Source organism: Chelonoidis abingdonii, chromosome 7 (assembly GCF_003597395.2).
Source record: "Chelonoidis abingdonii isolate Lonesome George chromosome 7, CheloAbing_2.0, whole genome shotgun sequence".
Lineage (NCBI taxonomy): Eukaryota > Metazoa > Chordata > Testudines > Testudinidae > Chelonoidis > Chelonoidis abingdonii.
In genome coordinates, this window is record NC_133775.1 from 92347732 (window position 1) to 92409836 (window position 62105).

General features: G+C 40.6%; 1 protein-coding gene across 4 annotated transcripts; it reads left to right on the plus strand.

The window, feature by feature from the left end:
• The first annotated feature begins 2724 nt into the window (after positions 1 to 2724).
• SFXN1 (sideroflexin 1) lies at positions 2725 to 37982 on the plus strand. Of its 4 annotated transcripts, none has more exons than XM_032801484.1 (11): positions 2725 to 2792; positions 18033 to 18207; positions 18954 to 19124; positions 20871 to 20969; positions 21582 to 21657; positions 23464 to 23549; positions 24725 to 24852; positions 26423 to 26472; positions 32983 to 33032; positions 33792 to 33839; positions 35613 to 37982. In XM_032801484.1, the coding sequence occupies exons 2-11, from the start codon at positions 18038 to 18040 to the stop codon at positions 35707 to 35709; spliced, it is 975 nt and encodes a 324-aa protein (XP_032657375.1). In that variant the 5' UTR covers positions 2725 to 2792; positions 18033 to 18037; the 3' UTR covers positions 35710 to 37982. The 4 variants fall into 4 exon arrangements, with proteins under 4 accessions (XP_032657375.1, XP_032657376.1, XP_074924218.1 ...); XM_032801485.1 differs by lacking the exon at positions 35613 to 37982 and adding an exon at positions 29067 to 29167; XM_075068117.1 differs by lacking the exons at positions 33792 to 33839; positions 35613 to 37982 and adding an exon at positions 29067 to 29177.
• The last annotated feature ends 24123 nt before the right edge of the window (positions 37983 to 62105 follow it).

The following is a 62105-nucleotide window of genomic DNA, read 5'->3' on the forward strand; positions in this document are numbered from 1 at the left end:
GAAGAGTGCAGTGCTAGGAACAGCTAAGATACTGCGCAGAACCCTCAAACTCCCAGGCCTCTGGTAGAGGACCCGAGGTTGAGGAAGACACATACCACCCATAGGGGTGAGAGGGGAATTTTTTTTTATACACACACTGAAATCATGCTTTAAAGTCTGCAACAAGGCAGAGTGGACCAACAAATCTTCTGCCAGACAAAATCATGTCTATTTACCTATCTCTGTATCCAAAGTAAATAAAACATTATAACACAATAGAAATCCTGTCTGCATGTGAAGTCAATAACAAAAAATAGGGGGGAGGGCATTTGAAACCAATGTGGGAAGCACACCAGAGAATAAGCAACGGGGAGAAGAATCTTATCTGGGAGTGAACTTTAAGAGGGGCATCAAAAAGGCATTACTGGACTATTAGAAGAAGAAAAAAGGACCTTTTTCATACCTTTCACTAAGGAAAGCAAAACACAGGGGTTTTTCTGTGTTCATGAAAATTGCATCCTGGCCACGTGGGCTTGCGATGCTGGGACATTGTTTTAGGTGAGAAATTGCTTTAGAGTGTTACAGTTAAATTGAGACTCTAAGAAGCATATTATCCCTTGTGTTCTACATGTAACCTGTTCTTATTATCCTTGCTTACAATCTCTTACATTTTAATCTTTGTAATGTGATGAAGTCACACCTGACACTTCTGGAAGAATGGTCCTGTTGGGTTCCGGAAGGTGGATGGGTGGGCATAGGCCTGCCCACAGCTAAATGCCCCTCCCTCAGCCTAGGGGAGGAGCCAGTGAGCCCGGGACTCAAATAAGTAAGGAGGACAACAGAAGAAAAACAAGGACAGGTGTGAAGGTCCGAAAGCCCACTGCTCCTCAGTCTAGAAGAGTGGTCCTGTTGGGTTCTGAGAAGTGGGCCTGGGCAAATGATGGACATCTGCATCTAATTAAGGGCATACAGTGACTTTTAAAAACCTCTTTTAGTGGGTGGTGAGAGGAAAGATGAGAAGCAAGCTACAGAAGGGTTGTTTGCAGTAAGGGGAAAGGGACTTCTCCTAGGTAAACAGCTGTTTTTTCACCATATGAAGAAATCTTGTTTGTTTCTGTTTGGAGAGGCTCCCAGTATAGCTGGGCCCAGAGTGTGTTAGAGATGGTGGCTGGCAATTAATAGCCAGCTTCATAAGAGGCAAATCCAGTGGGATTTGGGAAATGTATTTTTTTTTGTTTGTTTAAAGAAGCCCCTTGGGCCAACCCTAAGCAAACCAATGTGAAGTATTACCACAGCCCCAGTGCCAGAGGGAGAAATGCTGAGCCCTCATGTGATGAAAGAGGTGCATTGTCACAGTACAGAAACTCATTTGTTTTCACTTTAAGTAGATTCCAGTGCTGTGCTATTGTAAAGGATCTGATCCTGAGTTGTGCTAGCTAAGCAGCGTATACGCTGTCTCTCTGAAGACAGCGTACGTGGTTATTGCTGTGAGCATCTTGTGACACAGGCTGGACACTGCAGGGGGGCTAGGATGTTGATATGTGTCTGTCACTAGCCTGCAAGAGGGTAAGGTCTGCAGAGACCTGTAAGTTGATGCTTGGCTGTGACCAGAAACTGTTGGTTTCAGGGAACCAAACTACATCAGGCGTTAGGCAAGACTCTCCACACTAAGAGCAGGTGGTGAGGTGTCTCACAATCAGGAATACCCCTAGGTGAGTATTACACAGGGCATGTGATATCCCAGCAGCTTCAAGTTCTGTTAAACTGAAATCAGCTAGCCAGTAAGTATTCTGCCTGACAGGGTTGCCGCAAGGTGAACGCTGGCCTACGTGAACTGTCCTGATGTTCCCTCCACCCTTTTCATACCGGGAATCTCAGACTACTTAACATAAAGGAGGAATTCAATAATAAACTTGTGAATGCAATGCAGGCCTTATGAGCAAACTTACAAGAGGAAATCAGTGCAGACAGAACATGTCTCCTCCTGAGCAGCCTTAAACTGTCACACCAGTGCACACAGCTACCATGCTGATGTGTGGGAGAGCTAGGCAGACGGATAGTTCACCATTCCTAGCACTCCTACACTGCGGTGTGGCTATGTGGATGTGGCTATGTGGATAGCCATGCCTTGCAATAACAAACTAGTGAGGTTTCTGGCGGTTCCAGGTCTCTCCGGCCATCGTTGCTTTGGAGGGAAGTGTCAGATTTTGAAATTCCACCTTAAAAACTGCAAAACGTAATTGTGGAAGGATGATTGTAATGGAGCACTTCTCAGAGCCTGGCACCCCATAGGGATGGGTGGGCAGCATAGGTGCTAGACCTACGGGTGCTGCCGCAGCCCCTGGCTTGAAGCGGTTCACATCCTACCCAGGGTTTGCAGTTTGGTTCAGTTGCTCGCAGCGCCCCCACCCTACACATTGTCCCAGCCCCCTGGTGAAGCGGAACCGGACAGGACAGGGACTGTGATAATTCAACATCTCTCTGGGTTTGGGGCAGCGCAGGGAACTGGGGAAGGGAAATGCCCCCCAGGGGCTGCACAGGAGCCTCATCACCAAACGGAAACAACAAGCTACGGCTAATACCAATGATTTTCCCCAGCCACCCGGCTGCCTGCCCCGCCAGCCGCCCTCAGCTCTCCCCCGCGTTCCTACCCCATTACTGCCCACCCCCTCCCCAGCTCGGCTCGTCTTTTCTCCTCCCCTCGGCGGGCCGGGCAGGGCCGGGCGCCCGCCTCCCGCTCCGGCTCCGGCTCCCGCCTGCCCGGCACTGGCTGACTCTCTTCCGGCGGCGGGCTGTGCGGAGCGGCGGGCGCTGTGAGTACGCGAGAGCGGGAACCCCGCAAGGGTTAACGCCACCTGCCCTCCCCATCCCCGCGGCAGCCTCCGGGAGGGAGAGTGAAGCTTCCTGCCGCAGCCCCCTCCACGCGCGGGGGACTGGGGGCTCCTCCGCAGCGAGCCCCCTCTTGGGCAATCGCATCCCCAAAAGACCGGGGGTTAAGTCCTTCTGCAGAGTCCCTCCCTCTATGCAAGAGGGAGGCCTGGGGGTCATCCCCTAATGCAGCAACCTGCCTTCAGGTTAACCCCCCAGTTAATAAACAGGCATGAAATTGCAGCGGGAGCGGGAGGCGTGGGGGGGTCTGTGCTTGCCCGTGCCCTCCAGGGTTCAGAGGCGAGCTAGCAGCATGCACCCGCTCCCTGGGTGATCGGTGGGTTCCTCTGATGGAGCGACTGCTCCTCGTGTACCCCCCGCCTATGCACGCGTGTGACTTGACTAATGCACCCGGTTTGGAGAGCGATGTATCGTCAAGATGAGGGCATTAAGGAGGCAAGGGGGGCAGATTTATACTCAGGCACAGTAAAGATCCGCAGTTTCAATCCTTTCAGGAAAAGATGCATTATAATGAGAAAAAGTACCACGGTGAGGGTCATATAGAGTGTCTCGATAAAATAGAAATAATTCCTCGTTCAGTTTCCTGTTGACACAGATGAGGGGAAGAAAAGACATTAACCCTCCAGAGGAGGCACGTTTGAGGCAACTGCCTTTGGGAATGAAATGAAGAGCTTGAAATAACTGTTCGTTAGCAAAGAAGCTCTTGGAAAAAACAAGGGAGAAACTGGTGGTGAATGGCCATGTGTGATTCAGGTGCGGCAGGGATCCGAGGAGGGGTTGTAAATTGAAAGCACGCTGCTGAGCTGGCTGCTGCGGCTGCAAACCTCTAGCATCTGGAGGTGGCTTTAGTGCAGAATGATGAAATCTCCCTTTAAGTTACACACCAAAGATGGCTGCTGAATTGAAAAGTCAGTCTCAGCAGCAGGCCCTATCCGTTTAACACAGACTATTGCTTTTGTTGCTAGGCTACAAACAGGACTTACTTTTTGCCTTATAAATCTATCTGGTAGTGTTGTTGTGATGGGAGAGGATGGTTCTAGCATGCAGTACAAGCTTTCTGATTTCAACTGGTATTTGCCAGCAAACACTATTTTAGGATAGAAAAAATTTGCAACTCATTTGTAATTTTCTGTATCACTGTCTTGCAGTGCTGTTGACTCCCAGCTATCATCTTTTAAACTGGGGCTGCCAGCATAATGCAGAGAGGGAACAGCCTTGCTAAATGACAAAGATAAATCTGAAATATGCTGGAAATTTGGCATCATGTGAAGATGCTCCTCTCCCCAAAATTATCCTCCCTTGAAACAATCTAGCACTAATTTTACTTATAATGAGAGGTGATGCCCTCATGTCTCTGGAGCCTGAAGTCTTTTTATCATCAGAACAGTTACAGTATGAGTATTTGCAACATGTGCCGCCCCAACATTGCCTTGTCAGACTGCTTCAGCCTTGAAGTAGAGGGGTCACCTTTTCCAGGTGGGAGGGAGTAGTTCGGTCCGCAGGGTCTTCAGTCCCTGGCTTCTCCACAGAAACTGTCAAAAGACAGGTCATTACGATGAGCGTTTTCAGGCCTGGGGGGAAGGAAAATCCCTATCCATTGGGGACAAGACTGAGACTACCCAAAAAGAGTACATCTACACAGCAGTTAAACACCTGTGGCTGGCCTGGGTCAGCTGACTCGGACTCAGGCTGCAAGGATGTAAAATTTCTGTGTTGGGCTGGACCCCAAGCTCTGGCATCCCATGAGATAGGGAGGAGGGGTCTCAGAGCCCGGACTCCAGCCCCAGCTTGGACATCTACACAGCGATTTTTATCTCTGCAGCCCTAGCCAGAGTCAGCTGACCCAGGCCAGCCATGACCATGCTGCAGGTCTTTAATTCTAGACCCAAAAACAGCGATGGGGGGTCAGATCACTTGATGATTATATGTTCTGTTTGTTCCCTCTGGGGCACCTGGCATTGGCCACTGTCAGAAGACAGGATGCTGGGCTAGCTGGATCTTTGGTCTGACCCAGTATGGCCTTTCTTATGTTCTTAAAAGGCCAGGGTGTTAATTCCAAAATTAAGCTACTGAGAATGGTTAGCAAATTTTCATAGTAATAGCATCCTCATAAATCATGCTGTAATGTTTGGCGCATCATAATAAATTATAAGGGTGTCAGCTTAAATTAATAGTTACTGTCATTCGCTTAAATGAGTTTTTGCATCACAGCAGGTTGTTTTAATGCCATCTCCCCTTCTGATAGGCAGGGTTGCACAGGGCTTGAAAAATGTACCCAACATCATGGGTAGCAGATATAATGGGCCAGGGGAGGCAGCCTGGCCCGGCCACTGGACCCCGGTTGCAGGTTCAAGGGGGGGAATTTTTTCTTTTTATTATGCCCCATGCAGGTTCCGGGGTGGCAGAGGAGGCAGTATGTGCTGTTCAGCTTCCTGGGTTCCTCAGAATTTTCTCCATGGATTGCAGGGAGATTACTGATGAACCAGGGTTGCTGTCTGAATAACACATTCCACTTCCTCATCCGGCTCAGAACCTGCATGGGGCATAGCAAAAGCTCAGGTTCTTCTTCTGGAAGAAAAGAGCTTTTGAATTTTTGAGGGGCGGCTTGGGGTCTGTGGAGGGGAGGTGTGGCTGCGGGGGCTCTGGCCAGCCCACGGCTCCTCTGAGCAGGTTGCAGGGGTCTCAGGGCTTCAGCTGGCCCAGAGCTCCTCTGGCCATGGGGGGCTGTGGAGGGGGCCGGGAGTCTTGGGGCTCTGCCCACAGAGAGGAACCAGGAGCTCTTGGGGCTCCAACCACAGGGAGGGGACAAGGGGTCTCGGGCTGCTGTGGGGAGGGGGTCTTGGGGCTCAAGCCATGGGGGGAAGGGGATCTTGGGGCTCTGGCTGTGGAGGGGGCAGGAGACTGCAGCTGTGGAGGGGGCTTGGGATGCAAGATGGGCCAAGGGGGTTCGGGGCTACAGCCGCTGCTGGGCTCAGGCCGCGGGGGGTGGAGTCTCAAAGCTCCAGCCATGAGGGGAGCGGGGGAACTCGGGGCTGTGGCCGCAGGTAGCAGGAGTGGAAGGGGCGGAGCCAGGGGCTAGCCTCCCCAAAGTGAGGCTTGACCCACTGCCCATGCCCAGCATCTACTAGCCCAAACACTAAGCCTACTCAGCAGGCTGAAATAACATCAGTACCCCTCCTGAGCTAAACCTCCTTCCCTGTCTTATGCAGGTTAAATACATCGCTGGTAGTCTTTCTCTGGAAGCACTCTGCTTCTCCAGTTAAAGCTGGACCTCCCACACAATCTGCCTCCTCCCCATTCAACTTACGCTGGTCCGACACACAGAGTCCTCTGCTGGAATGACAGGATGACCCTTGTCTTACCAACAAAGCCTGCTGCTATGGTGACAGGCATCTGGGGCCATTCTCTTGGACTTCAACCTGCCCAGAAACAGGGATCATCAGGCTGAGGATCAGGGAGATGTTAGGTAGAGTGAAGGAGAGAAACAGTGAAGCCAGCACAGCAGAGAATTCTTATATAAGAATGCCCTACCAAGCAGAAGGGTTAGGGTGGGTGGGCTTTGCTGACACCGACTCAGCAGAGCCCTCTTCTAGGATTTCCCCACACACACCCATCCCCCCACTAGTGCCTTTGCCTTAGGTTTTGGAAGTGGCAGACCCCATTGAACGTAAACACTGCCTCCTCAATCATTAGCATTGTTGGAACCCTCCTGACCACCCATCATAATAACATTATCTGTCCCCTTTTTACTCTGGCGCTAAAGATGTCCATCTGTAGAATTAGGAAGGCATCACTGCCTCAGTTTACACTTGGTTCACATTTAGAAATTTAGGTTCACAATTATAAGGTCTAGAAACTTAATTTTATTTTTATTTTATTCAATGAATGCTTAGATTCTGCAGAAACTGGTAACCCTTGTACAGAAAAGATTTCTACCCACCCAGGAGTTAACGAATTTGTTGCTGTGATTTTAGTAACCAGTACCATTTAAAATGTTCTAAAACCTTAAATGTTGACTACAGCTAACTTCAGTGCTTTTCCTTTGTATTTTAATGTGAGTAAAAAAGTTACCAAGTGTCTGGGCCCTTCAAAAACTCATCTAATCTATGACTAATTGAACCACATAGAGTTGCTGCTTCATTTGTGACTGTTGCTTCAAGTTACAAAGTAGCTGTAGAACATTTTACATTTAATAAAGAAAAAAGTGAACTTTGAAACATTACAGTTGAGAGTTTAATTCCTGATGACTTCTGAACATGCAGTTTTCAGACCCGTTGCAGCTACTGTTGTTATTCTTTAAACAAAGTTTAAAGTCTTCCACTGCTGCTGATTCCATGGTAAAACTAACAGTGGCCTTTGTACTAAAAACTGTTGTTTAGACTTTGCTCTGGTTTGTGATTTCATTTTCAGGGGAGGATACTGTCACTTCTTTTGATATTTATAAACTTTATTCCCCATTAAGTTTGGTACAGGATGCTTGAAAAGATACTGCAAATGTTTCCATCTTATCAAAGAGTAAGTAAAGAGGGGCAAACGTGAGTGTGTTTGGTAGTATTGCTTTTACGTGCCCCTTCGAATTACTCTCCTAAATATCAGAAGGGAAGCAGAAAAGACATAAAAACTATTAAATAAAGTTTCTATCAAAAACTGTTTTAAAAAAAATTAGCCAATTAAAAAATGAGTTACAAGTGTCTCATAAAGAGATCTTATCTGTTATGCACAAACGTCTTTTATAATGTCTTCTAAAGTGCCATGCACACCTAACCATATATGAAGATAAGGACCCTGGTCTGAGGAGTCTAATCTCAAGCCATGTTTCTGCTAAGAATTGCATATGGACTACTCACAGTGCATCAAGTTACGCACTGGCATGGTTTTTGTTTGTTTGTTCGTTTGTTTTGTTTGTGTGTTTTGCAGGACTGGGGCATCCCTAGTCCCAACTACTCACACACTTATAATTATCCATGTTTGTCAGTGTTTGCAAGACCTGGGCCTAAATGAAATATAATGCAGACAAAGGAGGAGGAAGAGATGCGGGAGAGAAAGTTACACATAACATTATGCATCTGACATCTTTCTTAACAAGTCTGTACTGAAGTTAGACTAAATTGAAATAGCAGATATTTTTTTTTTTACCCAACTAACTTAATCTGGAGGCACTGTGGTCCAGTGGATAGGAACCTTGGACCTGACCACTGGGTGACACTGTTGCAGGAGACCAAGTTTCTATTTTCAATTCTGTCATTGCCTTTCTCTCTGTCCCTTGACAAGCCATATAACCTCTCTGTGACTGAATTTCCACATCTGTACATTCAGGATAACCATTCCTTCTTTTATGAAGCATTCGGAGATCTATAAGTGAAAGGTGCTTTATAAATATTGTTGTTTATGATATTTTTCCTCATAATCTTGAATTCTGGATTAGAACCATCTGGACCTATATATATGAGTTTTATTAAAAAGTAAATATACTTTGAATTCAAGTGGTGGATGTGTTGTGTTTCAGGAATCAGTGGAAAAAAAATATTGTCCAAAAGTAACAAATAAAAAGTTTATATATCCACAACAGAAACAATTGTTTAACTGTGTTATATAAAAATATCTTTGGGGTTTTTAATACTTTCCCATAGTGTGTGTCCTTGCATTGTGACAGTCACTTCAGCTTGACTGTTCAGTGTGAATTATGTTAATAGTTGACATGTCTGCATAATTAACTTTGTTTTTCAGCATCTCTGCTACTGAGCTGTTTGAAAAGGAATGCTGACAATAACTGGAAGCTGAATAACTGATGAGATAATTGTGCTGCTTGTGTTTAATTTTCTCAGATTTTGAAGCATCAGGGATGAAAATGTTGTGGCACTATTGATTCAAAACTCTTATTAAATAGGTTATTCCACTTCTGATGGTGTTTATTAAACAATGTAATCTCTGGAAGTAAAAAAATAAGATGCCAAAAAAGAGCAGTAAATGATTTGATCGCTGTTGAGCTCTGGCTTCATCAGATGGCTGTGGCAGCTGAAATCTTTTTACAAGATTTGTTCATTTACTTCCCGTGCATGCTCCCTTTAAAAACTTCTCCTTAAATTTATCTGCTTTCCTGAGTTATCTTAATTTTATGTAACCAAAATGTCCATAATTTTTCTTTTCTTACAATTTTATTACTCATAATATTCAGGTACCGATTTTGTATCACTAAAGATATAGTTCTGATCACAGTATAAATCAGGAGTAACTCCATTGAAGTGAGTGGATTTAAACAAATGGAAAACTGGTGTAAGTGAGATCAGAATCAAGTCTTACATAATTTGTTGTAAAATTTATTTGATCACTTCTATTGTTGGATTTTTGTGCCTTCAAACTGGTTGAGTAAGCTGTGGCATTCCTTTAGGGCAATTTAAAACTTGCGCTCTGAAAATTAGAGTATCTGATTAATATAGAGCTGATTAAAATACTGTTACAAGACCACATGACTACAAGGTATTGTACCAGTTCAGATGACCTTTGGCTGCAGGCTCATTATTTCACCAGAAAAGAGAATTATGCCTTCCAGTTAAGTAAGGCGTCTTCAATACATTTTAAAAATAGCCATGAAAAAAATACTTTTGTGCACAGATCCCATTTCTTGTTTCATAGTTGAAGTATTTTTTTATATATAGGAGTATCTTTAAGTATAGGGACAGTTTCCAAAGTATTTGTTAAAACACTTTGCTTGTATAGTTTAGTTTGTATGGGATTTTATGTACATCTTCACTATTTACTAACAGTGGATGATAAATTATGCAGAACAGAAAAGAAATACATGAACTGTTTTTTTCCATTCAGACTCTTGGTACCTACCTCTCTGCTGTTAACAGATGGTCTACCAACAAGCAAAACAAAACAAAAATTGGGATTTTACAATCCCAGTAGTACCAAGGACAGTACTTCTGTATGAAAAATATTTCTGTGAAAAGTTTGTAAGTTTGTCCAGGCAAGGAACTATCCTTGCTCTTTGTTAGATGTGTACCATTTGAACAGTGCTTTCCACTGTGAAATCAGAAAGCGTAGTAGCTTTTTTTCAACTTTCAGGTGACTGCAAATTGTGGGCTCCTTACACTATAACTCTTTATATGTTCAGAGCACTTGGGTTTCATTGCACTCAGATAAATTAAATTTGTTGTCGGAAGTGTATAGCATTATCTTGAATCAATGCATTTTCACTTGATTTTGATCATTTTCTTTCCTCCTTGGATTGTATCCATCACTTCAGTGTATGATATGATGTATTTTATATTTTTCATACTTGCTTTTATTTTTCTCAAGATTTCTGTGTCTGCCAAATATACCATATAAAGAAAAAAATTTAGAGGAGGAAGAAAACTTTTTGTTTTCTTTAGTAGCTGCTAATTAAGTTCCCCGTCTTTCACTGAATTCCGTGCGGACTGGCAGCTGTGTGCACAAAGAGCTCCAGGCAGGATTGGGCCTAAAAATGGTGAACACAATTGTCGTTGGTTTTCATTGTTCATGAATCATTTAACATTTTGAAATGTTTTACCTGTAGTAATGAAAAATATGGGGTTACAATAATTTTTGAAAGATAAGTAATGAACATTCTCTGCCATGGCATTTATCATTCTTTCCTTGGTGTATTAAGTTAATCTGACAGGGTAGATAAAAATCAATATTTTTTTTAAAAAAATCATAAAGATCAGATTTTTTTATTAAATCTGATTCTTTTAATTTATGTTAAAATATTTTTTTTAAAAAAATAAACCTCTTTAAAATATGCTATGGCCTAATATTATTATTTTTAAGAAATTAAATAAATGCTGAATCCATGAGCATCTATCAAAAACTTTGAGTACAAGGCTGCTTTTCTATGTAAAGAAAGAATCGAGGGGAAATATTTAACTTTTGAAGTCAAACTTTGTAAATATGGCACAATAGACAGTAGGGCTTGATCCTTTACTAGTGGGTACAAGAGTCTGATGTCATCACAGGAGCCCAGCCTCTCACTCCAGGAAACACCATCAGATGTCTCATCAGGATCATCCACTGAGCCAACCTGGGTAGTCTCATACTCTTGTTTTTTTGGCTTTGCCTTACTGGAGCTCTGATTTGACTCAGTTCTCAAATTATGAATATTTATGACCCCACCCAGCATGGAAACTTACTCTCCAGCACATGGAAAAATACTGAAGTTTATCTGTCCAAAATATTTAAGGTTAGTTTGTTTAATCAAAATAATTTTACGTACTATTTTATGTGTTTAATTAAATTCCAGTTACCATCCTAATACAGCTCGATGCAAATCATGATCGAAATGTTAATTAACTAGTAAATAGGCAATATATCATTTGCCATTTTCTAAGATACTAAAATGTATTATTAATGAGAATCTGAAAATATTAAGCTATATAGTTGCTTAAATAAATGTATGTAGTTATAGTCTACCTTCCTAGGTAGCAAAAGGATGTACCAAATCTAGTGTAAAGGTTCTGTTTAGTTGTAATTCAATATGTTTTAATGGTCAAATCAACCAATGAGAATGCATCTTTCTTTAGAAAATAATTTTAATCTACTTTTCCATTTCTAGTTGATGTTGTTACTGTCTCAATAAAGAGAAGCCTATGCTGTCACATGGAAGGTCATTTCCAAATGTTGTAAATATATTCAAAACTGCTGTATATTTGCTAAAATAAGCAATCATAAACCAGAGGGCTCAAAGAGCCCTAACACTGTTGTCCAAACGTACTGTAAATATAGTTTCAGTACATGTTAAATATACAGATAACTTACATTATCTCCCATATTTCAAAGTTCCACAATCCACTTGCACAAGAGAAGTTCAAAGTCCCCCAGGATACTAGAAGGATAATAAAAACAACTCAATATGGGTGTGGGAGTTTGGGAATCTAGTTCTATTAGATCAAAAAGGAATCTTATTTAGGAGATGGCAGTGTCTATTTGCATTTTTTTTATAGAAAGTTGGCAACCTTCCTTCATCCAAAAGGGGAAACACTTTTCTAATTCATGAACTTCCAAAGAAACAAGTTGGCACAATGACATTCCTAAAACAACATTGCACAAGCAGTGCATCACGGACCTCCTGTAGTAAAATAGCCAGGCTAATAAAACTTCTCTAAAGAAACATTTAGATGCTTAAATGATCTTAACACATTAAGCGTATTTAAACCAGGAAAACAGTCTTAAAACATCAGACGATAGTGTTCACTGGCTGCAATATGCGCTCATGATTTGTGCTTTTTGTTTAGTCAGATGTTTGCAGCCTTTGAGTTAATACCTCTGTGACGTTGCACTCCATATGATTTTATGAAAATATGCTAATAAGTGTGAATATAATGTAACTGGAATATGCTTCATGCAAAAGGTCCCTTGTAAGGTATCATTATGTATCTTATAATCTACTGAGTGTGGTCATCCTATTTGTATAAATGTATCATCTTGTATCTGAAACCAGAAATATGAAGTATAACTCTGAGGTCCTATTGTAATTATATAAAGTGTGGGCCATTAATGGTGGTTTGGAATTTTGATGGCACCCATTAACCAGGACAGGTAACTGTAGATGACTCTGTTTACTTCTAAGTTTTCCCATATACATGTGTCCTGGCAAGTGGGTAATGAAGTCTTACAGTGACATGTGATGGTGTCACCTGAACTGGAATCCATCTTTAACCTGGTGCTTTTCCATTTAGAAGGAGGGATGGGAACCCAGAGAGGGACAAAGGATTCCCGCTTTGTGCAAAAGATATATAAAGGGGGTGGAACAGAACAAAGGAGGCTGCAGTCATGGGAAATCCCCTAGCTACCCCCTGAGCTGGAACATGGACTGTACCAGGGGAAAGGATTGGGCCCAGACTAGGAAGGCATCCAGTCTGTGATAGAAGCTTATTGAAACATCTCTGAGGGTGAGATTTTATCTGTGTTCAGTTTTCCTACTGTATTAGGCATAGACTTGTGTGTTTTATTTTATTTTGTTTGGTAGTTCACTTTGTTCTGTCATTTATTACTTGGAACCACTTAAATCCTACTTTTTGTATTTAATAAAATCACTTTTTACTTATTAATTAACCCAGAGTATGTATTAATACCTGGGGGGGCAAATAGCTGTGCATACCTCTCAGTGTTATAGAGGGTGAACAATTTATGAGTTTACCCTGTATAAGCTTTATATAGGTTAAAACGGATTTATTAGGGGTTTGGATTCCCATTGGTAGTTGGGTATCTGAGTGCGGAGGACATGAGAACTTCTTAAGCTGTCTTCAGCTAAGCCTGCAGCTTGTGGGGGACGTGGTTCAGACTTGGATCTTGTTTGCAGCAGGCAAGTGTGTCTGATTTAAACCAGGCAAGGGACTGAAGTCCCAGGATGGCAGGGAAAACAGGCTCAGAGGTCTAAGCACATCAGGTGGCAGTCCCAAAGGGGTTTCTGTGATCCAACCCATCACAACCTCTCTATACTACTAACCTCTGCAGCTTCAGGACAAAAAAGGGTCAATTTATTTATACAATGTACAGTTTTCCTGGTCCCAGAATAAATTAGGAGACTAGAAACAAAAATCCATGTGGTTCCTGACAAGGAGAAATATGTATACATACCCTAAACTTTGTTTATGAGTTTTTAGCAGGATATCAATCAGGTATTGACTGATGTTTAAGTCAATAATAGGATTTGTTGCCTAGCATAGTAGAATGTTTGTTAAAGGATAATCTTGGAACTGGCTGAAAACAGAAATCTTTTTAATGTAATGGCCTTGTTATTTCAATCTTCTATGTTTGACAGTATAGACTAAATGTAAAAATATAATATCACGACAGGAGATGATTTTTTTTAATTGATAACACTATAAACTCAGTATTTTTTTCTTCTAAAGAATGGCAGTTTAACTGAAAGAAATAGTGTATAATTATCAGGGACATGCGTAAAAGGATAGTATAAAGGTAAGTGGGAACAAAATATGACTTCATCAAGGTCATTAGCAAGTTTTATTTAACAGTGTTGGTCTTTGTATGGACCATTGGGTCATTCCACTGTTAACCATTTACTATGCTGGAAGATGACTCCTAATCTGTTATCTGTCTTTCAACTAGTTTCTTTCTAATCCATGACAGAACTTTGCTTCTGTTGACTACTTAGTTTCCTTCAAAACCTCTTCTGAGGGACTTTGTCTATTATGTTCTGGAAAGCCAAATGAATTGTGTTTGCCAATTCATTTTTTCCACTACTAAATTTCATGCATAACACAGCTGCTCTGCATGCTTGGTAAAATTAGTTGGAGCCAATTTTGCCTTCATGTGTGTGCCAACACTCGTTGATTTTGGTAGTAGATAAACGTGAAGCAGAATTTGGGCAAACTGAATCTCAGTGACAGGTCTTGTGGGGATTAACATCTTAGAGAACTATGGTATCTAGGGACGGCTCCAGGCATCAGCGCACCAAGCGCATGCCTGGGGCGGCAAGCCACGGGGGGTCCTGCCGGTCACTGTGAGGGCGGCAGTCAGGCTGCCTTTGGCGGCATGCCTGCAGGTGGTCTGCCAGTCCCGCAGCTTTGGTGGCAATTCGGCGGTGGGTACGCCGAAGGCGCAGGACCAGTGGACCTCCCGCAGGCATGCAGCCAAAAGCCGCCTGACTGCCGTGCTTGGGGCAGCAAAATACATAGAGCCGCCCCGATGGTATCTTTCATTATATGTGAAATGTAGTAAACTATGCATGGTGTGTGACCACTTCATTGTAATTTAAACAATAAATAATTATAAGAGCATCCGAAAGGTTCTAGGTGCTGTGTAGACATAAAGGAAGACAAAGCCCTTTCCCTGAATGTCTTACAGTTTAAAAAACCTTTTCTGGCATAAGTGCATGGAGAGGGAATATCTTTGTCATAGCCATCAGTTCTCAGTAGTAACTTTGTTTACAAAACAAATTTATGGTCCCCATGACATATGTTACAAAAGGATTTAGGGGCCTAAACCCCAGATTTAGGTATTACTGTGATGCACAAAACCCCACTTGGCTGCTGCCTAACTCTTTAAGTGCCTAATCTCAGTCAGTGCCTACATTGTCACTGTAAAAGTTACCTACAGACCCAAGTTTCTGCCTCTAGGTATGCACACTGCTGCCTTAGTGAGGCATCTGGAGGAAAGGTGGGAGACGCCTTTTCAAATATCTTCTCAGGCGGGAGGATGGGGGGAATTGAACCAGGTGCGTACTCTGACCATTGGGCTAAAGATTATAAGGAAAGGTATCTCCCGTTGGCCAGCTTAGGTCAGTTCCTACCTAGAGTGCTGGGGCATTTGTGGATCCCACTTATAGTTCCCCATCTATTGTATAGGGAGTCTAGGTGCCTAGGGTTTGTGGATTCCAGTGATTTTCTAGGTGCCTAAAAGTTCCTTTGTGGATCCGGGCCTGATTTTCACAAATGGTTAATTTCTTGATTCCAAGAACTGGGAGGTTTTTTAACCAATAGCATCAGTGGTCTAAATCAGCTTCCTAATCTCCTGTATGAATGTGGATGGTATTTTATATCTCTTACAACCTTTTGCTGGTTTGGGTTGCTTAGGATATGAAGAAGACCAAGAAATTTCTATCTGTAGATAACTTAATTGCTTTCCAAAGACTTCCAAAGTGCTCTTGAGGTGGAAAAAAAGGACTTTGAGTAACTGTTCACGTCTGTTGGATGTGTTAACCTCTCCACCTTTCATGAATGGACTAGTTCTGTTTTGGTGTAAAATTCATATGCTGAAGATGTTTTTAGAAGTTGTGTTATATTGTGCTTCTTTTTATACTTTTTTCTCTACACATCTAATTTTGATCGGTCTCATGCAATTCAAACAGCTTTCATAATTTGTGCCTGGTCTTTCTCCATTAGCAAGCAAGCATCAACCAACTAAAAAGAGAAGCTAAGTTAAGATAAAATACTGATCAGAATTTGTTCACATAAAACAGGAAAGAACTATCCAGGTTCAGTGACACAACAACTCAAGTTTAATTGCCGAACTCCAATGTCTTCACTAATTTTCTTACAAACAGTATTTGACTTGTCTTTGATCAGAATATGAAAGAATGCCATGTGGAAGGTGTGACATACTCGAGTACAATGTAGAATAATGAGCAGCTGTGCCACCCTAGCCCTGCAATCTTGGGTGCCTTATGATGCTTTGCTAAAGCAGTTCCAACCTGGGATGCTCCCAAACAGCCTTCCAGCATGCAAGTCACTCCCTGAGTGTTCGTATGTAACTGCAGCCTGCCAGCCACACTTGGGTTACACTCTGGTTCCCATTAGCCTTTGTTATAATGCAAGGTGACCCCAACACACTCCCAGTCTTAAATTTTCTCCCAGAAATGTATGTCCTGGGCTCTCTCCTGGACAATACAAGTTTATATCAAGTCTTATTTCTTTAATGGAAATAATATGCATGCAACTCACCACCCCAAATGAAGCTCCGGTTAGATAACAGTGAACCCATCAGGAATGCAAATATCTTTAAATTTGGCATTTTAACAATTAAAAGTCTTAACTTTTGCAACTTCACCTGGACTGTTAACTAGATCTTAATGGTAGAGTACTGGTACATAGCATATTGGTTTCTCCTGACAAAGATAATGATATTACCAATTAATACATTATAGTACAAATATCATTCTCACATAACATTCCCTTTCTTAAGTCTAATTAACGTTGGTTGTTTGGGGTTTTTTATTTGTTTCAGGTTGTAGAAATCCACTTTTAATAATGCTAAGGTTAATGCAGCCTGTATTATACTAGGAACTGCCTTCTTTCATCAGGATGGTAAAATTATTTTAGTCACAAGACTTAATTTTCTGGGCCCTAACCCTTATAGACATGGACATGGACATGCTCCAGCCCCAGTGACGTCAGTGGGAGCTGAGCATGTGCTCTTGCTGGTATGATCTTTTGCCTACTTTTGCTCTAGTGTCTACAGTGAAACTATCATTCTCTCAAGTTCTTGTGTTTGATCACATATTGAGTAGTATGTGTTTACTTTTCTTTTTCACTGAAGTCTGTAAGTCTGTGATTGTTTCAGTGCTAGACAGAATACCATACAGTTTAAAAACTAATGTTTAGAAATGCATTGAAAAAACATTGTTTTTATGGTCCCATTCAGTCTTAAACCCTTAAGAAACACAGCAGGTTGTCTTTAACATCACTTCTAAGTTAGAGGTATTTTAACATCCATCTGCCTGTTTTAGAGGGCTGTGAGAACAGCATTGCCTTTGAAATACAACTGTCTATTGACCCCAACCAATCATTATTAATTAGCATTTTCCACAGACTTATTTAGTAATTAAACAGAATGAATGGTTGAGCAGATGATTTGTTCTTGATATGGAAGCAACTGTTATTACTGCAAACTATGAATAAGTCACCATCTTCTACTGAGGTGACAGAACACTGCTAGGTCTGTGAAGTTAACTGGCAGAGGTGCTGTTCCCTGCCTTTATGCCTAGGAAAACTGGCACACCTTCTTAGTGTTATGGATTGCTTGGTAACACTTTTTAAAATAAAGAATATCTACAGGAAGCTCTAGAAAATGCAGCTGTTACAGTAAAAGATATTCTATTGTGTGTTTCTAACTTTAATTTTGTTTTGCGGTGCCAGAATTTTTTACAGGCTTTCTCACAAAATACAGTGGCAGAAGAATAGTTTAACTCACTTAAAGCATGTTTTCTCAAAACATTTAATTTTTAATTCCCTTTAAGTCACCTTATTCCAGTCTGGTGGAGTGTCGAGAGAATACATAATAAATTCAAGTAAAGCAAATACTGAATTAGTATTTTTCATTATCCATTATTTTGTGAGTCTATTATCAATAAAATTCTGCTCTTCAGTTACTCATCTTCTGAGAACCATTCTTTTACTGTGCAGCTATTTAAGAGAAGGAATGTAGAAATGTATATGTATGTTCAGATAAACTTGCTCTTGTTCCTCATGTGAATGACATTTTGACTAATACCAATCACTTTGTTGTTTGTGGAAAGCATATTGGATAAATACATTGCATTCAAAGTATGCACTTGCTCATTTAGGGATTTTAATGGAATTTTAAAATGTTTGGCACCTAGCAAGATTACACCCTTAGAGGTTCTCAGTACATTATGTATTGCTAAGAATTATCAAATTGAAATCTTTTTTCTTTGCATGTAGAGTTCATGAAAATGTCAGCACATATACCATTAGACATTAATATCAAGGAACCCCGTTGGGATCAAAGCACTTTTGTTGGACGAGCCAATCATTTCTTTACTGTAACGGATCCCAGGAATATTTTATTACCTAACGAACAACTAGAAAATGCAAGAAAAATTGTTCATGATTACAGGTATGATAGTTGAATATTTTTGGCCATCAGTAATAATGACAATTTTTTTTCTTGATTGTGGTTTGCTTAGTGTCACTTATATCAATAGGTGATTATGTCCGTCTAATGAAATATTTAAAACATTTTCAAACCAGTATTGCTTCCTTTACGTATTCTATTGTATCTTCTTGTAATGCCAAGTATATGTGATATTTAAAATAGTAGGATCTAGAGTTATGAATTAACAAATGACATGGTCTGAGAACCTGTGCTAAGAAAGCACTCTGGTCTATGGATGAGCTGTTTAATTATGATAAATAGTTGGTATGACAGCAATACTGAGAGCTAACTTTGACTGCTTGTTCTATTATTTGAGATAAATAGCTTCTCAGATACCCGAAGATAAATTTTCAGACTTGGGCATGGGTTTTTGTCTATGTGATCATTAGTGACTTTAATGGAAGTTATATAGCTGAAATCTCGACATTCTTTTGAACAGGTAGAATCTTGTTATGGGCAGTATCAGCTAAGGTTCCCAACCATTGCAGGGAATTCTGATTCGTTCTTCAGCAAACTATATAGAGGCTAGTCTACCAAATGCATTTGTCAGTGGGATTGTTAACATGCAGTACAATAGAAGCTAAAGTACAATACTCAATTCTATCTTTTTACATTTATGCTGTTGATCCAAAAGTCCTTTGGTACCATATTTGTTTGTTTTTACTAATTGCTATATTTTATAACAACGTTTTTTATTTGTTTCCAAGACAAGGTATTGTGGCCCCTGGGTTGACAGAAGATGAACTATGGAGAGCAAAATATGTGTATGATTCAGCTTTTCACCCAGACACCGGTGAAAAGATGATTTTGATTGGCCGAATGTCAGCTCAGGTACCAATGAACATGACTATCACAGGTTGTATGATGACCTTTTATAGGTAAGTGATGCCAGTATAACACAAACATTGTCAGTAAATTAAGTAGGTAATATTTAATGTAGTTAGCTCATCAGAATATTTTAAAAGATGTTTTATAAATACTTCTTTAAATATAAAATGTTGCCTCCTTTCCTATTCTGTCCTTGCATCCCTTTTACCTGCATTTATTGGTCGTTTCCTCTAGAAGTAACTGTGAGGTGAACCTTTTAGCCTCCTCTAATAATTCACCAAATATCCTGTTCTTCCTCATTTCACTGAGGAAGTTGAATGTTCCAAAATCCCATCCACGTACAAGATTTATCTGGAGAACTAAGAGGAGGAGATTCTGTCTGAGAATGCTTACTGTAGAGATCTGGTATGTAGGATGCTCTCTGCAAAGTAAGTGTTAAACATCTTTCAGTCTATCAGTTGTCCAGTCCCATGTCCCTTTTATTACCTCCCTTTTCCTCAAAAGTGCCTGAATTATCCTTACTCCAAACCTTCACAAATTCAGTGGAGTCTACTTTCAAAGGTCAGTCTTAGTATCTTCTGTGAGCAGTCTTTGCACTGGAATTTTATTTTAGTTTATTTATTTATTTTCTGAAATATAATTTTTCTTAGAAGGACCAGTGGAGAAGTTAGAGGCAATAATATTATTGTATTTAATTCAGTGATTCTAAAATTTTCCTCACTTTATCTTATCACTTATATTATCAGTGCAATCCATACTAAGAAATGTAAAAGATTTGCTGATCTCTGGGTTCTTTGTCTCTGCCAATGACTTGTCTTCTAGAGCTTTTCCACTGAACAACCTGGTAATTATAATATTTTGCCATCTGCAAAAGACCCCAAAAGTGCAATTTACTTGAATTTAATAGAAAGAATGTTCTAATCTATATTCTTTATTCACACGAATGGGTTGTTTTCCATCTCAGAATTCATAGTAGAATAGTTACCCCTTCCCCACACAGGCATTTTTAAAGCACCCATCTTGATAATTTTATCAGTTTTTCCGACTGTAGCTTTGAAAATTGAGCATGATCTTTAGCTTTCTTGCTACCCCAACAGCTAAAGTGTTCAAATACTTTCAAGGTAGGATTTCGGTCTTGAGGCATCACCTTACTAGCATTCACACAATTTACAGGACATCTCGGAGACTTTTTTTTCAAGTGAATCTGTCATTGATCCTATATTGAAACAGATTTTACATTCATTCCTGTACAACATCAATATTTATTGTTAGTTCATGCAGAAATGTTTGCTTATGCTTTGAGCTAATAATGAAAAAAATCACCTGTTGACTCCTGAACTCAAACAAATGTTTCTGTGTCAGAGGACATGTTTGAGAGAGTTTCCAAAGAAAGCTACCAATCCGTGTGGTTGTGGAGCTGGGCGAGAAATAACCAGGTCTATAAATGTAGTCATAAGATGGAAGTAAGTTCGTATACTTTTGTTCAATTTTTAAAAGTGAAGCTTTTGCCATAATGTCTCAGTTGTTGCAATTCACCTCCCATCTTGAGTGAATAATTAAGTTGTGCTTTATTATACTGACAGCTGATATGGTTTTTAGTTGTGTTTGTTTAAAAACATATTCTGTATTTTGATTAATAAACTACTTTCTGATTGGCTGAAGTACTTTGGAATAACTTTGATCAGAGAAATAAGAACAGCCAAGCAGCTTTTCAGGTTCATACGCACCTTGCTTGGTATAACATCGCTCTTTTGTTAATGTCCATTTTAAAAAAAACCACTTTTTCTTGTTTTAAGAACTACTCCAGCAGTGGTCTTCTGGCAGTGGATTAACCAGTCCTTCAACGCTATTGTGAATTACACCAACAGAAGTGGAGATGCCCCAATTACTGTCAGGTCAGATGCTTAACCAAATAGTTCAAATATCTTTGTAACCAGCACTGCCATCTATCTAAAGGTGGTTGAGCTTCAGTAATTTCTGATTCAGTATGTGGGCATGAGTCACTGCACAAATCAGTGTGAGTGCGTGCTAACAAGTTAGCACAGTTGCAAAGCGATGCTTGAGAATGATTTGAGATTCATGTTTAACCTTTTAAAAATGAATATAACTTCTATGAGTTAAACAATCTTTTAAATGCCAACGTAATCTCTAATAGACATCTTCATTGCACTGTTTAACCAGTCATTTAAAAATGCTAAATTAGGTTGTTACCTTGTCAGAAGCTTTGGTTAATGTCTTTAATTAAGGACATCAACAGATTAAATATAGGACATATGATCCTTCACAGCCTCAGTTCAGAGAGTTGAACATATAAGCGAAAGCTAAAATGCGATGAACAGGATAAGATTCAGAGAGAAATTTGATTCCACATTAATAAAATGCAACTTTGTTTTTAAACTAAGTTATTTTAGTACAGTATTGATGCATGTTGTTTTAGAAGTTGAAGATATTGCAAGTTAATACAAATGCAGGTTGTGCAAGTGCAGTCATTTTTATTTTTGTTTTAGCCAGCTGGGAACAGCCTATGTTTCTGCCACTACAGGTGCTGTAGCAACAGCTCTAGGACTTAATGCACTAACCAAGGTATTGAATTTTTCTTAGTTAAACTTTTATGTTTTGTAGAATTTTAGTGGCTTAGTCATCCTCTGGTACCTCTACATCTTGTTAAACACAATTCCCATTATGGAACTATAATTACTACTGCTCATTCAGAACTGCAGATTGATTTTTCAGTGACCCATCCCTCCCTCTTATAGTGCAAATTGCATGTGCTCCATTTTTACACTGGCAGCGTTACATATCTAAGAATCTGTTGGAAGAAAATCAGGAAATTAGACCAGTAAGCACTAAGATATATATGCTCATAATCCATTCAGGTGAACAAAATGTGCAGGAACATATTTGTAGATACAAAACTGAACCAGCAAACGTGAAGGCTGAACCTCAGCCTGGCTGAAAATTTGGCCATATGTGTCAAAGGCTACGGCTCTGCTGCAGTCAAAATGTAATCAAGGATGTGACTGCGCTCAGGTAGGCATACCCACACTAGCTTTAGTCAAGCTAACATGGCTAAAAATAGCGGTGAAGACACGACGCCACAGACCCTGGCGTAGGCTGTCTGAGCCCTTCTGAGTCCCTGGGTATGTACTTGTGGTGTTAGCCAGGTTAGCTAGATTAAAGCTAGCGTGGGTATGCTTCCTCCAGCTGCAATCACACCTTTGACTGCATTTCAGTTGCACTGTAGACATAGCCAAAGTGTGAAATAAGTAGTCTGATATTTAAGCATAAAGCAATATTTATGTAGGATGTAGTTATTCATGTACCTGTTTATCTACTATTACTTATTGTTGTTGTCAAAACTCCTGAAAATATGTCGAGAAGATTTTTCCAATCAAAATCTTCAATTGAAATTTGTAAACTTTGCAAGAATACTATATTTTGCAATAGCAATACTTGCAACAGTTTTCACTACTTCCCTTTTTATATTTATGTTGCTTTCACTTTTAAAATGTAGGAAATTGAAGTTTTTTTATCACCTGGTCCTGCACAAGGATTCTGTTGAGCTTATATATTCTTGTTCCCCAAATGCTTAATTTTAATATGTGTTTGAGTACTTCAATGATGAGTGAAGATACACATTTCTTTGCCTGCGATTTTTGCAGTTTTTTGCAACTCTGTCCCAAACTGGCATTACAGAGTGAATGAAGCTGCTTTGGAGTATGTCTGGATGTTTCTGTTAAAGTGATTCCAGGTTGAAAATTGTCTAGTTCTTTAACTAAATCCTCAGATTTACCATGAAAGAAGATGCTTTACCTTTTCCTCTTCCTTTACCCGCTCCCCGCCCCCCCCAAATAATAGCATGTCTTACATATTTTCGTTAAATTTCAATTTTGGATAAAATGCAGTAATGGCGAAATGTTCAAGAGACTCTATTTTAAGTAGAGCATAACAGATTATACAACATATTGATTTGATCAATAGCTTCTGTATAGTCAGTGCCCGTAGTTACAAAGCTATTAATATTGATGCCTGGTGGATATAACCTTGCCAGTGGATGGAATTAAATTTAAGGTCTCTTTGGTGCCACTCCTTGCTATTATGCTGGTGGATGTGTCAGGAAGCTCACACTTCTAGGCAACGGTGATGATAATAGTCAAGACTATCTCTCCTTCAACCTTCCTGCCAATGCTTCACCTGACAGAGAGAGTTGTCAGTTTTTTCAGTTAAAAGTTTTATGTCAGATTTTTTTTTGCCCTTGACTTCACAGTGGGATCTCTGAATTTTAAGTCAAAGAGAACAATCTGCTTTATATGTAAAAAAAAAAATGGCTTAAGAAAACCCTTTAAAAAGATTGTGAAACCTGAAAACCTTTTCCTCCCCTTTTCACAGCATGTCTCGCCCCTTATAGGACGTTTTGTTCCTTTTGCTGCTGTAGCTGCTGCTAATTGCATTAATATTCCATTAATGAGGCAAAGGTAAGAAAGAGAATGTGATACATTCATTCTAGAAGAAATGTAATTTTTGTGGCAACGCTAGCAGATGAACTACTTGTTTTGTTTAGTTAATTTATCCGTTTTGTAATGTTTCTACCTAGTTTAGTTGTTTTCAGTGTCAAGTATGGCATTTCAAGGGCAGCCTTTTTTAGGTTTTAAAGGCATTTGATTAAATACCCCAAGTATAAAATAGAGCATCTTTGTTCTCTCAAGATAAGTATCCCAATTGATCTTTGCTCTTGGATCTCAAAAGCCAAGTACCTGTCCTTCAAGACCTGATATATAGAGATTTATAGAACATAAGAATGGCCGTAATAGGTCAGACCAATGGTCCATCTAGCCCAGAATCCTGTCTTCCAACTGTTGCTGGTGCCAGATGATTCCAGAGGAAATGAACAAAACAAAGCAATTGATCAAGTGATTCATCCCATCATCCAGTCCCAGCTTCTGGCAGTTAGAGGTTTAGGGGCACCCACAGCATAGGTTTTTATCCCTGGCCATCTTGGCTAATAGCCACTGATGGACCTGTCCTCCATGAATTTAGCTAATTCTTTTTTGTTAACTGTGCACAGTGTAGAGAAGCACTCTTTAGTGTGTTTATCCCCCACCCCCACCCCCAATCCGCTGCAAAAAAAATCCCTATGTTTAGCCTACAAGATAACAAGAGAAATATTTTTGTTTGGCACCAAAGGAGTTATTTTTTAAAAGCTCTCTGAAGTCTTCACTTAAAGTTCATAAAATATTACAGCTATATCTACACTGCGCACCTTACAACAGCATGGTTGTGCCGCTGCAACCGCACGGTTGTAAGGTGCACAATGTAGCAGCTCTTTGCCACCAGGAGAGAGCTCACTTGGCGACAGAATGAAACCACTCCAAACGAGGGGCAGTAGCTTTGTCGCTGGGAGAGTGCTGTCCCTACTGGTGCTTTCCATTGTCAAAACTTTTATCATTCCAGGGGGTGTTTTTTTCATGCCCCTGAACAACAAAAGTTTTAAGGACGAAAGCTGTGTACACATGGCCTATGTCTCTTGCTTGGAAGTATTTTTTCAGTTTGACATAGTTAAAGGAAGCAAAATCATTTAGGATCAGATGACAAAAAAGGATAAAAATGAGTGCCACTAATTGTTATTTAACTTTTTTTTTTTATTCAACAGGGAACTCAAATTTGGTATCCCTGTTACAGATGAAAATGGGAACAGGTTAGGTGAATCAGCCAAAGCTGCTCAGCAGGCCATTACTCAGGTGGTTGTCTCAAGGATTCTCATGGCTGCCCCTGGCATGGGTTAGTATAACTTTAGTCAAACCTAATGATTGTCCTATAGTTGTTAGAATAAACACAGCTAGAGAGATGCTGAATTCTACGTAAATGTTTCTCTAATAGATCAAACCCTCCTAAGGTTGTAGAGACAATAGTTGCACCTTTGTTTAGACATTCCAGGAGGAACCATGCTATGTGTTCCTCTTAACTGGAACAGAATTTATTGGAATGATTCCCTGGGAAGAGATTTAGGCCATGGCTACATTAGGGGTCTTACAGCAGCACAGCTGTACCGATGCACCTGCGCCGCTGTAAGATGGCTTATGTAGCCGCTCTATGCCAACAGAAGGGAGCTCTCCATTGACATCATAAAACCACATCAACAAGCAGCAGTAGCTATGTCGGCAGGAGAAGCTCTCCCGCTGACAGCACTGTGCACACTTCCACTTATGACAACAAAACTTGTTTCTCAAGGGGATGTTTTTGTCACTCCCCCGAGTGACATAAGTTTTACTGACATAAGTGATAGTGTAGACAGAGCCTTAGGCCCAAATCTTCAAAGTTATTTAGCTCCCTAACTGCTGTTGAAATCGATAGGAACTAGTTGCCTAAATACTTCTGAGAATATGGTTCTTAGGCTGCTGTCAGCGAGTGGTGGTAACTTCTACTCAAATGGAACAGATTTAGCTAAAAGTCTGGACATATTTAACCAGTGCTGGGTTGTTGAGTGCTTAACCATATTTTAAATAGGTGAGAAATTTTCCATTCCAATGTGTTAGAAGAAAAGTTGTCAAATAAAGATAAGGAGAGGTTGTGAAGGGCAGAGGAGAAGCAGGAAAAGGAAAGTCAGATCAAAATGAAAAGCAGTGAAATCTTCATTATGGTGCTCATTTCATTTTAAGTCTTAACTGGCTGCTTTAAAGTGTACTCCTTTTAATCAAGGCAGGTGCTTAATTAGGATGATAGGTCATCCATTGAGGTGTCTCAATTAAGATGATTCTACTGTAAGAGAAATAGTTTTTTCTGTGATTAGTATTACACTAATTTAGGCGAATACCTTGATAATGTAATCTCACAATGGATGTAAATGTTAAAATTTGTGTGCAGGCTGGTAAAAGCCAAGCAGTAGAAGGAGATGATGGTGTATCACCTCCTTACTGCTTTTAATGGGTCCTACTAACCAATGCTTTCAGCTTGCTGAAAATCAGCTGCTCTTTTTGACCTGGAGTTGTGGGGAACGTGGAGATGCCACTAGAACAGCCTACTCAATGGGAAAGGAGCACTGGGGGAAAATGAGGAGAAGATGAGTCTGCTCCAGAATGAGGAAAATTTACAATAGACTGAATTGTCCAAGCAAAATGCTTGCACACATTGATAGAGATATGTGTAAATATTGAAACTGTCATAATTAAGCTATTTGGATGTTATTGTTCACATTCCAAGAAGTCACCGAAAAGTATTCCAGATTCTAAAGGTGGCATAAGATTTCCAACTAGTGTTCTAAACTGCTGCAAAAAGGTTTATGGAAAAATATGTGTTGTTTGCAAAGAATTAAGCATTTGTTTTGTTTTGTTTTTTATTTTCTGACTTTCAGCTATTCCTCCCTTTATAATGAATACATTGGAAAAAAAAGCCTTTTTAAAGGTAAGACCCTGTTGCTAAATATGTGCATATAGGACATATTCACATGTATTTCATATACAAAGTATTAAGTAAATATTACATGAAGAAAGATTACAATGTTATATTTTCAATAATATTTGTATTTTCAGAAAACATTGTTTAAGTTACTTAACCACAAATACACAGAGAAACAAAAAGTTAGTCTACATCTGCACTGGAATGGGTTACCTAGGGAGGTGGTGGAATGTCCATCCTTAGAGGTTTTTAAGGCCTGGCTTGACAAAGCCCTAGCTGGGATGATTTAGTTGGGGATTGGTCCTGCTTTGAGCAGGGGGTTGGACTAGATGACCTCCTGAGGTCTCTTCCAACCCTAATCTTCTATGATTCTATGACCCAACAGCTAACTATTATATTCCCTAGAAAAGGAAACATTTTGTTTCTGAATATGCATAAAGAAACATTTGGAATATTTTCAGTAATGTAGTTTTGCAAATTAAATTATTAAATCTTTTACTGAATAGTTCGGAAATGCTGTCTAATGGTTAAAGGTTGTTCTGCCAGTCAAGAATTTCTGACTCTTGTCATATCACTTAGGGCTCCATCCTGTGAGGACCTGAGCAGCTCCTTGAAGATATTCAGTCCCCTCAACTGCCATTGAAGACAATGGGAGTTGAGGGAGCTAAGCCCCAGTTCACGAACACAGTTCAGAACATGCTTTACATTAAGCACGTGCAGAAGCCCCATCGAAGTCTGTGGGTTCTTAGGCATGTGCTTAAGTACTTCAAATGAGTTGCTCAGCACCAAATAGAATCTAGCTCTTTAACTTGCCTGTGCTTCAGTTTCCCCATTTGTAAAGCAGAAATAATAGGGTGTTATGCTTGCTTAAGGTTGGCAGCGTGCTTTATATTGCTCTGATCAGAGGTGCTATTGAAGTATTATGAATTATTTAAATAATTCATTTGAACGGTCCCTGGCCTTCACCTCAGCACAGTCTAAATAAAAGTTGTATGAAAGGACTGAGTAGATTACTCTGCATAGCATCGTGTATGTGTAGATGATATTTTGGTTAAAATCTAAGGAACATTTATCTGAATCAGCTAACACAATGGGCTGCACACAGATGGCAATCTATTTTCGAATGATGTTTGTATCACCTACCTTCCCTTTGCTCCCACCCACCCAAAAAATGAATGAGCCTACCAAATTATAAAATACAATAACTATCTTTTAAAAAAAATTCTAAAATATGCAATTCTTCTCTATTCAGCAAGATTTGCTTGTTTCAGTGGAATACTTGTAAACACTGAATTTATTACAAGTACAATGCAAATCATTTTAATATTTTTTTTTTTAAGTTTTGGTCAATAAAGAGAGGTTCCGCTTAGGTGCAGTCAAAAAGTATCTTGAAGTGTAAAAAAATCTGATTTGAAAATGACCCATTAGAATGATGGGTAAACCAAATATTGGGTGTGCATGTTTCAACAAGTATGATATGTTTCTCATATTTTATTGAAGCTAATGTAGTGTGATGTCGTTATCTAGTTGTTCATATTATGTTCATATAAATCTAATACTGATCTATTAAGATATTTTGGTTTATCTTTTACATCAGGTTGTAATCAGCAGTAATAACTACTACATTATGAATAAAATATCATACAGATTTCACATGAGACCTGAGCCAAGGCTGTATTTTAGTTACAAAGGTAGAATTTCTTTGCCCATTAATGTCCCTGGCTTCCTTTTGCATGAGTGACTATGGACAATTTCATATCTTTGTATGGGAAACACACAAGTTGAGTTAGGAAGATGCTTATTGTTAGAAGCAGAAAGGAAGTACTGTGTATAAACTTACCGACACTCCTTGGAAAGGTATATTTTTAGTGTAATCAGTTTTTAGATTACATGTTTAGTTGACTCTGAGGAATTATTTCTTATATTTCTGTTCTTCATGGTCTTTATGTTGAGTTTAGATTTCACAACTACACTACTGAAATATACACTGTGTGTGCACATGCACACACACATGTGTATATAAATATGCATTTCCATAAGACTGTTTAATTTTTATTTTCTTTTATCCTCAAATTTAGAAAACTACATTTTCCTGAAATGCTCACTTCTTCAGAAATTTGTGTTCACAGTGCTAAGACAGGGAATATAGCTGCTGAATTTTGGAATGAAAATCTTTACTCTAGAGACTTAAACTGCATGGTTCTCCTAACTGATAGCAGTGAAGCTCCCATATACACACATCATGTTTTCCCTAGTATAAATGAAATATACATTGATTTGACCTACCTCTTATTCATGGACTTCCTTTGACCTTTAGACTACTTGAGGCATGATAACTACACCAGTGCACCTGAAAACTCACTGTCCATAAAGAGCAAGGACATTTGTTTTCTGAAATCTAAGGGGTTGCAAATTTAGAGCAAAAATGGTTGTACATGTGCACGGCATGAAAGAATAGTCATGTGTCATATCAACTTGCATGGCAGAAACATGACATTTATGGCAAAAAGAGTGAAGGAGGAATCAGTGTGTCTTTGGAGTCAAACTTCAAGTATTTATTGTGCAGTATAATCAACATAAGGGTGTTGTAAATTTTGCAGATCAGCATACATGAGAGATTTCTTCAGTGGCTACTCAATGTTCTTTGGTACCATCATGATCGTTTATGCTCTCCTGTTCCTTCCCCTCAGCCTCACAGACTGTGAGTTCAGGTGAAATCTTGCTCTGCAATTAGTCAGTGGTAACATTTGGTGTAGATTAGTTCTAAAACTATTAAGGAATGAGCTGCATTTTTAACTAGCAGCTTGTGCATGTCCTCTTGAGGTTTCCAGAAGCACCATTCCACCTGCAGTATTGTGACACCACCACCTACAATCTGCTTTACTAACACATGTACCTCAGTCTTTGCTTTGCACACCGGCATTCCAGAAAAATAATTCTTATGTGCCTGTAAAACTCTTTTGGGGTATGTCTACACAACAATTAAAAACCTGCACCTGGCCTGTTCCCGCTGACTCGGGCTTGCAGAACTCAGGCTAAGGGACTGTTCAAACCATGGTGTAGATGTTTGGGCTTGGGCTGCAGACCAAGCTCCAAGACCTTCCCACCTTAGAGAGTCCTAGAGCCCAGGATCCAGCCCAAGCCTGAACATCTACACTGCAATTAAACAGCCCCTTGGCCAAGTCAAATGGCATGGGCCAGCTGCCGGTTTTTATTTGCGGTGAAGACATACCTTTGAGACCAAAAAGCCTGAAAATAAACAAATGCGTGTCAATCAGCAAGTCTTCATTTTTTTATATTCTGCCATAGAATATCGTCTCTTTTCTGTTTCTTCTTGTCTAACAGTTTTAATGGTATCATGGTAAACTCCATTGATATTGGAAATAAAAACAAAGGCCATATGACTACATGATTATTACTTATATTCATCATCTCTGTTGATTCGTGCTTGGGTATATATGTCTGAAAACCAAGTCACAATAGCTGCTGCCAGTGGCAGGAGCCATAAACTATGTTAGTATAGAAATGCAGAGTTTATAGGTACACTTCCATCTCATCTAACCCTTCCATTAGAGGCAATTTGGATGCTTCTTCTATATAAACTTTTGAAAATCGCTGTTGCCACCTGAACTTGGAGATTTTTAAACCAATTCTAACATGGTTCATAAATTCATATAATTTCTCATACAGGTTCTCATCCTACGTTCTCCTGTTGCTCTATACATCATTTCTGATATTCAGGTTGATTCCTGTGTATTTTTTCCTCATTCACGTAATATAACCATCTAATCAGATTTTCTTAGTTTGCAACTGTAACAACCATTGCAAACTTTTTTCTCTAATTAGAAAGAAAGCCTGTTCTGTAGTCTTCTCTCATATAGTTCTGCTCTTCAAAGAACTATCCTATGATACATTCAAGTTCCTTCCATATGCCTCTAATTCCTTAACTGCTTCCAGTCATGTTATTTATTTATCTAATTGCAAATCGTGCATAGTCACACTGGGCAAGGTGGCAGATTCATAAGTTCTTCTAACAGTGAATAGAAGCAGTAACTAAAATACTAAGTTTTCATATTTAATTTTCATTTCTACAACCTCTTTATGTGCGCTATCCAACAATGACACCTGCCACACAAACCATCTGGAAGTTAAGTCCTGGTACATTCAGAACTACTGTCTTCCTGAGTTCAGTGGGAGAATTGTATTCACCAAATTATTTTGTTATCTTGTGCTTCTTTGTTTTTGTTTTTGCTCCAGACAGATGCACATTCTGAGTCTGATGCCTCTAACTTGTTTTTAGTTAAGTGTATTTTACGTATTTTCAGCCTCCTAGATATTTGTTCTTAAAACTTATCTTTAATGCTGGCTTCTTCCTCCTGTTCTTTTTAATATTAGCATTGTCCAGCAGCATTCTTGGAAAATAAAGGTCAGAACTTTATCTGCCTAACAGGTGTTTTTTACATACTACTGTCATGAAACAAAAAACGTTTCATCAAACAAACCAGTTTATGCTAATGATGCTGCCTAGGCTGTTAGACACACCTGTGTTTTTCAAAGTACTATCCCACTCAGATGAAGGCTATATACCACTGTGCTTTACTGTGAAAAAGCACAGATCTGTCTTATATACCCCAAGTGACCTGATGCCTCTGTATTATGAGACTATTTCAACTCCCTCAGTTTTCAATACTTGAAATCTCTCAACCATAATCCTCCCCTTGATCATAGCCTTTCACAGTGAGGAATCTGACTAACGTTCCCACAAAGAGGATAGCAATCCCACAGTCCTCTGCTGCTGGTACACAAGCTATGATAAGCATAGAGTTTCCAAGAACTTCTGCTCCTATGGTGCTGTTCCCGCCATCTCTTATCATTAACTCTCCCGCCGTATGAAACTAAAGCCTTTTGAACCAATCTATCTGGGGCAAAGATCAGATGAAGATGCATTAATGGAATATCAGAACAGTGCAGCACCACTGAATTCATCCTCCTTTATCACCTTGATGCTGCTTTTTTCCATCTGTTGTCTACTTTTGTAGGTAATTGATGAATTGGACCGTTCTCTCCTGCAGCCATTTCTGGACTACAGACTGCCTCAAACAAAGAAGGGCACAATCTGCTATGTTATTTCCTCTCTGTCCCTGAGGAAAGAGCTAATTCCAGTATTGTTTTCCCACTTCTTTGTTTCTGATGTGATCTTTTAGCACCAACCTTGTCATACTTTCTAAAATTCCTTTTTGCCTTCATTCCCTATTGCTTCCATTTTTCCCTCCAAAATACTGACATTCACTTTTGTTGTTAGTTCACCAGTTTCCTACAGCTTGAGGAATGCTTCTTGTAGACACATCATCTTTATACTTACCAACTGTAATGTGTAATCTTAGCTAATTAACTGCTTTGTTTCAAATCAACATGTTGTTGTGATAGCAATTGTGTGTTTCATGCTTTTTAGAGACCTTCGTTTGATGATAATGAAAACGCCCATCATAACAGAGTTTCATTAAACAGTCTGGTTTTATTTCATTAGTATTTAATTTCAACTAAAATGCTAACATAGTATTTTTTTAAAAAAATCATCTAAAGACCTGCAATAAAAGTTTTGTCTTCTTTCCAAGTACTTTTGATGAGATTTGCAAAAGAAAGTGCAATAGAGATGAACCAGCCATAAATATCACATTTATATTAAAAAAAATTATTTTGCTCTGCTAAACAAATCACAGCTTCTATTTTATGTTTTTCTTTAATTGTAAAAGGAGTGGGGCCCTCGCACGGTTGCACAGTACTAGTTTTATCCATAGGAGTTTAGAGCCAGAACCTCAGCGATAGCTGAGAAGCATACAGAACAAATCAAGGGGTGAGGAGAGAGGCTGGTGCAAAACCTTACCTTGGCACTCCCATGATCCTTAAGCAGCTGCTGGCAAGTCCTCAGGCATAAGTTAGAGCACCTTGAGGGTGCACAACAGATTGAAACAATAGCCAGGATTCAATACAGCACAGGGCTGTCTTGACCAAATTCCTTATGTTGGTAGGAAGATGGGCAGCATATGAGCCTCTAGTCTGCCATATGGTTCTGTTTTCACTGGGCTGATCCTCTCAGGGGCAGACACTGATGCTGCTGCTACATTCTGAAGCAGTGCAGCACAAAGCAGTCTCATCACGGAACTGGTCCCTAGACTCAAATCAGAATCTGGTCATGAGCAAAGTGGGTTGTCAGACATCTATTAATCTAGTTCCTAGTGGAGACTTACTCAGATCTGATCCAATATACATTGATGTCAATGGGGTTCTTTCCACTGACTTCAGAGGACTTGGGACTAGGCCCTCAAATTTAGCAATGTTAGAGGTCAGGATTGAAGTGTGCTGGCAAAGCTGTGGGGAGAACTTGCGCAGTATATCTGCACAATGTTTAGCTCTTAGCAGCTGTCAGTCCCTCTCTTATGAGTACATGAAATCTTCAAAACTGTGGGGAGGGAAAACCACACTTGATTCACTATGTAATAATTATTTTTAACACAGCGGTTCCCATGGATGAGTGCTCCCATTCAAGTTGGATTAGTTGGAGTCTGGTGAGTGAGTTTCTTGTCTACTATTTTGAACAAGTGTGACTATAGCTTCCTTGGAAGATGTAAAGAGGCACAATTTGCAAATCAAGGCTGTATGTTTTTGGGCAGTAAAGCCAATGAGCATCAGAAATGATTCATTCCTTCTGTGAGATGAGGTGTTAACGAGATTGAGCAGATGTAAATGATATATTCTATATCGTATTACCTATTCGTTTTTTAAAAAATGAATCACGAATCTCTTGCTTCCATTGCTTCTTTTATGGTAGCCATCAGCATGGAGAAATTACAAATGTAGATATAACCAGCAAAGAAAGGGGGCAGAAGGGGATACGGGTGGTGGCTCAGGCCTGCAACTGATTAAAATAAGCTGTTTTGACCACTGCCTAAACAGGTGATAATATAGAACCTATTCCTGTAATGTTGTGAATGCTGTCAACTCTCATGGAAGTCAATAAGGGGCTTGATTCTTCATTACCTAACCTCTTGTGCATCACTTATATCTATGAAAAGTGGGTGTGAAATATCAGATTTTTACTGCTTTATATGGGTGATAGTGCTTTGCACCCTCTTTGCACTCTGTATAGGTGTAAATGACTACACATAGTGCAAGGCAGTGGAGAATTGACTTCATGTCACAGGACTGGGCCCTGCCGTCCTTGAGAAGAAAAGAGAATAAAATGATTGAATTGTGTGTCTAGCAATGTTTTTTGGAAAAGTATGATTCTACCCTAAATATTGTAATCTTATTTTTGTCTTTTATAGTTTGGTGTTTGCTACACCTCTGTGCTGTGCATTGTTTCCTCAAAAAAGGTACATGTGAGTTTTTTTATTCTTTTAATGTTGAGAGCCCTGAAGCATGCAAGACGTTCCACAGCAAAAAGTAAATAAATGCCGCCCCCCTCACCACCGCCTCAAAGAGCATACAATCTAAATTCACATGTGACATATGGGAGGAAAGAAAAGACAGTTGCCACAGTTATTTAGTAAGGCAGGTGCGCATATTAATAGTTCCGTTTAGTTGGAGCGTGGGGTTTAACTTCTGATAGGCTAGGTGTCAGAAATGAGTTTTAGGAGGGATTTGAATGAGAGGGGAGGATTTGGGGTTTGAGAGGGCATTCCTGTTGCGGGGCAGATCTGAAGAAGATACAGAAGCAGGAGTGGAGGGGATGCAAAGGAGATGTTAAAGTGGGTATCAGTGATGGAACAGAGAGATGGGGTGAATGGAGAAAAGGAAACAGTTGGACATATATATTGGGGTTGAATAATGTGAGGCCTTGAATGTCAGAACAAGGAGCTTGGATCTGATACACAGCACAGTGAGGAATCAATAGAGGGATTCAAAGAGGGGAAGATGATGTGCTCAAAAGAATGCATATTTGTGCCTTAAGGTGGTGGCGTCATTTTAATGTATGAAAAAAAGTGGTGAGATCCATTTTTTTCATTTGAAAACTCACACTGAATGGATGCCACCGGAAGTGTGTGCGCTTTATTTGTAGTTTGAGTAATAAGATTGTCCCCAGGTAAGAGCCTCATCCATGTTAATGTGTCTCAGAACCATTAGCTTTGTTTGAAAATAAACATGGAGCTGACGACATTCATTGTCCATGAGATCCTGAAGCAGCCTGGAAAGACTAAATATTAAGGTCAGCTCAAATGCAATACATTATGCAAACTTGGTGTAAAAACTCCACTGACATGTGTTCTTGTCTTTTGTCATTAATGGAAGTCATGATTACTGCATCAAGTGGAAAAAATACTTAATGTGATTTAAATGTTGCAGCTGGAAGTTAGTTGGTTAACAAAATTAGTGGGTGAGTCCACTGGCTTTTCTCTTCTGGAAACCCTGGGTTTCATTCTCATTTCACTTACATAATTTTTACACTGGTGTAACTCCCTTGATTCCAACAATGCAATTACACATTGTTTGCCCTCCTGGCTGAGAACAGGCCGGAAGAGCTGCAATAGCAAGGAACACGGCAGGGCTATGTTGAGTTGGATTGACACAGTTGCACTGGCAAGTCAGTGTAGTGAGCACATGCTATTCCTGAGTCAGATCAGTGCTTCTTGAAATTCACCTTCATGTGTCCTGTGTTGACTCACTAATTTTATAGGGAAATTAATTTAAAAATAATGTATTTAAGAAATTGCAGCTGTTACATGTCTTGTCAAATGAGTTCATTTTACAAATGAAAAATAAATGTTGCATCTACAGACTAGTTCCTTTGATTCAACAGAATAAAATAACACAGTCGTCAGAAGCAGCCAAATACACTATTTTTTGAAAGTCTCGTAAAAGGGTATAGTTTGTATCTTCCAGCACTACATTTACATGAGAACCTAACCATCATGGTTAAAGTCCAAGATACTAGAGCAGCAGCTATTTCTTGAATAGGCAGAACATCTCATTACCAAGCAGGTTAAGTTATTTTGCTTCTGATCTAAGAACATCATATTAGGGGGAAAAAATAGATCCAGAACCACCCTTCCTAGTCCAAAAAGCCTTGAGCAGATTCATCATCTTTTTTTTATTTTAGATCCAAACATTTTTATGTGTACTCATTTTACTATCTTTCTTTTGTTTAGTTCCATGTCCGTAACACGCTTGGAGCCAGAATTACGAGCCAAGATCCAAGAGTTCAGCCCTGGTTTAGAACGTGTGTACTTTAATAAAGGATTATAATTCGAGGAAGGTAGAATACCCTTCAAGGAGAATCTCGTGAGCTCCTTTTTTAATTGTGTGCCAATGTTGGTGAAGAGAACTCTATTTTGACCTACCCTTTTATTGTTAAACAATTTTGACCATCCATGTTATTTTATATACATATATTTTAAAAAATTATGATAAAATTATCTTAAATCACAAACTCATTACTGTTGTATTGCCCACTTTGTAGCTGTCAGTTTTTTTAACTGAAAATTTAATCGCACATATCCAAAATGTTTACATTAGCTTGCAAGCTTCTAAAGACAAAACTCCTCAAAAGGGGGGGGTGGAAAATCAAGCGCACAAAGAAAATCAGATGATCTTTTCTGAGATTTGCTACCTGTTTCTAGGGTTGCTAACTTTGGTTGGACGAATTTCTGGAGATTTCATCACATGACATAATCTTTAATTAAAGGTTAATCTTTAATTCCTGGAGACACTCGGACAATCCTGGAGGGTTGGCAGCCCTACCTGTTCCACTCAGAGTGGGAAGGAACTTAGATTTTCCCCTCAGTGTAGGGCAGATGTCTCTTTGTAAATGTCTTTGGCCCCATGGTTCAAGTTGTGACCACAAATCCTTTTCTTCAGGCTCTCCCTGTCCAGTGTTAACCTCATAAGAGTAAGCTAAAAGAACAGCCATCCCCCATTAGCCTCATTTGCCATTTCTAGTAAATGGCAGCAGCAGTTAATTTTATTTTGCTTTATTTTCTTATGTCTTATACTCTTCAAACTTCATGGAAAGTTCCTGCGGTTTCCTTTTTAACTACATTCAGGACATATAGTCCTGCTGTGTTCAGTCTTTTAAGAGTGCTCTTGTTTTCTGAGTGATCAATATTGCAGCAGTACAATCTGCCTAACCTTTTTTCATATGATGATTGTTTGGCCAACCTCTTTGTTCCTGGAAAAGCACAAAGGAAACATATTGTATGCTGCTGTTTTAATCAATTACTGCACAAAATTACTGACCACTTTCTATTACATTTCACCATATTCTCAGTGTATTCAATACACACCCGTTGTATTATCAAGGCCCACCTGTATTTAATATACAGTATATTTAATGTAACATTAGAGAGCTTAAAGAGCCAAATTCTCCACTGGGACAGATTTATGCTACTCCACTGACACTGTGCCAGTTTGCACCAGCAGAGAATTTTGTTCCACATTTCTAGATGTTCAAAGTAATATACATAATGATTGGTGAGTGTTTTACTGACAGTATGTTGTTATGCGTGACTATATAACATGTAATATCTGGAAGTTTAGAGAACAGTCTAGTGGCAGATTTTGCTTGACTGTGATCAGAGTGACTTTTCTCATAAAGCAGAGATTTGTTTGATAGCTTGTAATATTTATGTTTGATCTGAAAGGATTAACAGATCTGAAGCTTTAGTCTCCTTGAATGCCACTGAGCCTTATCTGCATTTCTTCTGTAATTACCTACCTTCACATTTTTGTCTTAACCTTTCTAGTTGGGAGTGAGCTGCTTTCCCCAGTGAAATCTGACTCTAGACATATTTTATTGCAATAAATAGTTGTGCATGAGAAGGAATGAAAAAAACATAAATTCCAAAAAAATTGTGTTATGCTTGAATGATTTAGGAATACATGTAGAAGTGTACACACATCAGCAGAGAAGCGAAGAAGGAATTTATTTAATGATTACAATCTCCTGTTTAAAGGAGCTTGTCTCATTTTTAAACATGCCATTTCTCCACCCATTGATTTTTGAACTCTTGCAATCAGATATATTTTGTGTGAAATGTTCGATATAAATGATATAACCTAGTTTAAAGAATATTATTGATAGATTTCAATTAAATAAAGGAGATTCTTCAGTGACCAAAGTATAGATCTGAGGAGAAAAAAAAATCATGGGTATATTTTTTTTGTTAACTTTCTTTTTTGAAGCTTCAGTCTATTAATGCTTTTCTACAGAACTAAGATCTGTACAGTTTCATGATATTATTAAGCAGAACAAAATAGTATAAAGATCAGACAATTTATACTGATCTGCTAGAAATAGAATGTTTTTAAAAAAATATTTCCAAGGTAAGTGCAATAAACTCTTACTTAAAACTAGAAAAATAGTTATATTTCCACTTGGGGAATATAATTTTTAGTGATGCAGTGATGGACTACATTTTTAATTTAAGTATTATCACAATGTCTTTCCAGTATTGATGGAGTTAATGTTCTATTTAAAGTGAACTAGATAAAAATATTAAATAAACTCAGACTGAAATTAATTGATTTTTCTCTTCTTGTATTGTCTTCTAAATATAGATTTTTGTACATTGAATTTTATGGTGCAGTTGACTCCAGCTCATCATCTTTTGCACCTCAGAGGCTTTGAGTGCTGAGGTCTGAAAATTCATAGTAAAACAATCAATACAGCTTCTTGACTGATAAGCTTCAATAAAGCTTACAATGGCATGGGCCATCATAAATAATTGTTTCACAGCTTCTTTAACAGCCTTAGGCGGGTACAACTCTAATGTAAATTTGTCATAGGAAAAAATCTGAATATTAATATTGACAGTATTTGGACTCACAGCTGAAAGATCCCATGTGTTTATTTAACTAATATTTAAAAACAAAACATACTTGTACAGTGTTAAACAATAAAAGCACATGGGGGAGAGAGGTTCAAAGGCATGTAGGGCAGTTGTGCACCCACCTTCCATGGACTTTCACCAGGAGGTGAGTGCCTAACTCCCAGCTATGCCTTTGAAATTCAGTGGCAGTCTCAGACGTTCATTCCCAGGCTGTCAACGCTCTACCGATATATAAGAACATTTCATGCCAACAGTACTTGCACCAAAAGAAAAGCCCACATATTTTCTGCTGTCATGTTGGAGGTTCTAAATTTTCAAGTGGCACAATGAATTGAAATTTTGGAACTTTCAGTTTACAATAGCACCAATTTGGCATGTTTGCTGATATGTCTAATCTTTTCCTAACTCAATCTGTCACATTTGATCGCTTACAAACAGACTTTGCCCCAGGAAAATTTATCTTGAGTACCAAGAAATGAATTCAAATTTAGGGCACTAGAAGTCATTTACAATGCTAAACAAAAGTTCCTGTCTGCATGATGTTATCCAGCCGTTCCACTTTGGTTTCTTAGGATTTTAATCTTCCTTAATAGCATGGTACCTTAGGTAGACTTTGCAGTTGGTATGTATGCATAGGATGGATGGAGGGTCTGCAGAATGTTAATCAGTCCTTAAGCAGGCAAAATTTCTATGGCTGGTGGCATTTCTCCCATGGAAACCTGTATCCTGTATATAAATGCCTCTTTCAGACATACAGTTGTTTATCTGCTAGGAGATCATAAGGTGAAGGAAGTTCTAATCCTAAATTTCATGGAAATTCATTAATTTGATCGTGAGCTTGATCATTCCTTCTCTGTATAGAACGGAGATGTTTTTAATATGTGATTTTAAGCACCTGCTCCCGTCCTGGGCAGATTTGGGGCATTATGGTGAGAGTAACACCATCTCCATCGCAAACTTCCTCTTTTCCTGGTAGCCTGAAGAAGCCCCTCCACAGAGCTCTGAGTGGTAGAGGTCCTGCAGCGATGCAAACGATGGATGGAGGAACTTGGGTAGGTTTACCTCTGGAGTGAAAACTCTGTTCTTGTGGTTTTACTCTTTACTCCCATCTGGTGATAGAGAAGAAAATGATTTTGTGAAGAGGTAGCAGTTGTGTTTGTGTAACTGATGCATACATTTGTATTTCAGATAGGGCCTGGAGCAGAAGTGGGCAAACTACAGCCCATGGGCTACTTCCAGCAAGTCAGACATTTTTATCCAGCCCTCGAACTCCCACCAGGGAGCAGGGTCAGGGGTTTGGCTATAAGTGAATAATAGGCCTGTTCAGATACCTGATGCTTACTAGTTAAATAAATTCTGCTGTGTCATCTAGAAGAGGCTGCATGAAAACTAACTTGTGTTCCTTCATTAACAGCACGTCTCTGATGCTGATATGCTGACTTTACTGGAAGTGATCTGAACATACTCTGTTAGGGCAAATGGAGGATATGATCTGCCAGTTACTCATAAGCTTTATACATAGGGTTTTTTGAAAGGTTTTTCTTTCTTTTGCCAGAATTTAGTCAGCTTTGTATCTCAGTTATTAAGATACTAGAAAAATCAGAACCCACCTAGATTTCCAAAGGGCCCCTTTCATTGATCACAAGGAAATGGTAAAATGGAGAGAATAAATGGTATCTCTTTCAGGACTAGTGGTAGATTACTTTGTTTTGGGCTTCTCTCTCTCTCGGCGGGCAGCGATCGATCCAGTGGGGATCGATTTATTGCGTCTAGTCTAGACGCAATAAATCAACCCATGAGCCCTCTTCCATCGACTCCTGTAGTCCACCACTGCGAGAGGCGCAAGCAGAGTCGACGGGAGCGGCAGCAGTCGACTCACCATGGTGAAGACACCATAGTAAGTCGATCTAAATACGTCAACTTCAGCTACGTTATTCATGTAAATGAAGTTGCATAACTTAGATAAATCCCACCCCCTAGTTTAGACCAGGGCTAAGATAGATGACCCATTTACAACAGTTGTCTCTTGACATGGTTACACAGTTATGCTGAAAGCTAGATGGAATCTAACCTGTCTTTATACAAGATTGAAACCTTGGACTGTTGAAGCCTTTAGCCCAGTTAAATATATGTGGTTGAACCTTATCAACATGAGAACTTTTAACTGGAACTTCTGACTTGCTTATAGTTTTATAAAGGGGGCCTTTCTCTCTCTTGTTTGTGTGTTTGATGTAGTGCATTCCTTTATTCTGGACCTCTACATTTTCTTTTTTGTTGTATCTATCTATCTATATCTATATATAGAGAGAGAGAGAGATGATTTATATAATATTAAAACTGTAAAAACTCAAATCTATATTCACATTACATGTATTTTGCAGCTCTTTTTATGCTGAATATTGTACATTCAATGAACACCTCCGTTTATGCTTAATAGAGACAGGCTGAAAGAAGATCAACATAACTCCCCATTCGGAACATGAACTGTGCCATTCCAGTTAGAACATAATGCTTAACTGGAGTTAAAGCAACATGTGCCCTTAATGTTTACAAGACTATGTTGTGCAGCTTTAGTTCTTTTTTTAAAAATTACAGTGGGTATCACAGAGACTAAGTTGTAAGCACTCACATTTACTCTCTGAACATTTGGCTCAAATCCTTGATTGGGTCACATAGGAATAAATAATCAAACTCCCTTTCCATTCTCATGTCACAAAACTACCACCCAAGGTGGGAAAAGAAAAATCTTGCTCACTCCTGGCTGAGTTGTATTGGAGGTCAGGATTGAGATGTGTTGGCAGAGCTCTTTGGGGGCAATATTTGGCCTGTGCCTGAAGGCAGACAGACACCACAGTGATGGACAGCAATAGAAAATGCTAACATACTCTCTAAGTACACTCACAAATAGAAAGAAAAAGTCACAATCGCATATACCCATATTTCAGTTTTTACATGCTGAATTCCTACTTAAATTTAGAAGCAATGCTGGCTTGTTCATGAGGCCCACTAGAGGGCAGCATCTTCCACAAAACTAAGCTAATATGTAGCATACTAATTGTGTATTATTTTTTCCTCTTAAGCAAAAGAGGGAGGTGGTCAATGCAGGAGATATAAAAGGAGCAGAAAGGAAAAACTGTGTATTCGCCCTACTAGGCATTATTTTTTCCCATATTTACACCAGTAAATGCTGCATTGCAAGCATGCGACCTACACATGCATCCAGAGCAGCAGTTCTCAACCAGGGGTACATGTACATGTACCCTGAGGATATGCAGAAGTCTTACTGGGGGCCACATCAACTTATCTAGATATTTGCCTATTTTTACAACAGGCTATACATGAAAAGCACTAGCGAAGTCAGTGCAAACCAAAAGTTCACACAATGAATTGTTTATATTGCTTTATATACTATACACTGTAATGTAAGAACAATATTTATATTCCAGTTGATTCATTTTATAATTATATGGTAAAAATGAGAAAGTAAGCAATTTTTCAGTTAATAGTGTCCTTTGTGTTTTTATGTCTGATTTTGTAAGCAAGTAGTTTTTAAGTGACATGAAAGTTGGGGGTACACAAGACTCCTGAAAGGGGTACAGTAGTCTGAAAGGTTGAAAGCCACTGATCTAGAGACTGACCATACTCTAAAGTACTAGAAGCTCTGGATATGTGTTGATAAGGCAGCAGTGCTACAGAAAAGATAGTTTACTGAAGTAATTAAAACCACCTCTCCAACTCCAGGAAATGGCTCATTCAGTTGCATCATTAATTTTTCCAGGGCTTAGTTATGACAATAGCTCTGAAATAAATGTGGGTTTGTTTGTTTTTTTACTTTTTCAGTTTTTGTTTTAATTACAGTACTGCTATTGATGATGTCACCTCAGGTTTCCCTCTGACCCCCAAAGGAGTAATCACCATCACCCTCCATAATATAATTTCTTGGTTTGGTTTTGTGCAGGATTGTGTGGTTGCAGATGCTGTGCCTGCAGACGTTGCTGGATGGGCCAGAATCATTTTGAAAGTGGGCATGGCCAGTACTGGGCATGTTCATTAGCTGTTTGAAGCTTCTTGGGTGAGCAGCCTGGCAGGACACAACCAAAGTCACTCTCCGAATGTTGAAACAGTGGGGACTCAAGGGGAGGAGTTTATAGATGAAAACTGGGAGACAGGCTGAGAATCTCAGCAGTAGGGTGGTTCTGAACAGAATGTATTCAAAGGGAGTCTGAAGGAGAGTGTAGGATTATTGCATGTTTCCCAGACGTTAAGGATCTTGCATGCCCTACAGAGGGTGTGTGGACAGGGCTGGCTCCAGGCACCAGTGTAGAAAGCAGGTGCTTGGGGCAGCCAGTTCAAAGGGGCGGCACATCCAGGTCTTCTGCGGCAATTCGATGGCAGGTCCCTCATTCCTTCTCTTCCTCTTTGAGCTGCTGCTGAATTGCCACTGAAGAAGAAGAGAGGGGGGGACCCGCAGCCGAACTGCTGCCAAAGAAGTGGTGCGATTGAGCTGCCGCCTCTCATCTTTTTTTTTTTTTTTTTTTTTTTTTTTTGGTGGCTTGGGCCAGCAGAAAAGCTGGAGCCGGCCCTGTGTGTGGATGCCATTCCTCAGAGACTGAGAAGGATAAATTTTCCCAGAGAAGAGCCCAGTGTATGTATGTGCACATGCATAATTATATTTTGCATTTGAACTTGTGATAATAACAAGACTAAAACTTGTGGGGGAAGTCATGATAGTGTCTTTAGAAGCATTATTGATAATAGTTAACATTTTTTTTTTAGGGTTATAAGTAAACTTATGCAGTCACATACATCTGCATGTGGAGAGAGAAATTTAGTAAACTTTCTCTTAGAGATTTTGTCACTCTCTTTTTATTAGAGATTTAACTCTGTATAATATATAGTCCTGAAAAAAACTGGTCTGTACCACAGCAACAAGAAAAGCTGAGGTACAGGAAGGGGGAAGAAAAGACCATGCCTGATATTAGCATATTGCCTTCACCAAACCCGTTACACATGCAGATGCAATTACAGGGAAAGTCCAGCTTCACCTATATACTTCTGGGCTGGAGTATGCTCAGTTGCTCATAGTGAGGATGGTCCATATTCACTTTGCTCACTGAAGGCTGAGTTTTTAGCTGCTAAAATGAAAAGTCCCTGAGTGTTTGCGAACTGCAATGTTTCTGGAGGTTTATAACTTGGCCATATTTAGGCAGATTTTCACATGGGTGGCAAAAGGCACATCCCTGACACAAAGGTCACCCCCTTGTCAAATTTCAAGTCTCTAGTCCACAGCATGGGGGTACTACAGCCTTCAAAGATAAGGTCACTAGAAATTTTTAACATACCCAAAATAATGTACGTTTTTCAGGCTTCAGTCTTAGAAACAGCTAAACTGTTGTAACTGAAATTTTCAAAAAAAAAAATTCTGAGGCAGACACCTGCCATGAAAATTTTCAGCCCAAACAGCTAAAATTTGCCTAAGTTATAAGCAATTGAAAAGAAGGTTTTATAGTATGAAATGTTAGGCAAGCTTAATAGCAAGTAGCATGATTTTATATTGGAATTGAAAAAGGTTCAGTAAAAGGCAACAAAAATGATTAGGGATCTAGAAAGGCTGCGATATGAGAAGAGATTAAAAAGAGGGAGTTTTCAGCTTCGAAAAAAGACAACTAGGGGAATATGATAGAGGTCTATAAAATCATTACTGGTATGGAGAAAGTAAGTAAGGGTGTGTTTTTTACTCCTTCTCATAACACAAGAACTAGGGGTCACCAAATGAAATTAATAGGCAGCAGGTTTAAAACAAACAAAAGGAAGTATTTTTCCAAACACTGCATAGTCAACCTGTGGAACTCCTTGCCAGAGGATGTTGTGAAGGCCAAGACTATAACAGGTTCAAAAAAGAACTAGATAAGCTCATGGAGGAAAGGTCCATCAACGGCTATTAGGTTCTGCATGGGCATGTTCAAATATGAGGTGGTTGGAAGCATAAAGTATATTGACTGAGCTATGATAGGGAAAGGACCTAAATAGTGTGTGCAATAAATAGACAAAATAACCCTAACTGACATTTATTAATGGTATATAGCAAATGGAAGGAAACTGAAATAAAACTAAATAGCATGTCACTTAACAGTGTTTTCAGACTATTTTGTTTCATAAAACGTCTCACACATTGCACACTGAAAAACAAAATGCAGTGAAACTTCCCTTTAGAAGATCCCTCCAGGGACCTGCACAACCCTTGTTTCCTAATACAGATTGAGTTCTAGTTAAAGGTCAAGTTATATTGCCCTGGAAACCTAAAGGATAATTTAGCATTTAATGACTGGTGGCTGCCTCTTGGAGCTGGGATTGCTAGTGCAGATTTCACTGCCTAGCCAACATGTTTTCCATTAGAATGCTTAAAATAAGCTTCCCTCCACCCCCAAAAAAATTATAGTTAATAATCCAAATAATAGAAAGGCTCAACAGTCCTGTGCTTTGCACCTTCACTTCCTCCTATGCAAAGGTGCTACCATCAGTCAAAGTGGATGAAGAATTCTGATTTTGCTGCATTTTGTACCCTTTCTACACAATTATTGATGACACAGAAGGTGTAAGGCAGAGCAGATTTAGGTAGGTATTTAATGTCATACCACAACATAGCAATAAAAGTGTCCTAAATCCTGATGTGTCTATACATGAATTAGATGATGAAATGTATGGGCCGAGAGAGAGCTGAAACCTGTGCTCTGCTACAACCTTTGCATCAAGCTAAGATTTCCCTAATCTAACTTCCTCTATTTAGTGTGGCTTTGGGAGAAATATGACATAAAATGTCAACTTCCTATTCAACAGACCTGCTCTTCAGGTGTGTACTGAGTTGAATCTGTATAATTTTCTGACAAATTATTCTTCACAATATTTTTCTGCTATTTATGTGGCAAGTCCATTTTATAGTGCTGTGGGAAGAGTGCTAGATGCCAGTATGATTTGTCCATTGTTACGCTCCAGCTGCAGAACCTTTGTCATTGCTGCTGTCAAAGAACACAGCTTGTCTTTCTGATCCCATCTTGTGTTTGCAGTGCTGTTAGCTAGAGAAACTTGTAAACAGAGCAAATGTGAGAGGTATTCATAAACCTGGAACATTATAGTCATTGTCTAGAATATGGGCCAAATCCTCAGACCCAGTGGTATTGTTTTGTCTCGCACCATGGCTGCTGCTTTGAAAGTGTGCATGGGCCATACAAATAAGCAACTATACAGCCTGTTCACAATGAAAGACAAGACAAAAGATCTAAGTCTGTTAAAACGACAAAGATATTCTTACCCAAATATGAGGAAGCATTGAGTCCTTCAGAGATCTGGGTAACATGATTATAAGGGATGCCAAACATCACTTAGGCTGCGCCAGTACTTGGAGCCAGTGGTATGTTTTCCAGCATGCATAGACATACTCACGCTAACCCAATGAGAGCTAGCTTGCTAAAAATAGTAGTGTAGCTGCAGTATCATGGGCAGTAGCAAGCAGTGGCATGAACTAGCTGCCCCCTGGGGTCCAGACAGGTTTGTGCTAGGGCCAGGTAGCCCGCCACTCGTTGCAGTCCATAGTACCATGGCTACACTACTATTTTTAGCCCACAAGCTCAATGAGAGCATGTCTACATGAGCTGGGAATCACACCCCTAGCTCCAAGTGTAGACGTAACCTTGGACATCTCACACAGATTTGGACCCACAACTGCTACTCTAATGACATTCAGCCACATTTAGAGAAGCAAACATATTACTCTGAAGTGGAAAATGAAATTGCTGCAGTCTCGGCATCTTGATATACGCATGTGAGACATGGGTGCGAAGGAAACAGAGCAATAAGAGGCTTTCTGCCTTTTGAATTGAACTGCCACAAGTGATTGCTCCAGGTTACATCAGACATGGCTAAGGTAATTTCCAAAATTAACTGGAGTGACACCTGATATCAAGACAGTCAGATGAAAAAATGTCAGTTGACGACACATGTAGGTCGGATGAAGAAGATTGCTGCAACAAGCTTTGTAGGGGTGGACACCAGCCCAGGGGAGGCCTGGACAGGATGCAGTACAGTACTCTTCTCAAGGCTGTTTGAAGATCACAAAACGTGGAGGAAGATTGCTGACCAATAATCCCATTGCTGTTTACTGCTTATTGTGATGTGACTTTATGGTGCTTTGTACCATGAGAATAACAGTAATTAATAACAGCCTTTTCAGAGGGCTTAGTAGTGAGCCTAACCATGGCAGATGATCAAGTTCATAGACTCATAGACTCATAGGTCAGAAGGGACCAATATGATCATCTAGTCTGACCTCCTGCACAAGGCAGGCCACAGAACCCTACCCATCTCACTTTAGTAACAAAGTATACCCTAATAGCCATGGACTGAAGTTAGAAGTCCTCAAATTGTAGGTTGGAATACCTCAACCTGCAGAGAATCCACACGCAAGCAACCCAATGCCCCACGCTGCAGAGGAAGGCAGAAAAACCCCAGAGGCCTCTGCCAATCCTGGAGGAAAATTCCTTCCCGACCCCAAATATGGCGATCAGCGTAAACCCTGAGCAATTGAGTCAAGACTCACCACCAGCACCCAGGAAGAATTCTTCTGCAGTAACTCAGTTCCCATCCCTACCAACTCCCCCACAGACATTGAGCAACTTATCTGCCGATACAATAGATGCAATGCCCAATTAAACTGATCCATCATATCATCCCCTCCAATTCTTATCAGACGCTTAGTCTTTAAGCCGAGATAAGTCTTTGCCCCCACTACTTCAATCGGGAAAGGCTGTTCAGAACTCTCACTCCCCTAAAGTTGAAACCTATCGTCTAATTTCACGTCATAACTTCTAATATCCAGTATTACCCCATCCTCGTCCTCGTGCCTACATTAGCTACTAAACTTAAATATTCCTCTCCCTCCCTGAACGTTAATCCCCTGATATATTTAATAGAGCAAGCATATCCCCCGGAGCCTTCTTTAGGCCAGGCTAAACAAGCCAAGCTCTTTGAGTCTCCTTTCATAAGGCAGGTTTTCCATTCCTCGGAATCATCCTAGTAAGCCCCGTCTGAACCTGTTCCAGTTGAATTCATCGTTCTTAAACATGGAACACCAGAAGTGCACACAAGTATTCCAGGTGGGGGTCTCACAGCGCCTTATAGTACAGGTACTAACACATCCTATCCTTGCTGGAGAATTACCATCGCCTGAGCATCCTAAAACCGCATTTGCTTTTTTTAACGCGCATATCACAGTTGGCGGTTCATAGTCCATCCTGCCTATCAACCAATACCCAGTCCTTCTCCTTCCTCTGTCGCTTCCAACTGATGCGTGCCCCAAACGTATATCTAAATTCTTAATTATATCCCTAAGAATGCTGACACTTGCACTTTTAATATTATATTCATCCTATACTATGCTCATAGTTTAAAGGTGGCCAGATCTTTCCTAATAGTATCCCGTCCTTTCTCCGGTTGCAATACCCCCCAGCTTTGTGTCGATCCGCAAAACTTATTAGTCATATTCCCGCTTCTTTGTGCCAGAGGTCAGTATAAAAAGGTTAAAAAGATCGGTCCAAACCATCCCTTGAGGGACTCCGCTCAGTAAACTCCTTCCACCGTACAGTTTCACCTTCAGTATGACGCCTGGATCTCCCCCTTTAACCAGTTCTTATCCACTTACAACTTTCATAGTTCCCATCTTTTCCAGGTTAAACTAACAGTTCCCCATGCGGAACCATGTCAAACGCCTTACTGAAATCGAGAGTAAATTAGATCTACCACATTCCTTTGTCCTAAGTATCGTCACCTTCTTCAAAGAAGGAGATCAGTTGGTTTGCACGATCTACCTTTAGAATCATGTTGTCAAATTCGTCCCAATTACCATTGACCATAATGTCCTTCACTACTTTCTCCTTAAAATTTTTCCCAAGACCTTACATGACTTAGACGTCAAGCTAACCAGGCCTAATAGTTTACTACCAGATCACTTTTTTCCCTTTCTTAAAATAGGAACTACGTTAGGCAATTCTCCAGTCCGTTACGGTACCCCCGAGGTACCGATTGCTAAAAATTCCGCTAACGGGCTCCAGATTTACATGGAGCCAGTTCCTTTAATATTCTCGTGAAGATTGTCACGGGCCCTCCGAGTTTTGTCCCATTAAGCTGTTCAGTTGGCCCTACCCAGATGCGGTAATATCTACCTCCATATCCTCATTCCCGTTATCATCCTCCATCATCCCTAAACCCTCACTATCCTATTAAAGACTGAGGCCAAAGTACTATTAGATATGGCCATGCCCAGGTTATCCTTAATCCATGTCCATCCTCAGTGTATAGCGGCCCTAACACACTAACTTCTTTCTTTGTTCCCCTTCTTATTTATGTGGCTGTAGAACCTTTTACTATGGTTTTTGATTCCTTTGCAAGGTCCAGTTCTTCGGGCTTTTTAGCCTTCCTCACTTTATCCCTACACGTCCTGACCACTAAAGGAGCCTTCCCATTGCTAATCCCGCCTCTTCCATCCCTGTAAGCTTTTTCCTTTTCTAATCCCCTCTCTGAGATGCTTGCCCTCATCCACTTGCCTACACTCCTGCCATGTTTTTTTTTCCCCTTTTTGGGATGCAGGCTTCCGACAGTTTCCGCAGCTGTGACTTAAAGTAATTCCAGGCCCTCCTCATTAAATCCACAAGTTCCTCCCGTCAATCCACTTCGCTAACTAATTTCCTTAACTCTTCAAAAATTAGCCCTTGAAGAAGTCGAAAACCTAATCCCGATACGTTGTTTATCCATTCCATCTAGTTTGATACTGAATCAGCTCATGAGTCACTCGAACAAGGTTGTCCCCTACCACCATTTCTCTACGAGGTCCTCACTGCTCACCAAAACCAATCTAAAAATGGGCCTCCCCTCTGCTTCGTAGGTACTTCAACTACTTGAGAAGAATCCATCCGCTATCCACATCCAGAAAAATCTGACCCCTATTATTCTGCAGCACCGTCCTTCCAGTCTATTCTGGGAAGTTGAAAGTCTCCCATGATCACACATTTCCCCCTTACTTGTTTACTTCAATTTAAAGACATTAAAGAGGTCTCTATCCATATCCAAATCAATCCCACTGGTCCTGTTAGGCACACCAAGCACTTAGTCTCAGGGGAAAGCTCTAGTAGCTTTTACCACGTGATTTGTTCCAGACAGACCTGTCATTATCCATCCATCAGTTCTTATTTCATTAACAGGTTATACCTATGTGACGTACAATGCTACTCCACCACCTTTGCCTTTCTTCCTGTCTTTTCTAAACATTCTGTGCAGTCAAGAACCCTCTTTCCTTGCTCCACCCCAGTGGTCAACCAAGCATTTTCTCCATGTTTTGATGCCTTTATGTAACTCTTGTGACCTGTTCTTTGCTTCAACCTTGGCCCAGATAGTGTTTGAGGATCTAGTTGGCAGGATTTTAGGGGAGGAAGGAGCAAGCGCATATTACCCCCTAGAACACTGTTAAAGATTGATGGGATTTTTACCTGGTGCCCCTTCTAGTTCACAGAACCAACGGGCACTGCCTAAGCCACATCTGGCAGTAGACCCCAAGCCCTAGGACTAAACCAGATAAGGTATATCCTCAAGGAGAGAAAAAGTAAGTTGAGGGTAAGGGTCTCCAAGGTGTGATAGGGAAGGGAGACAGCTGAAGAGAGTTTGTGAGGAGAAGGATATAATACAGTCCAGCTTCAGGAAAGAGTCCCAAGTGGGGTTAATGCTGTGCGCAAAGATTTATGGGTATCAGTAGAATTTAAATTCACTCTATTTCAGATGATTCTGAAGCAAATATTTCCCACAGCCCTACTGCTACTTTATGTAAGAAAACAACCAACAGAAAAGATTAAATAAGTTCACCCCTACCTACAGTCAACACTGGAATCACAGAACACCTCCCAGCCACACAGTACACCAAATGTTAGAGGGAGTGAAGAATGTTCTGTCTCTGTATATAGTGTGTTTCTGGCCATGCTGTTTAAGAACTCATCCAAGTAGCAGAACGCCATCACTCATGGAAATGTCTTCTGCCATTCTAATAAATAAAAGAGACAGAGAAATGAAGCCTTCACGTACACGGATCACTGAGAATGCTACAGGTCCCTAGACAGTATGACCCTAGCAAAAGCAACTCCCCTGAGGGAAGGGCAATGTCTTTTGTGAACACAGTGCAGGACAGATGGAGAAGGAAAGCAAACCAGACTTACATTTAAAAATCTTGAACCAAGTAGCTCAGTGCCTTCCTCTGAAAAAGTACCATCTCCTTAGGGTGCGGACAAGAGGTGCTTTCACCTTGCTTACATCAGTTAAAATAGGATCTGTTTCTGAAGCTGTAAACCAGCTCTGAGCACGTTTTAGGGCTTGTCTACGTGAGGATGTTACAGTGGATTACTTTGCACCAAGTGCAACAAATGAACTATATTGAACTGACGTTCACACAAACCACTTTGTTATGCTTGCTTGAGGCACTGTCCTTATTAATCATTAAGTCCACAGAGCGCTGTGTTTGTTTGAGTTAACTGTGCAGCATTCTGCACACTTATCCCCTTCTGCAATGTTCTACTACTCAGCTCTAGAGAGCTCTGGGAGTTTTCAGGTAGTGCATTGTGGGTTGTCTGCCAGAACCTGCAAGAATTCTGGGACTTGTGGTCAGACTAACAAACTTCCATGATTCCTCTCCTGGCATCCAATAATTTACCCATATTTTTTCAGTGCCATTTCTGAACTGCTGTCAGGCAGCATGGAGGACCCACGGCTGAACACCACAGTTGTGACAGTCATTAATACAAACAAGCTGATGCATAGCAATTATCATTTGTGCAACCAGATGGCTATGGCTTCCAAGGCTGCAGCAATACAACTACGGGTAGAGGAGGAGCAAGAGAATGAAACTGAGCAGTTACTTCTACAGAGCGTTTATCTGGAATAGCTTCACTTGGTGGAGTGCCGCTTCTGGGCTCGGCTAGCTAGCAGGACAGAACAGTGATTTCCGTACACATACACACCTTGAATTTCCACAACACCCCCACAGTGATCACCTAATACAGTGTTTCCAATTTAGTCACTGGTAGGAAATTTGAAATGAAATTGAAACATTAATACACACCTTAAAAGCAGATACAATGTATGATAAAATACTTGTACCTGAAAAAGTATAATAGTTTTGAAAAGTGTCAACAAAGACTAGCTTCACACGGCCGTTGTTTTTTCTGACAATGCTGGCACATTCATTTTGGCATTGTTGGCCATCCTTATAATTTCAAATTATGATTTGTAAGCAAGGTCTGAATGAACTTTCCCCTGGACAGCTGATGATGAGCCAAGGGTAAGGGGAAAGCTTTGGGACAAGATGATATTTTCGTGAACTCACCTACTCTGCCTAAGTATCGAGCAGATAGAGCTGTGTTGCCCAAGTGACCAGTTTTGGTTGGTGTTGGGAGTTTCTGTACTAAACATTTTTATTATATTATACTTAATTTTTTCATAAGAACATAAGAATGGCCATATTGGGTCAGACCAGTGGTCCATATATCCCAGTACTCTTTCTTCCAACAGTGGCCAATGCCAGATGCTTCAAAGGGAATTAACAGAACAGGGAAATTACTGAGTGATCCATCGCCTGTCATCCTCTTCTAGTTTCTGGCAAATGGTGGCTCTCAGAGCTTAGTGTTGCTTTCCTGCCTATCCGGGCTAATAGCCATTGATGGACATATCCTCCATGAGCTTATCTAGTTCTTTTTTGAATCCTGTTATAGTCTTGGCCTTCACAACAGCCCCTGGCAAAAAGTTCACTGGTTGACTGGACATTGTGTGAAGAAATACTTCCTTTTCTTTGTTTTAAACCTGCTGCCTATTAATTTCATTGGGTGACCCCTCAGTTCTTGTGTTATGTGAAGGAGCCAGGGCCGGCGCTAGGATTTCTGACGCCCTAGGCGCCGGGACATTTTGCCGCCCCCTGCGCTGGTCTCGCGGCTCCGGCGGGGGGCGGCAAACCAACCTGATCTCCTTCTTTGAGAAGGTGACGGATTACTTAGACAAAGGAAATGCAGTAGATCTAATTTACCTCTATTTCAGTAAGGCAGGCTTTGAACACGGTCGCATGGGGAACTGTTAGTTTAAATTGGAAAAAGAATGGGAAGAATGTGAAAGTTGTAAGGTGGATAAGGAATGGTTAAAGGAGGAAGACTGCAGCGGGTCGTCTCAGTGAACTAGTCAGCGATGGAGTTACTACGAGTCCCTCCAAGGAATCGGTTTTGGGACCGATCTTATTAACCTTTTTATTAACTGACCTTGGCACCAAAGAGCGGGATAATGTGTTAATAAAGTTGCTGATGACACGAAGCTGGGGGGGTATTGCTACACGGAGAAGGACCGGGGATATAACTATTCAGGAAGATCTGGACACCTTGTAAGAACACTGGAGTAAATAAGTAATAGGATAAATATGATAGCGAAAAATGGTGCAAGTCAATGCATCTAGGTGATTGACAATAAGAATTAGATATACGCGGGGGACGCATCAGTTGGAACGACGGAGGAGGAGAAGGACCTTGGGTATTGGTTGAATAGCAGGATGACATGAGCCCGCCAATGTGATTGGCTGTTAAAAAGCAAATGCGTTTTTAGGATGCATCCGGAGGTATCCAGCAAGGAGGAGGGTGTTAGTGCCGTATATACCGGGCGCTGGTGAAGAACCCCACCTGGAATATTTGTGTGAGTTCTGTGTCCCTTTAAGAAGGATGAATTCAAACTGGAACAGGTTCAGAGACGGGCTACTAGGATATCCGAGATGGAAAATCCGCCTTAATGAAGGAGACTCAAAGAGCTTGGCTGTTCAGCCTGGCCAAAAGAAGGCTCCGGGGGGATATGCTTGGCTCTATATAAATATATCAGGGGATTAACGTTAGGGAGGGAGAGGAATTAATTTAAGTTAGTACTAATGTAGGCACGAGACGAAATGGGTCAAACGGATATTAGGGAAGTTTAGACTTGAAATTAGACGAAGGTTGCTAACCATTAGGGGAGTGAAGTTCTGAAAGGCCTTCCGATGGGAAGTAAGGGGGGCAAAAGACATCTGGCTTTTAAGAATCTAAGCTTGAAATATATGAGAGGGATGTATAGGGATAGTTATTTGGGCAATTGATTTTGGATTCGGCAGATAAGTCCTGCTCGGATGGTCGGTGAGGGGATGTGGATATGGGTGAGTTATGCAGAGAATTCCCTTTCTGGTGCGCTGGTGAGTCCTTGCCCACATGCTCAGGGTTTAGCCTGAATCGCACATATTTGGGGTCGGGAAGGAATTTTCCCCAGGGCGAATTGGCAAGAGGCCCTGGAGGTTTTTCGCCTTCCTCTGCAGCGTGGGGCATGGGTCGCTGCTGGTGGATTCCTCAGCTTGAGGTCTTCAAATCTCAATTTTGACGATTCATAACTCAGGTCATGGGTTCGGGGTTGGTTTAATGTGTATGGGTAGGGTTTGTGGCCTGGCACTGTGCAGGAGGATCAACTAGATGATTCATATTGGTCCTCTGACCCTATGAAGTCTATGATCCCTATGGAGCGGCTGGCTTCCATGACCCCGGGCGGGGGGCGCCCCAGGTTGCCGGTCGCGGCGGCGGCTCCCTGACCCGGAGCCGCCCCGGGCGCCCGGACCGCGCCGCTCTTTTCCCTGACCCGGAGGCCCCGGGGCTGCGGATCGCCCGGCGGCGGCTTCCTGACCCGGGAGCAGCCCGGCTGCAGGACCGCTGCGTGGCTCCCTGACCCGGGGGACGCTCTGGGGTTGCGGCCCGCTGCGGTGGCTCTGCCCGGAGGGCACCCTGGGCTGCCGCGGCTTGCGCACTTGACCCCAGGGGGCCCTAAGGCCGCCGGGCTGCCGTGGCTGCCCCACCGCATGACCCCGCCGGGGGTTGCCCACGTATGGAAGCTGTTCCATACCCCTAATCATTTTAGTTGCCCTTCTCTGAACCTTTTCCAGCTCCAATATATATATATATATATTTTTGAGATGGGGGCAACCAGAACTGCATGCAGTATTCAAGATATGAGCATACCATGGATTTATATAATAAAAGTGGAGGAGCTTGGTTTGCCAGACTGATCAGCAAAGCCAATACTGACAAACTATGTGAAAAGGCTGCAAAACACCAATCCTCTGGACTGCATCAACATGCAGAAAGCCTTATAAACCAATCATTGTCAAAGCCAATATTAGAAGTACTTAATGAAGCTGTTATAAATGCTGGAGACACAACACAGTTTATTCAAATACGCATGGCTGTCACATCATACTTTCTCTTTAAGCAAGAGATAACGCACACTGCAAACTGGAGGGCAATGTTAAGTGCGTTGTCATTTGTTAATCCTGAAGATGGACATTGGTTCCAACCAAGACTAGCAAATGCTCACTTTCTGCAAGAAACTCAACTGGTTGGTTAGAAGGACGCAGTAAAACAGTGAAAGATACAGCAGCTGAAAAAGTGAAAAACTCTCACACCGCATTCAGAAAATGTGCATAAATGATTGATGAATGCATCATAGCAAATGGGTGTCGAGTATTAAGTCAATGTGTATGTTATCTTGATGTCAGTGGTAGGCCAGTAGATGAATTTCTAGATGTTCAGGTTATAGAAGACACATTGGCTGCATCACTGACAACCCACATCTTAGAAAAGTTAAATGCTTGCAAATTGAACCCCTAAGAGATGGCTGCTTGTGCATTTAATGGAGCTGCAAACTTCTCTGGAAGTGGAGCACAAGCTTTACTCAGAGAAAAGTGTAACTCTAAACTCTCCAATACACACTGCAGAGGCCGTCTACTCCAACTAGCACTAGTACGAGCTGCAGAATTTTCAAAGGGCATTTAAAAAGCTACAAATCTGATGTCTTCATTATACTCTTTTTTCAGCAAGAGTCCAAAAGGATTGAATGTTTTTGGAAAATAGAGAAGATACACTAGGACTGAAGTTCAGATTAGACCAACCTGGTAAAACCCGCTGGCTTTTTCATGAGCGATCCTTGGCTGTTGTCTTAAAATTACTGCAACCATTATTATTGGCTTTGGAAAGTATCTACTGAGATGAGACGGATCTAAGTAGTGAGGCTGGTGGACTACTTTTGCTACTATGTTCATTCTCTCCTGTAAGTCTACTGTTGAAATCATGTGGGTCATTAAACAATACCATCCAGGCATCTGCTACAACAGTAGTAGATCTCTGTCCACCAGTGGAAGCTACACTTAGATCATTCAGAGAGCTATCCATTGAAAACGTACTGGAAGAAGTAAAGACCTCAGTTCAGAAGTTGACTAATTAGGGCACTTATATTAATTCCTTAAATGAAGAGGACAAGAAGTGGTTGTTAAGCCAGCTGAAAAAGTAAAGTGCAAAGACTTGATTCTTACATCTCTACAACAGCAATTTATGGATTCTATCAACCTCTGTGTAGCTTTTATAGATGCCTTTCATAAAACATCAACAGCTGAGTGGAGTGAGGCAATGGAGCTGCCATGTGATCAGGACAGAATAAAGAATTTGAACAGAGTGGAATACCATATGATGAACAAATGAAGATTTGACTTCAACTTCTTCTTCATCATCACTAGTGCTTCAACCCGATTTTTGTGCTATGCTTCCTGGGATGAAAGAAGTAGGAATTCATCTCTTTCTATTCCCAGTCACAACAGCTTCAGTTGAGCATTCTTTTTCCTCATTGAATAGAATTTTGTGTTCTGAAAGAAGTTGCCTTCTGCCTGATCATGAGCATATCATGAAGGACTGATTACATGAGAAGCTGCCAAAAATGAATGCACTGCATTTGAAAAGTTCATTTACAGAATTGTGCAAAATTACAAGAAGAAACCAAGAAGGATGTAGATATAGTGCTTCATAGTAGGCTTGCATAGCTAACTTTAATTTGTGTGATGATTTCAAAACATGAGTTAAATCTAATAAAATGGTCGTGAAACATTTTTCAGCGTTTACTATGGTGTCATACATCCTACTTTTGCCCTAATGGTCTCACCCCACCCCCTGTATTTTTGAACACACCCCTAATTTCAATTCTGGGGAAAATACTGATAGTGATTCAGAACTTCCTAAAGATCAATGAAGAGCTCACCTCAGAGGTGTTGTGGCAGAACACCAACATGACAGTCACATGCTTTCCCACAGTGTAAGGAACTATCACTGTCTAGAAGATCATTACTCCTGATTGCTACTGGTCAGTAGCTAACCAGTTTGGTGTTGGTAGATCAACAGTTGAGGCTGTTGTCATGGAGGTTTGTGATGCTCTGAGGAGGATGTAGCTGCGCGGGTCATAAAACTTAGCAATGCACAGAAGGTTATTGGTGGCTTTGCACAGATGGGATTCCTAAACTGAGCAAGGGCTGTTGATGGGGGACACACGCCTAGTCTTTGTCCCCGCACCAGGCCAAAGACTTTATCAACAGAATAGGATATTTCTCCATGATACTGTAAGGCTGGTTGTTCACCAGTATTAATCTGGGAGGTCTGGCAAGGTCCATGATGCCAGGATCATTAAAAACACAGGCCTATCTGCTGGAATGAGCAATGGAATTTTTCCTCCCAGGACCCCTATGACCATTAATGGAGTTATCATTCCTCCTGTCATTCTAGGAGACCCAGCTTACTGTCCGCTTCCCCAGCTGACGAAACCGTACACCGGACACTTGGACAAGAGAAAGAAGCAGTTTAGCTATCCCCTGCATAGTTGCAGAATGACAGTGCTGTATGCATTTGGAAGACTGGAAGGCAGGTGGCAGTGCCTCATGACAGGGCTGGATGTTTCTCAGCATTATGTACCTTGCGTGACAAGTGCTTGCTGTATTTTTCACAACATCTGTGTGAGGGAGGGAGAAATCCTGGATGGGGGGTGGGAGCAGGGGAAGACTTTCAGAATGCTCTGGACAGCCAGAGAGGGTGCCTCTGCAAAACGCCGCAGGTGATGAGGGAAACCAGGTCAGGCTGGCATTGTCCTCCTACATTAGAGGCCGGGGCAGTTGTGGGTAATGAATGTGCTGTAACCAAAGAAATGACTGAAATGCATTTGTGTATTGATTTTCATTAGGAATTAATATGACAGACGGGTTGTTATATAAATGATGGGGGGAGCTGTTCCTCAGTGAAATTTTTCAGCTGAGTTGTTAAAAAAAATGTATTGAGTTTATAAATAACAGAGGTAACGAGGTTGCTTGAATTTTAAAATAGTGAACAAGAACACAGCGCTAAAGCCAATGGAACTGGGGCATGCTCAGAGTGCGGAGTGCTCACAAAGGCCTGTAAGCTGTTCTCCATCTCCAGGGAGGGACTAGGCCGGGGGGAAGAGCTTGCTATTTGGTTGATTGAAAGGGAGGTCCCTGTATGGTGTCCATAGTTTGGTAAAATAGAGTGCTGGACTTGACCTTTGTAGCAAAAGATGCTGCATCACAGCTGTTTGATTCTGCACTATCTGCATCACATGTGTCCCTTTCCAGGTCCATGCACGCCATTTTTGAGTGTTCCAGGAAACCTTTCCTTCACTTTTCTGCCTGGCCAGCCCTCTTGGGCTGCAGTTCTTTGAACATTTCCTCTCATGCCTCTTTTTTCCTTCAGCAGTTTGTCAGCCTCTCAGTGGGTGACAAGTCCCCTGTATACGTGGATGGTGGCATTGCAGGTGCTAAGAGAAATTAAAAAAAAAAAAAAAGAGTATGAATTGTCCCAGTCCTCGTTTCCATGTCAACAGTGATAAAATATTGATTTCACCATTTCCATCTTCTCCTCTCACTCTGGGGTTTGCTTCAAGATGGTAAGATGTTTTGAAAATTATTTCTTTCTCACATAGGTTCCCTGTAAAAATACTGGGGAGGTTAAATGGTTGAGGGTTTGGGTGGGCTTGTGATGATTTTGGGTGAGTGGGGGCCTATGGTGTGAGGTGGGTGGAGGGCTGGTGGGTTGCAGAGCAGAAGGCAGGTTAGTAATTGCATGCTGCTGCAGGAGTGGAAGCGACACACCAGATAGATGGGCAGTCCTGGGTCAGCTGCCCTGCCTTGCAATGTGCATACCCAAATAGAGCACAATCTTTGCTCTAAGTTCTCCCACTGATCCCAAGCATTTCAGAGAGCCATGAGTGCCTGATAATGCCTTAAAATATCTATGAATTTTGAAATGTCTCTGAAGCCTGATTTAGGTAACTTACACACAAAACTATGTGCACTTACGAAACTGTGAGCCAATTTACTTTTTCTATTACTCTTCTCATTCAGTTTCTGCTACTACAAGAAACATGCCTGCCATGCAATGCATTTGATTTGTTAGCCCCTGTGGTGCCAACATCTTGATCACGGGAAGGGGGTGCATGAGGGACGGAGAGAGGAAGGAGTGAGACAAAGCAGCTCAGGGTGGGGAGGGGGTTGGAGGCTGTACATTTGGCTACTGGTGGTAATATTGATACTGCAGGGACATAAAACTTGATAGCTTTAGGGCTTCAGCATGGATGTCATTTTGAGCACCTTGTGGGGAAGAGGTTAAAAGCTGTATAGGTGGAGAGAGGCTCCTAGCTCCACCCAGCACGGCAATGGACAGCAAGTACTTGGGAAAATATTGTAGAAATCTCCCTATTCAGTTGTCTGTATGGGGTTCTTTCATATTCTCCAATTCTACCAGGTCATACAGTTCTTGGCTGCCCGGAAAAATCTCCTCTGGTTGGACCCTCTGATATAAGCGGGGTCAAGAAAGCTTGTCGTGGAGTCTTGGGTGCTTTCTGGAAAACTGTTTACTATATCGTTCTTGGGTGCAGTGGTGACATTGCTTGCAAAAATGCAGCCTAGTTCCTCGTGTTTGAGCAGAGAGGGGGAGCATTGCCGAAGGTTCGGTTCTGGTCCTTTGTCTTCAGATACTTTTGCTGGAGCTCCTATACTTTGACTTTGCACTGGGTCCAGCTCTGGGAGTGCCCCTTTTCTCTATTTGTCCTGACAGTGTCTTGTAGATGTGTGCCTTCTAGTGACTCTTCTGTAGATGGAACTGGACGTGCGGCTCTCCAAAAAAGGTAATGAAGTCTACGAGTCCTACAGGGGTCCATGCAGAAACACAGGGGATTATGGCTGCTGTTATGGGTATGTGACTCTGGGTGTGTGAACTCCCTTCTACCTGGTATTGAAAAGGGGCTGAGTGCCAGCATTTAAATGGAGACTTAAATGGAGAGGTGACATCTGGTCAACATGATCCTGGGGCAGTAATTGTCATATGAAGACAATCCAATCAAAGTTTGAAGAAGTGCAGTGTGGGATAGCAATGGAAGGACTGCCAGCAGTGGAGTAGGTAGGAATACAACCAAACTCTCTGTGGAGTTACTCCTGTTCCAAAGAGGATGACTTACTGGGGCTTAAAATGCCAAATAATTGGCTTTAAAAATGATTGTGTGGTGATGTAAGGCACAAGAAGGAGAACGAACTGCAGTTACACCCATATAAAAATCCCGTCTTGTTTTTCTTATGCACCTTCAGATGTCAGCAGCCTCTGCCACTTTGGGAATACTTCAACTTGATACTGCAGCTCCCTGTGACTGTAGCCCTTATTTCAGATCTGGTTACAATGATGGCAGACGCAGGGTTTGATATGCCAGTTCTAGTCAGGAGTAACTGCACTGAAATCAGGGAGGTTACATTAGTATAATCCTAATCAAGCCCTCAACAGAGAAGTATTCCTGGAGAAAAGGTTTTGCTCAAAACTACAGCCTCTGGGATTTTACCCCATGGTTGCTATGAAAGTTGTTAGTTAATGTGAATTAATCTATACAAAGGCTTTAAAGTGAAGCTCCATGCAAATACTAAGTGTTATTAATGGGTAAAAGGCAGGGTAGAATATGGTTTTCTGGCTCTCATTTATATGTTGGTAAATGTGGCAGACGCTGTTCTTCTCTTGGCTAGCTTGTTACTGCCAACAGCTAGATACGTAACTTTTTATGACCTCTGAGTCACAGGTTTTTTGCACCAGGATTTATTTGTCACTAAATCCTGACTGTTCTAAGAAGGATCATAGTGGAGTGAATTTATTGGCAATGATCCACGTGGACCGTGAGACATACATAAAGACAGAGACAGAAGCCACTACCCACTCTACCCAACAAGTTTTTCTGGTGGAAGTCGTTCTACCCTCAAGGCTGCAGAACTGTCCAACTAATTATAGGCCCTTTATACAAGAAATCAGAATTTAGCCCTGGATTCCCTTGAACCAGTTTGAAGTAAATAAACTTCCCCATTCTATGTATACCTACCATTATGACTTTATGAAGTATGAATAGTGGGTGCTATGTATACAATAACCAAAAGCCTGGTTTCTCAGGTAAAAATCTGAAGTATGAGCCCTTGCTTTAGAGAAGTAACAATTCTTTAAAAAGCAAATTGCAGTTCTATCCTGCAAAACGTTACCTTGGGCCTGAAAATCCACAACAGGATGAAAGAAATCTCTTTGACTGTGTGCACCAGATGTACTTGCAATTTATTATGCAAGTTTCAGCTGCATGATTTCAGTCATGGTCTCTGATCTGATTCCCAAGGTAGTCAATGGAAGTTTTTTCTTTGACTTCAATAGGAGGAGAATCAGGCCTCAAGTATGGCAGTGTCCTATTTTTCCACAGCAAAATTTGATGTTTTAGTACAGGGGTAGGCAACCTATTGTGTGCCAAAGGCAGCACGCAAGCTGATTTTCAGTGGCACTCACACTGCCCAGGTCCTGGTCACCGGTCTGGGGGGCTCTGCATTTTAATTTAATTTTAAATGAAGCTTCTTAAACATTTTAAATACCTTATTTACTTTACATACAACAATAGTTTAGTTATATATTATAGACTTAGAGAAAGAGACCTTCTAAAAATGTTAAAATGTATTACTGGCCCACAAAACCTTAAATTAGAGTGAATAAATGAAGACTCGGCACAGCACTTCTGAAAGGTTGCCGACCCCTGTTTTAGTAGTTTAGCCATATGGACTCCATGCTATGGGACTCCTTGAAAATTTACTCTGGGTCTTTATAGCTCAACTTCTTTTTACACTCAAGACCTTTTGTTCAAACAATAGTACTTGGGTCAAAATATACTCTGTTACTGTGTAAATCCAGAATAATTCCATTGAACTAATTTCTGAATTCCACTGAAATTGGACACTGTCCTTTTAGCTATAGGATTCTTTAGTTTACAGCTAGGGCTTAACAATCAATATGCACTTGGCTCATGGATGAATTACAACACCACATGCTGGACATTAATGCTCACTCCTTTACTCTTGATTTAATGTTTAATTAATTGTGTCTCTTATTTGTCTGTGAATTCTTAGTAAAACATCTTGTAAACGTATCAAGAGTCAGTATATGAATGAATATTGTATAACATGATATGTTAAAAAATCCGTTGCTCAAAAGTAGATATTGACCTGGAATAGTAAGAGTTCAGTGGTCACCATAAGAAAGTCAGTATTTTACCAACAGACACCCCTTGGTGATATCTGAGTTACTGTAAAATATGTCTGTGCTTAAAATAGGCAACAGCTAATGGTGTTTTAGATACTATAATATGGTACCTGAGTAAACAGTCACTTTTTAATAGCAACCACTGTAGTCAATAAAGAAAAAACATAGAAAAAATCTCTGTTCAGAATATGATCTTGAATAAATATTGCACCCAAAAAACTATATTAAAAAATGCTAAAGTTGCAAAGTCAAGCTCTTAACATTAGGAAATGCCAGCATTAATGCTGTCTGTTCAACCTTAATTTAATCCCTTTAT

Coding starts and splice junctions, on each gene's coding strand:
- SFXN1 (XM_032801484.1), top strand. CDS start 18,038: ATGAAAATGTCAGCACATATACCATTAGACATTAATATCAAGGAACCC. Junction 21,658..23,463: donor GACTTAATGCACTAACCAAG/GTATTGAATTTT, acceptor CCCTTTTCACAG/CATGTCTCGCCCCTTATAGG. Junction 24,853..26,422: donor CATGGCTGCCCCTGGCATGG/GTTAGTATAACT, acceptor TCTGACTTTCAG/CTATTCCTCCCTTTATAATG.